Source organism: Pan paniscus, chromosome 1 (assembly GCF_029289425.2).
Source record: "Pan paniscus chromosome 1, NHGRI_mPanPan1-v2.0_pri, whole genome shotgun sequence".
In the NCBI taxonomy this organism is placed as follows: domain Eukaryota; kingdom Metazoa; phylum Chordata; class Mammalia; order Primates; family Hominidae; genus Pan; species Pan paniscus.
Genome location: NC_073249.2, coordinates 104,048,157 through 104,120,245, shown reverse-complemented (window position 1 = coordinate 104,120,245; position 72,089 = coordinate 104,048,157). Strand labels below are relative to the sequence as shown.

Below are 72,089 nucleotides of genomic sequence, written 5' to 3'. Positions count from 1 at the left end.
TAAGCTTTGTACACTAGGACTATTTGCAAAGTTATTGTGTGAATATAAAGAACTAATATATATCTTAAAATTTTCCGTAGAGGTAGTTGTATACACAGGCTGTAAAAGTCAGCATTTTTCCTCATATTATTCCAGAACACATAAAAAAGCAACAAGGAAAATGGAGAAAAAAAGAACCAAATATATCCTTAGTGAAACTAGAAAAAGTTAGAATCCAAAGATTTCAAAACATATGTAGAGATGACTAAATCTAGTTGGAATCAGGCACAAGCCACATGGGAGTAAATGAAGTATGGAGGTAGTGAGGCCAATGGCTGATAATCTCAGAAAACACCAACAAAATGTACTCCCTGAAAATTTGGGAGTTCACTTCCATGTTCAAAACTTATACCCCTTTTTTTTAACCACAGGAGTGGGAACCAGGGTACACAGTCTACCAGAAAAAGTCCCCTCCTGGACCCAGTTTTGTTCAAGGGAGGAACAAGGGAGATTCAACCACACAGAGAATCACCAGAGGAGCCATACTTGCAGGAAGCAGTCTGTCTCTGTGACAGCCCAGTAGGAAAGAGCCATTCTGGTGTGAGGCCCAGAAGGTTGTCTTAATTCTCTCTCTGAACCTCTGTAGTTATCTAGGAAAACCCAAACCATTTAGTAGTATATTACAAAAATAAAAGGAAATAGATACCCATTTATACAAAAATTATCTAAGCAAACATCTGAAAAGCAAAACTCAAGTATTACAGAGAAAATGAGAACTATGGAAGACCGACAAATGGATTGAACACATACATTACTGGAACATCCAAAGAAGAAACCAAAAGAGACAGAACGAATACTTCAGAATTATAATTCAAGAACACTTCTGTGCAATGCATGAAGACTTGAATCTACCTTTCAAAAGGGCACATCAGAAGCAAGGTATATCCATTCATGACAGGCAAAAAGTGAACCACATCTTAATGAAGGTATTGGACTTAAAAAAAATAAGGTATCTATTGGGCAGCCAGAAAAAAAGAATAAGTCACTCACAGGAGAAATGAAGAAGGCTGTCCTGGCTCCCCTAGCTGTACTGAAGCTGGATGGTCATGAGGGAAGACCAACAAGATTCTCAATGCCAACCAAGGATTTTTATGTGCAGCCAAGCTAGTCTTACTATGTAGACATGATATATTACAATTTGTTGCGGTTTTTATCAAGCAAGAATTCAGGAAAAAATATTTTCATTAATGTTTTTGAGAGAACAAAAACATGGGTATGTGGAGAAAAAGGGCAATACATTTGGTTACAGAAGGAAGGAAAACAATAACAACCAATTAAAGGAAGATGCTTTGGTAAAATACAGCAAAAAAAAAAAAAAGTTGTAAGTATTGAATGTATTTTACTGTAGACTGAAACCAAATGTGGATTAGGGTTACAGAATAGGCTGGAAATGTCATATGCCCCAATAACATAGAAATAATAAACTTTACCATGTCAAAGGTGAAGAAAGATAGTGAAGGTAAGGAAGCCTCATTAATTACCTCACTTGTTATGACTACGATGCGAAGGATAAATTTTAAAGGTGGCAAATACAGCAAAATAAAAGCCTACTTAGCAGTGCAATGGTAGAGTAAGGAGGATAACATTTACTATCCTCCTTACTTACAAAGGGCACCTGCCACTGTATGGTGGTGGGCTGGTATCAACTCAGTCATACCCCTACCTGGAACCTAGGTTGTAATGTTAGTTCCACCAGTACTCTTCAGATCAGGCAGCATGATAAAGGGAAGGAAGGCATTAATCAGCACAAGTAAACAATAGTTGATATAGGTTCTGCCTCTGCTGTTGGTCTATGTTCTATGTTGATAGTCAGCTCCTCTTTTTCATTTTTTCAAATCACCTATCAATGCTCCCTTTACCTTCTACCAACACCTTTCCCTATCAGAAATTTTAAACTAGTAGTATGACCAAAATTTTCATTCCAATAGACTGCAAATCCTTTACAGCTACAGTTTCCCACTAACCATTATCTTTGGACACTAGTGAATTAAGGAGCCGCAGTAAATTGCCCATGTTCTAGATGTAATCTTCTTTGCTCCCATTGTATACAAACACTCCAACATCCTTTCGGCACTGTAAAATGCCAGTTCAAAATAGGAATTCTCTATCTCGTAACATGAAAAGCCCAACATGATTATAGAACAATCTCAGGTTCTCATTGAACGAAACCAGGACTATGTTTCTTGATGCAAAATTCTTCCCTTGGCCCTAGGACTTCACAACACACTGAGTATAAGGAATTAAGAATGAAAAATACAGATCCCATCAGTGTAAGACTGAGGGAGGTCATACCCAATTTCACCCTTGTGTTTTCTGACCGTGTGTTCTAGTATTCTGGCTTTGTGGAAAAGGTGGAGTGAACTTACAATTCAGTTATCTAAGTCAGGTCACTTTTGACGGTGAAAGGGGTTGTTGTTAATAATTTTGTTAGAAATTATTATTATTATGTCCTGGGAAAACTGGAGCACATGGTCACACAAGAGACAGAGTCATACATTGGTCATTGCTCCACAGTCATTCTGCATGCTGGAGAGGAGTGCTCCAGGCCTGCAGCATGCCATCTCTCAGCTCGCACTGTGTGAGAACCTCCAGGAAGCCACCTCCCCTTCTGTCAAGCCACTGGGTATCTGCAAGACAGGCTACCAGCAGCAAAGGTGGGCAAAGAGGGCACTGGTCAATGCCCGAACTGTGGGATGTCTTAATCTGTTTGTTCTGCATTAACAGAACATGGACATGGAGGCTATGTAGTCTATTGAGAAAAACATATTTCTCACAGTTGTGGGTCCAAGATCAAGGTGCCAGCAGATCTGGGGGCTGGAGAGGGTTGCTTTCTGCTTCCAAGATGGCAACTCTTGCTGTGTCCTCACATTGCAGAAGGAATATAAAAGCAAACAGGATCTAGCTAGTCCCCTAGAGTGCTGTTATAAGGGTATATAATCACCTCCTCAAGGCCTCACATCTTAATCCTGTCACACTGAGGATGAAGTTTCAACATGAATTTTGGAGGGACACAAATATTGAAACCATAACAGAAGGCAGGGAGTGTTTTCATGGAGAGAATACTGTTGCCATCACTGCAGTTCCCACTGCAGAAAAGGAGTGGGAGAAAATTACCCCCAACTCTCTGTCTTCTGAGCATCCCATCACCTTACATTGATCTCCGTCAGCCAAATCCACATGGAAGTTCAAGCCCAGGAAAGCCAGAGTCATGCTATTTATAGAGATATTGGCAGTTTTGGGGTGCATAAAGAGGGGTAGAGAATAAAGAGGGGTTGAAAGACAAGTGAAGATAAGCCATCACTGATATCTGTCAGATACTGTGCAGCAGGGGTTTGGGGGGAACTGGCTGGTTTTGGTCAATGCTGTCTGTGAACACAGCCTTGGGAATGGAGAGACAGGGCTTGCTGGCTGGATTACAAGTGAGGAGCATCAGGGCAGGTTATTTGCTCCATGTGTAGCTGGCAGACTACCGTGTGGTTTTAGAATTTGGAAACTTCAGTAACTTTGCAAAAACTGCGACACAAAATTCGAAAACTATCCTCCATCATATTTTAAAATTAAAGAACACTATCATCTTAAACGTGTTCTAGGAACACATCTCCTTCCTCATGGTACTGGCCTTTTCTATAAATATCTCAAGCTCCGTTAAGCTTTTCTTAATAAAAGTATGGATGCACAAAAGAGGAATATTTTCTGCTTGTTCCAATATCTCTTGAGGTTATTAACATGTTTGACTTCTTAGTCATGATAAAATGGCTTTCAGTTATGACCCCTCCTCTCCTTTTTTTTTTTTTTGAACTTTCCCAAGACCACCATCCAAACTCAAGCCTTCATTGCAACTGATCAAATCCAGTGCAAAAGCTTTACGGTCTTATACATAGCATCTGCCTTCAATCTGCTTGCTTCAGTGCCTCTTCCACATTGCTACCCAAGTATCTTCCTAAAACATCACATTAAGTTGGGTGATTTTTCTGCTCAAAAAGCGATCATGGATCCTCTTTGCATATATAATAGAACACAGTTCTTAGCCTAGCATTAAACATGTTCCGTAATCTGAGCCTAGTATGTTTTTTCTGGCTCTACTTCATTCTTAAGCTATCTATGCAATACAGATACGAATTTGAACATGCCCAACCTCTCTTGCCTCAGTTAGTTCATTTGTCCAATTCCTTTCATCTAGCATGCAGTCACCAGGATTTGCCTGTGCTGTAAACCCCACTGTAGCTCAAGGCTCCATTCACATTCACCCTCCTCCATCAAGCCTACTCTTGACGGTTACATTTAATCCTTCCTGATAGATTAAGTCCTTATCTTCATGGTGGACCTTCTGTTCTGGGTGCTATTATTCACCTTGTGGTTTCTGGGCTGTCTTGGCCAAGTCTTCCCCCATAATGTTAGCCATCTCCCAGACTTAAAGTTTACAAAGCGTACATTGTCCCTTTTTTTTGTTTTTTTGTTTTTTTGGTTTCTTTTTTTGAGATGAAGTGATGCTCTGTCGCCAGGCTGGAGTGCAGTGGCGTGATCTTGGCTCACTGCAACCTCCGCCTCCCAGGTTCAAGTGAGTCTCCTGCCTCAGCCTCCCAAGTAGCTGGGACTATAGGCACCCGCCACCACACCCAGCTAATTTTTGTACTTTCAGTAGAGACAGGGTTTCACCATGTTGGCCAGAATGGTCACAATCTCTTGGCCTCACGATCTACCTGCCTCGGCCTCCCAAAGTGCTGGGATTAGAGGCGTGAGCCACCATGCCCAGCCAAAGCATACATTTTCTCATTTATCTTTACTTGTGATGTGCTACAATCATAGATATTAACATGTTTCCAATTTAGCAAGACTAGGAAAACTGAAGCCCGTAGATTTTAGTCACAAAGCTAAGTAGTATACACCTCGGAAAGGAATTAATTCCCAGATACAAGGATGTATCCTGCACCACCACTGTCTCTGTTCTACAGCTGCCAAAGTGTAGAAGTAAAGTGGGTGCACATGCTTCATTCTTCAGCAGTCCACCAAGGATCCCCTGAATCCTTCTGCTCACATAAGTGATGGTAGTCAAGAGACCTGAAATGGGTCCGTCTGGAAAAGCAACTGATGAATTTAACTTTCTACATAGTTAGAAAACAAAAATCAACTCACTTGACAAGTACCTGGAAGAACTTGTATATGATTTAGCATCTTTGTGCTTTATGGACAAAATGAATACTACAGAAAAGCATTTATAAATGATAAATCTATCAATCCAAATAAAATACCATCTACTTTGTGATGTATTTCTTTTTCTTTTTCTTTTTCTTTTTTTTTTCTGAGATGGAGTCTTGCTCTGTTGCCCAGGCTGGAGTGCAGAGGCATGATCTCAATTCACTGCAAGCTCCGCCTCCTGGGTTCACGCCATTCTCCTGCCTCAGCCTCCAGAGTAGCTGGGGCTACAGGTGCCCACCACCATGCCTAGCTAATTTTTTGTATTTTTTAGTAGAGACTGGGTTTCACCATGTTGGCCAGGAAGGTCTCCATCTCCTGACCTCATGATCTGCCCGCCTCGGCCTTCCAAAGTGCTGGGATTACAGGTGTGAGCCACTATGCCCGGCCTTTTTGATGTATTTCATAAATAACTAGAGTGGCATTACTTTAATCAGTTAAAAGTTTGTTATATGCAAAAATTTTAAAAGTTTGCTGCATGTAAAGGGCAGGCTTTCTAAGTTTGTGACCGATCACAAGGATCCAAACTATTTTATATTTGTTTCAGATAACTGTAAATACATAGAAATTCATGTTAAAATAAGTAACACACCATATTTTTGCATGTTTTATTTATTAAGCTTGTTATTATACGTTTTCATATATTTTGTCTTCTGTTTTGATCAAAATGATGGGAAAATAAGCTTGCATATTATAAGGAACACATTTCCCCAAATAGTAAGTGGCTTTTGTCTTTTGCTCTTTGATAAGATCTTTCAGAGAGACTTTTAATTTTCATCATTAAGTTTAATTAAATTTTGTAAAGTGGCTGGTTCAATAACACATGGCTTTGAGCATGAGTAATCAAATCGTACGTGTTTCCTGAATACTATCATCAACTTCAAATCTTGAGTTAGAATATGCACTTAGAGTGAGTTGACATTGATGACAATGGATATAACCTATGTTTCAAAATGCTTTCCTGATGATAATGTAGAATTTTTGGCTGACTCCTTGCCATTGTTTTCAACTTTGCTACGTGGTTGACAAGAGTATATACAACTAATTGAAGAAATGTAGCTCTGATATTTTATTGTTCTTGAATTATCATATTATCTAAATTTGGTATTTCTTTGTAGGAAATTTTTTAACCCACTTAACCTTTTGTGAAGTTAGTTTAGTCAAAAGTAGACAATTTAATCCTTGAATTCACTTGCCATGGTTAAGATGACTGTGCCATTTAACAATAGCTGCAAGAGATCCTGTGAGTGGGGCTGTGGGAACTCCTCTGCCCTCTGCAGGGCCCACATTTCTCAGGAAACCAGTGACTTCACTTTCTATGCAAATCTCTGACATGCAGCCTGAGTGGGGAGTCCAGAATCAGTCTACATGTTCAATATTAGTAACACTTAGATATTTCCCTACTTTTTAAGATAATAGAAATAGATACAGAAATTCTCACAATTTATTTCCAGAACCAAATTGACTATTTTTTAAAGCCAATTTTGAATACTTTTCATCTTGTAGATCAGATAAGTCCATATTGCTTCTTGGTCCATACTGAGGGTTTGATTCTCTTGGATTCCTGAGGAAAACAGGCTCCCTGGCCCAGTAACTGCTGATGACCTCAAACTCTTTCCATCGTTGGAGTGTGGTCAACATCAGCAGTTGATGAAACTGAAAGTCAACATTTCACTTTAGCTTGTCCTGGAACTAAACTGAGAAGATGTCTTTGGAACTGGTCACACAGGGAGAAGTATCCCGGTGTGAGGTCAGATGCATGCACATTTCTCAGTGATGTGACTACACACTGTGAACTCTGAGACTGACGCTTTCTCCATAGTGAGGAAAAAGACCTTGTTGAAAAATGCCAGAGTACTATCTTGGAACCCCAGAGTATTCGCATGACTCAAATATCAAGGGCTGTTTTTTTTTCTCCCCAAAATGGCTTAGAAAACAAAATGTATGGATCTGATTGTCTCTTATACAAAGGCATGTTAGAGTTTGTAACCTGTGTAAATGCTGTAATTAAAACCTTGTTTTTACATGGATTCATTATGTTAAATTCTTCAGTAATTACTGACATTTTCTTTAATGTGTACATGTGGCGAACATAAGAATATGATTAGCTTGAGTTAAAAGTGTAAGCAGTAATGAGCATATTATGGGTCTCCCTTTGTCTTTGGTCACTCTAAGCTTCTTGACAATAAAGCTTGACTTTTTATAGATTTGCTGCACTATGCAATTTTCTGTAAGCAAATAAATGCATGTAAAGTAAAAATGACAACATTCATATACATATGTTGAATGGTACAGCTTCTCTTTACATTAGCTCCCCGAGTTACAACCTCTCCCCTTGTGTAGGTACAAGTCAGTGATTAAAGTGCAGAACAACTTCCCCAATACAGGAATCCAGCTTCTGAAAATATCTGTGCTGGAAAACTTGCAATGGAGGAATGGAAGACTTGAGAAAGGGAGGGCTGGGAAACAAGAGCTGTGACTCACCCTGAAGACATTCGTAAATATCTATTTTAATATCTATTACAATACAGCAATAAAGGCAAACTAAAAAAGGCTATACAAGGCATTTTGCACATCTTCATGTACTGGGTTCTCTGAAGCCCATTTCCTGTTAATATCTTTTGCTGGAAGAATCTTCTCAGGATCTCCCCTTCTGTCTGTTCCAACCAGACTCCCGTACATTCATTTTCGTTCCTCATGGGTAATACACCCACTGAGAGACATGTTCCTTTGCTTTTTTTTTTCTTCTTAGGGGGTTTCTCCACAAGATTCCTGGTTGAGTTGATGGAGTGAAGGTCTGTCTGTCCCCCAATTTTTTTTTTTTTTTGGAGACAGAGTCTCACTCTATCCCGCAGGCTGGAGTGCAGTGGCGCTATCTCAGCTTACTGCAACTTCCGGCTCTTGGGTTCAAGCAATTCTCATACCTCAGCCTCCCGAGTAGCTGGGATTACAGACGTGCACCACCATGCCTGGCTAATTTTTGTATTTTTAGTAGAGACATGGTTTCACCATGTTGGCCAGGCTGGTCTCGAACTCCTGACCTCAGGTGATCCGCCTGCCTTGGGCTCCCAAAGTGCTGGGATTACAGGCGTGAGCCACTGCGCCTGGCCTGTCTGCCACCTTTGATGGACAGTGTGACTACAGGGACAGAGGAAGATTCCCCAAAGACCTGCACTCACCCCCTCTAATGCATGTCCAGACATCGTCTGGCTCTCAGCACTCCCCTCCATTGCCCAAAGCCCTTTTGCAGGACCTCTGCCTGTTCTGCCTGCTTTGTGCTTTGTTTTGTTGCATTTTATTTCCTTTTCTTTCCTGTTTCTAACCCAGTCATCTCTTTTTCTAGTTATTCCCAGCCTATATAACTCACATACACTGGAGGAAATATCTTCATGGAATTAAAACCACATGGAGTAACATTTCACGTAAGCAGAATTCAGGAAGGATTTCAGTAATTCCATCCCAAACACACACAGGCAAAGGGAGTGAAGATTTCTTCAGCAACATGGTGGCAGAAAGATCATGAAAAGATCTAGGCCAGGCAAGTATGCAAACAAGACTGACTCTTCCTTTCCACTGGAGCTTTGGGTAATTGCTCTGACAATTCTATGATTTACTGAAGCCACAGAAAATCAGTTTTAAAACAGGATTTCTACCCCTGGCTCACTACATGACAAATAATTTTATCCTGTAATCTTCTGATGTTAAACAAAGATGGCCCTCAATGTAATTGTTACAGTGCCTCCTCCCCACTTCTGTTAGCTGTTGCTTCTCTGCCTCCCATGAGTTTAGTGTCATCCCAGAACTTTGGGAGACCAAGGAGGGCAGATCACTTGAGGTCAGGAGTCAGAGACCAGCCTGGCCAACATGGTGAAACCCCATCTCTACTGAAAATACAAAAATTAGCCAGGCATGGTGGCTTGCGTCTGTAATCCCAGCTACTTGAGAGGCTGAGACACAAGAATCACTTGAATCCGGGAGGCAGAGGTTGCAGTGAGCTGAGATAGTGCCACTACACTCCAGCCTGGGAGACAGAGCGAGACCCTGTCTCAAAACAACAAAAAACAAAAACCGAACAAACAAAAACTGTAATTGCTGAAACGCTCTTTTTCATCAATCATATATATTGAACCAGGGTCACGAAAACATGGGAAAAGTGTAATTTCTGCCTCTGAGGAACTCACAGTCTAGTGGGAGACACCATTTATTCATCCATTCTTTCATGAAATACACATTGAGAATGTAACACACCCTGGGCAAAGGAGAGGTCATTTGACTATGACACAAGACAATAGTCATAGTCTTTGCCCTCATGGAATTCACAGCCTAGCCATGGAGATTAAAAATAAAAAGATCTAATAGAATAAAGAGTAGTAGATTTAAAAACACTGGAAACCCAGTGTGCAGTAAAACTAAAAAAGAGGGCTACCTAACCTAGTGTGAGAGGTGAGGTAGAGGTTAGGGTGAGAAAGGATGGTATAGGAAGGCTTTCTGGAAAATTTCAAGATAAATCTTGAGGATAAGTCAGAATTACACAGGTGAAAAGTAGAATAGTGCCTGCTACCTTGCAATTGTTCAGCAAACATCTGCAATGATTACTAACTGTCTGTCAGTTTTTGGCTCTGCTTCAATCCTCACAGTCCAAGCTCACTGCAGTTAAATCTTCAGTCTCCAGCACTGCACTTGGGAAAGCGTCAAGGAGTTGAATGTATATGTAATTGGAGTGCCAGAAGAAGAGAACCGAGAGAGAGGGGCAGAACGGCTCATGAGGGGAAAACCCACTACATACAAACAAGAATACTGCAGACTCCTCATCGGAATCTATGTAAGTAAGAAAAAAATGGCCAGGAACTATAGAGCTGTTCTTTAAAGTACTTAAAAACATTTTTGCCAACCTAGAAGTCTTTAACCAGCAAAAATGTCTTCCAAAAAGAAAAAGACTTTTCAGAACAAATACTGAGCTGATTCATTATTAGCACATTTGCACTACATAAGTGTTAAAGAAAATTTCTTTAGTAAAAGAAATATAATACCAGAAGGAAAATTTGATCTATAAAAAAAGAAATTAAGAGTCCCAGAAATATATAAAAATTATGTAAAAATTTTTTGTTTTTTCTCCTTAAAAGATAATTGATTATTTAAAGCAAAAACAATAAAGTGTTATAGGATTTGTGGCACATGTTAAATGTATGCATTTGAAGTAAAATGTATGATAACGGTAGTGCAAAGACAGAAGAGAAAAACTGACTTCTCCTGCTGTACATTCTTTATACTCTACATAGAGCTGTGATAAGTTAAAGACGTGTATTGTAAACTCTAGATGAAATAAAAATTTAAAAAATAAAAATAAAATTAAGAAGTAAGATGGAACAAGTAGAAAACAAATAGAAAGATGGTGGATTTGATTTTAGTTTTATCAATAATTATATAAATTCAAATAATCTAAACCCCCAGAATTTTTTAAAATGGGAGATAAAAAAACAATAAATATTATGTATTATTTGTTATCATCATTATTTTATAAAGGGACAGGGCATAGATTTGGACAGAAATAGTAAGTTTTACAATAAGAAATGTTACCAGAATTGCATAACATTTCATGATGTTAGAAGGGTCAATTCAACAAGAAGACACAACAATACCAAATATTGCCCAACAATAGAGCTTTAAAATATACAAAGAAGAAATATACAACAGAAAAAAGAAATGGATATATCCCGTTATTGTTGGAGATTGTAGATTCTAACCCATTTTTTTCAGTAACTAATAGAATGAGATAAGAAACCAGCAAAAGGATAGAAGAAAAACAATACTCTTAATCAGATTTACCTGATTGACTTTTCTAAAACAGTCCACTAAACAGCAATATAAAAGACGTTGTTATCAACTGCACATTTAAAACATTCACTAAAATTGATGATAATCTGGGCTATATAAACATGTCTCAGTACATTAAAAAGAATAGAAATCATACACAGTATGATCTCTAAGCACAACTAAATGAAACTAGAAATATATAATTTCCAAATGTTCTGAAATGAAACAACACACTTCTAAAAATTCCTGAGTCAAGGAGGAAGTCACAGATGAACTTAGAAAGTATTTCAAAGAGAACGAAGATGAAAACAAAAACAGAATATATCACAATTTGTAGGATGCACTTAAAGTAGCCATTTGGGGAAATGTGATAGTATTACATGCTTATATTACAATGGGAAAAATTCTGAAATTTGTAAATTTCAAATCATTCATGATATGTCAAGTCTTCTCAACTTCTTTTTCTTAAGGACTGTTTTGGCCTTTATTGCGTAGTTTATAAGTTCCACAAAATGTATTGGGAATTTATTGGAATTTTGTCAAACCTATATAATTTTGTCAAACTCAAGCATAATATAAATATGTTTGAGAATTAACATTATTATAAAAGTGAGACATTTAGCCTATGAACATAGTACATATCACCCCTCATTTTGATGTTATTATTGTACAAAAGTTTTATATTATTGTATATAAAGACTTCATACACTATTTTTAAATTTATTCTTAAATTTTATACTTTTCATGAAATATGAAGTTAATCTTATAAATTATTATTTTTAACATTATTGCTGGTGTAAAGAAATACAATTCCTTTGGACAATGAATTTTGTATCTAGTAAACTCATTGAATTTGTTTATTAATTTAATTCATGTACAAATTTTTGGATTTTCTATATAAATAATCATATTGAAACTACTGCATTTTAATAGTTTCTCATTATTACATTTACATATTTACTCATCTTATTCCTAAACTCAAAGATAATATAGTTCACTCTTTAGTATAAGTACATTATACATTTAGTGTAGTACAGGTACATTATGAAGTATAATGTTTACTAAAGCTTTTCTGTAAAATCTTTCTCAGGCTAAGAACATTTTTTTTTTACTAGAATATAATATTAACAAAACATATTCTAGAAAAGCGTAAAATTTGATTTTTAATTTAAGCATCATGGAGAGAAATGACGCTCTCATGGTTGAAATGCAGAGGCTGGAGGCACAGATGTTCTTAGAGCTGCTATATTGTTTGAATAAACAGTGACGTACATAAGCAAAATTCCACAAAACCGCAGATTTAACTGCCGTTATTATTCAGAAGTATCTGGTGTTACTTCTGGTGTAACAAATGGACTATTGTTAGGATAAAGAATATCCATATGAAAAAGTGCTTTACATAAAGTAGAAACTTAAATTGTAACATAATCTGGGTACAATCCAACAATAATAATTAGAGCTTTGCTTTCCTGGAATACTATGTGCTAACCCTATTCTAAGGGATTTAGATATAGATTTCACTGATTTCAAGAGAAACGTTTGTCTACTTGTTCAAATTTTAGCATCTGAAACTGCAATGTATCTTACATTAGATAAGCATAACTTAATTTCAGCATTATTTAATATTAGTGCATTAAAAAGTGTATGTCATTACCAATGGCATTTTAGATTTAGTGAAATTTTGTATAATTTCATGAAACACTAGACACTATGGAATCAACTATAGTGTAAGGTCTACAAAAGCAGGAAATTCTATTTTAGTTACTCTTATAGGAGTCACTTGATAAATATATGTTGAATGAGTTGTCCAATGAAATAAATAAAGGCACAGCATTCTAGCATCATTCGGGAGGCAGTAGTTCATCCTGTGGCCTCATAACACTTGAGCAATGATGTGGACATCACTTGGAAATGCTCAATTTAATCAGGTATGTTCATAATGAGGGCTTCTCATTTTTCTGTGAAAATACTAAAATATACTGTCTTTAGGGAGGAAGCAAACAATGTAATAAAATATAGAAAAATAGTTAAGCATGATTCAAATTAAAAGCCCTGGAATTTATAAAAATAAGCTTTATTTGTTAGGGAAAAAATTACATTGTGTAACACTCTATTCCCCATGATTCCTAGTAAATAAGACAATAAACCCTTTAAGAAGAACTTTGTCAGAAACAAAGGATCACTATTTCCCGAAGAGCTGCAAAATACCATAGGCCAGAATTAATACAGGTGATAACTGAGGTCATAAAAGCCATTTAGACAAGTTGAGTTGACAATGATCTAAGAAGGGCCAGGCCACTCTCCTGTGCCCCCTCCCTAAGCAGCTGCCCATTGCTTTGCTTTGACAACCTCCTTCCCATGCACCCCATCCCACACCCACAGCCCTGCTTGGAACTCTCCTAAGTTCCAGACTCACGTACTCAGCTGCCTCCTAGAGCCCTCTACCTGGAGACGTCCAGAACACTTTGAGTTCAGTATGCTCACAAGTGAAGTCATAAAGAGCCAAGAGTGCAGGATTGGGATCAGGCAGCCCCACTTCTTAGTTATGCGTAGACTTCTTAGTTTACCTGACCCTCTTCGTTTTCAGATTTCATTTCTGTAAAATAGCAATGGGCTTTGTAGAATTGCTTTTAGAGTATTGTAAGGTAACTTAGGTAATACCTCTAACAAAGAGTCAAACAGATATTGGACATATAACCAATGTCTGGTACCGGCTTTCCCCTCCTTTCACAAGCTTAATGGCAATGCAGTTAAGTCAAGGACCTGGATCAGAATTACGGCATGAGGAACACACTCCATGTTTGTGCACACCCATTCCTGGATGACTTTTCAAGCGTCTTCTCTTTTCTTCCACCTGACAACAAGTTCTCCAACTTCCCTACTTGGAAGTGGCTGCCTGCCATGAGATAATCCCCTTTCTAATTTGTCCTCCCATGAACAATGCACCCAAGGAGTCCTTCCTCTTACTCCATCTCTCCTTGAGCCTGCAGAATGGAGCTCAAGTTTCCTAGAGCAGCCACTGTTCCTGCACCACCTCCCCTTCTGCCTTGCGGGCTGCCAAGCCTGCGTCCACCGTGCACATGAACTCCAGCATCAGCAAGTTTCATGCGTGTGCCCCGTGCTCCTATCTGGGCTCACGTGAACGTGCTCTTCTCTCTTTCTGAAATGCCCCTTTCCTTTGAGCGATTGTGGAAATCCTCCTCATCTTTTACAACTAGTCTCAGATGCACCCTCCTTCCCGAAGCCTCCTCCGAATGGCCTGTCTACACATGGCCCAAACTTGGTTTCAGATCATTAAAATAGAAGGAAAAAAATGAATGGTGTGCAGGGAACACACAGACAGCCTGTGGCATGGTTGGAAGCTTGGTCTGATCTATGGCGAGTCCTGAGACCACGACTGTTCTTTGATTTTTGCTGCAGCCCTGAGAACCCTGTGGGTCTGCTCAGGCATCTTGCTGCTCTTCCGATCAAGCCCTTTGTTTCTCTGCCTATCTTGTTTCCTGCTTTTCACTTTCTTGTTCTCACCTGGCTGATTTGTAAGTAATAAAATAACCGAAGTTAGACAATTCCAGCTACTTAAGATAACTGTGTTTCCAGGGAATCTGTTTCATGTGTAGAGAGGAAAAAATAAGTAGTCACAATCCTGGATTTTCTATGTGAATCAGTTTGCTTAGAGAGCAGCAGCTGTTAAAATATAAATGTGATATTTGAGTTCAAACGGGAGCAGAAATTATACTTAGTGTGGGCCAAAGAAGGGCATTTCAACGACAGGGCTCTTTCATCTGGAGTGGCGTGCCTAATTCTGATTTAGAGAAAAGCAGGTCTGATATTGTGCGGTGGAAAAGGAGGCCTGGGGCTGGGCATCAGAAAATCAGCTTTCAGACACTTCCTCCAGGTTGTAGCTGAGAAACTTGAGGCTCTTTAGTGAAATGAAAAAATAGTAGGCGTCTCATCCAGCACAGAACCATATTGTCACAGTGTACACACAGATGGCTGAAGGCAGAAAACACCACACCAGTTCAGTTCCCCCCAGTGAAACCTATCTTGCCTTGGTGGAAAGAAGTCACCAAATCTGAAGGTTTGTCATGAACAGGCAAAAGAGTTTCACTTGTTTTCATGATTCAAAACATTTGACTTAAACTGCATATCTCTCCATTTTAAATGTAAATTATAATAGGGAAACAGGAGGGAAATATGCAAGATTCTGGAAAACCTGAAGTTTCCATGTTTATCTTTTCTTTTTTTTTTTAATTTTAAATCTTTAATTTCCGTTTTCACGTATTTTCTTCTTGCTTCCAAAAGGAAAGGAGTGCGTAGCTCTGTTGCCTGTACATCTTCCACAGCCCCTGGGTCGAGGCGGGGTCCCCTGGGCCGCCCGGGGGGTCCACATGCAGCCCTTGGGGGGCCGGCGCGGGGTGAGGTCCGGGGGCCGCCTTATTGCTGAGGTCCGGCCGGTTGGGGCCGCCGCTAGGCGCGCTGGCTGGGCAGCTCCTGGGAGATGAAGCGACGCAGGCGCTCCAGGTACTGGCTGTAGAGCTCGATGTCGTTGTGCCCGGCGCCCTCCACCCACAGCGGCTCCACCGCCTTGGGGCAGCGCTCGTAGAGCGCCAGCCCGTGCGAGAAGTCGATCACCTCGTCCTCCGTGCCGTGGATGATGAGCACGGGCGACGTGATCTTGGACACCTTCTCGATGTTAGGGAAGGCGTCGAAGCAGTAGGTCTTCTTGGTGTCGGGGAAGGCGACGCGCATGCCCGAGGTGAGCGGCGAGTGCAGCACCACCGCGGCACACTCGTAGCGCGAGGCCAGGTCCACGGTGGGCACCGTGCCGATGCTCTGCCCGTACAGGATGATGCTGTCCGGGCTGATGCCGTACCTGGCGGCGCCGGAGCAGGGTCAGCCGCGGCCTCCGACGCGCGCGCACCCTTCCCACCAGCGGGCGTCCCCGGGCCCAGCTCCGGATGCGACCCTCCAGTCTCCCCACTCAGCCAAGTCAGTGGGTCAGGCCCAGGCTCCACACCAGTCCCGAGGGCCACCCCCAGCCCCCAACACCGCGGCGGTGGGCGAAGCCAGCGGCCCCGCCCCGTTCCCTGCGCTGCCATTCACTGGCGTTTCCTAGCTAGGATCTGCAGGGATCCCGCCTACGGAGTGCCCCTGGGGCGGGGGTAGGAGAGGCCCTGGCGCCTCTCCTCCTCCTGGTCACCCCTAGGTGCACACTGGGAACTGTGTGGCCCCCACATCCTGAATGCTTCACGCCTTCCTGCCCGGGTTAGAAAGCCGTTCCTGGTGCACTGGCCAGGACAGCGGACACTCTTCCACCCTGCAGCCCTTGCCCACCCCCTTGGCCATGAGGAATTCAGGCAGCTGTGTCCCCAGATGTCTCCACCCAATTTTGGACTCTCGGACTCCCCACGCCCAGTGAGATGCCAGTGCAACCCAGGTCAGCATCGAGGGTGGTGGCTGCGGAGGTGGCACCCCCTCCCACCAGCACCTTCCCTTGGGAGTGGACAAGTCCTTGGCCACCTCAGCACCACCAGCTCCCACCCAGGGCCACCCCCACCCCCAGGTCATTGGTGTGTGGCCCCTGACCCAGCTGATCCAGCACCAGTTACAAGGCCTCCTTGTGCCCAGTCCCAAGCACGCGGGACCCACCTGCCACCCTGCCCATGCCGGGACCCCACAACTCTCCTCCCACACGCTCTAGGCTCTGATCCCAGGCAGATGCCCTCTTGCAAGGCAGGAGCATGGGCAGGTGTGCGTCCCCTCTGCCTGGCATTCGGACTCCACCAGCAGGGCTGTCCCCGTCCCTGGCCTGGAATCCCAGCCTCCTGGCAGCACTCCACAGCTCACCACTCACCCATGCCCCAAAGGATGCTGCCTGGCTTGTGCCTGTGGCCCCAGCTCTGCCTCGGCCTCCCTGGCCTGCTCCCTGGCAGCCATGGTCAGTAGTGTGCTGAGCCAGCCCAGCCCTGTCACCTGCTACAGGCAGGAGCCCCCAGCTGCCACCTGGATGTCACCACTCAAACGAACAGGACACATCCCCAGTGGAGGCCCTGGGCACGCTCTGGCCTCCCCCTCACAGCTCTGGGCCTAGGTTCCTGCAGGACAAAGTGGCAGCAGGACAGATGGCCGAGCAGACAGAGCTCAGAGCTGGCCATGACGGGTGTGACTCTGCCAGTGGCCCAGGCAGTAGAGACAGGAGGGGCCAAGGAAGTCGCATGAAGTGGTGATTGGTGTCAGCATCCCACACTGCTGGGAGGCCCCCAGAGCCAGGGTGGTGCCAGGGGACCAGCTCCCAGGCCCACTGCAGGGACTGCCTGCATATCACCAAGGCAACGACGACCTCACCTCTCTAGGGCCTCTGACTTCTCAGAGCTGTGCCTGGTCCCTGCGGGAGCAGGTCAGACCAGTGGGCTGGGCAGGGCCAGGACGAGACAGCCCCAGTGGATGGCGAGCAGGAAAAGCCACCAGAGGCCCACCCGGGTCTCCTCGTCCAAAGCAGCACTGGCCCGAGCGGTGCTCAAACACCGGTCAAGGGCCCAGGCAAGCGCAGGGCTGGGGACGTGGATGATTAGGAGGGCTGGATCTGGAATCGAGGCTGGCCCAGACCTCGGATGTGTGCTGCGGGTCTGCACCTTACCCTGTAGGCCCTGCCCCAGGATGGCCAAGCTCCGCAGCCACAGGGCCTCATGGGCCAGGCCTCCGGACCTGGATGCAGCAGCCTCGCCTCACTTGGCCCCAAGTGCTGCCTCGGCCGATGGGCTCCCAGCCACACGTGCACAGACCCCCAGACCACCACCCACTCCCTCCCGCCGGGTGGCATCTACACCCCTGTGACAAGCTCAGCCCCTTCCCATCCTCAGGCCAGGGGTTCCCAGGGAGCCTGGCTCCACAGGCCAGGGTGTGCGAGGACCGCCTGGCCACACCTTAGCCATGTGGAGGCGGCACCTGCACACCCAAGCTCGCCTGTCCGGCTCTCTGGCCCTGTGCATCCACTGTGGCTCCCCTCCTGCAGGGCCGCCCACCTTCCTCCCAGGGAAGCCCGCCCCCCGGCCCCCGGCCTGGTCCCCTCTTGGGTGTGCCCAGGCTGAGCTGCCCCCAGGGTCGCCCTCACCTGGTGCGCAGGGCCTGCCAGGCGGCGTCGATGTCGGCATAGAGGTTCCTCTCGGAAGGCCTGCCCGAGCTGGCACCGTAGCCGGAGTAGTCGTAGGAGAAGATGTTGCAGTGGAGGCGGGAGCCCAGGCCAATGTAGAAGCTGCTCATCTGGCCCAGGTCCACGGCATTGCCGTGCGAGAAGAGGACCGTGTACCTGGCACCAGGCACGCAGCGAACATACATGCAGGAGACGCGGTTGCCGCGGGCGCTCTTGGTGGGGAAGACCTCGATGGTGTCCAGCTCGCGCTGGCTGTACTGGAAGTCGGCACGCTCCGTCAGGTGCAGCTTCCAGCGCCCGGGTGCGCCCGAGGAGGCCCGCAGGGTCCCCAAGGGGGCGGCCCCGGCCCCACCAGGCCCCGGCTCGGGCTCAGGCACCAGGGAGTAGGTGGCCTCCGGCGGCAGGAAGGCGAGCTTGGCAGCGATGCGGCCGGGGCAGGGCGGGCAGCAGAAGAGGCAGCAGAGCTCACTCAGCGACAGCCCGTTCATGGCGGGCGCCGCCCGGGCCGGGCCTCCACCGGGGCCCCCGCCAACAACGCCGCCCGGCCTGGCCCGGCAGGGGAGGGTGGAGGTGCTCCGAGTCGCGGGCAGGGGGGAGAGCGCCCCCCCAGCTACCGCCCCAGACAGCAGCCCCGTTAGGAGGCCAGGGCCCAGCCCCATCGCGGTCCAAGCCGAGCCCCAGGGAGCCTCGCAACCACAGGTCTCCATGTCGTGCCGTGGGAAGCCCACCCCGGCCCGTGCCCCCGGGCCCCAGGGCCGCGCTCCATGGCTCCCGGCCGCCCGCCCGTGCGTCCGTCGGTCCCTCCGCACCCCTGCCCGGCCTCCTGCACCGCCACCGCCGCAGCTCCCCCCACGGACGGAAGTCCATGTTTATCTTTTCTTTAGTTCCTTGCTCTTTAGAGTCAACCAACCCATTCCCTAGATATAGTTATAAAAAATGGCTGGGGTAAGAAAAACAAGTTCGGTGATATTTTTAAAACTGTATGCACAGTCACTTGGAGACCCTTGAATGATGTTAGGAGACTGAGCTTCCCATACTCACTGGGACACACACAGTTGCTCTTGTTTGTAAGAGAGGACGCTTCTGAAGTGTCATTTCCTCTGTTGCTAGTATCGGCCTGCCTTCCCCTTGACCCCTGCCTTGTGGCCACCACTGTATCACATGTCCACACCCTTCCTTGGCTGGGGCCCTGGAAGCCAGGGCATACTGAGTGGGACAGCTGGCAGGGGCTCGGTCTGGTGCGGTCACTGACAAAGAATCCTCCTCCGGCCTGTCAGTGGCAACTCTGCAGCTGTTGGCCCACATACCTGGCATACCTCCAACTCCAGGCAACTGCTGGGTGTGGGCAGGGATCCCAGCAGCACCCACTGGCGTCGGCTGCCTCCCACAATGCCAGCCCCCAGGTAGCCAAAAGGAGTCATCCAGGTGTCGGGGAGAGAAGCTGAGAGAAGCAGCGAGGGCGGTGGTTGTGGGAGAGAGGAGGAAGTTGGGAGGGTCACCCACACACTTACGGAAAGCTTGGTGCAAAGAGAAAGAGACCGCCTTTCAAAAACAGCCCTGCTCTACCATCCAGAACCTAGTCCCGATCATGCCTTGAAAAAATAGATTCCCAAGTGGGTCTTGCCTAAATAATGTAAGTGGACGTGGGAAAAGCACGGACCTGTCAGCAGTTTCAGAAGGTTCCTTGCTGCTGGTGACTTTGGAAAACTCCCTTAACCAGCGTGAGCCTCCATGTCCTCCTCCAGAGCAGGGGACTGTGTACCTTCCCCCAGGGAGGCCTGGAAGGATTTTGTTGGGTTTTCCTGATAAACTCACTCAGTGGATGAAAGGGGGGATGTTTGTAAAGTTGTCATATTTATGTTGAATGTAAGATCACTGAACTCTCACTGATATGCAGAAATCAACCTTAACGAGCGCTATCTGCAACACAAGAGATTTGTTTTCATGAGTACACACCTAGACGATGAACCTGTGCACACGACTTCACACTTTAAAAATGTCTCTTTTTTATTTTGCAGTTCTTTAAATACTAACAAGAATGGTTTTTAAAAGTGTTTTCAAATGTGAAAAAATACATATGACATAAAATTTATCATTAACCACTTAAGATGTGCGCAGGTCAGTGGCATCATGCACGTTGACAGTGCTGTGAAGCCATGACCACCATCCAGCCACAGAACCCTTTCATCTTGCAAAATTCAAACCCTGCACCCACTGAACAACAACCCCATTTCTCCTTCCCTCCAGCCCCTGGCAAGCACCATTCTATTTTCTCTTGCTATACATTTGACTATTCCAGGTACTTTATATTACTTTTAATGGCAAAAACCACAATAACTTCGCACCAACCTAAAATGAGTTGAATCATGTAGTATTTATTTGTTTGTTTGTTTGTTTCTTTTTTTGACTGGCTCACTTCACTTAGCATAATGTCCATTGTTTACTATCAGCAATTACATTTTAAAATTTCTAATCTTAGAAAAAGAGGCATACTGTTGTCAATGAGAGGTCAGCAGTTTCAGAATATATGAATAGATGACAGACACAATAGACTTAAAAATTATTACCATTCGTTGTGCCAAGAAAACTTGCAAAAGTGTTCTTTCTCTGATGTAAGCATGCCAAAGGTCTGAATGTGTACACATGTATGGTACTTCCCCCACTCCTCTTTTCTTTCATTTTTATCTTTACTTTTTTCTAGGTAAGGACCGATTTTATTGTGGGGTGAAAAGTAACATAGAGCTGTACATTTTAAAGTGACTTGTATTCTCTATGTTAAGCTCAGTAAGTTGCCTCTGCTGCAGGTTGTAAGTATCTGTGTTTAGCCCTGCATTCTATCTGCCCATTTCCCCTGTCTTTAGCACAGCTTGCCTCTCCCCATCCCCACAACCCTGCCTAATTCTACTTGCTTTCTTTGACTCACTCATGAAGATTAAGTAGGTACTAAGTAAAATACAAGTATTTTACTTATATCTAAATCTCATGCCTTTTTAACAATATCAATATTACTTTTCTCACTTCAGAGATAAGGAAACTGAGGCTCAAAGATCTTATGTAACTGCCTATAGCCTAGCATCCATCTCAATGGGCGTCAAGAACTAGATCGAGTGTGTTTTGAGACAAATCCCAGAGGCTGCCCTGCACAGGATGTGGCAATCATCACTGCCTTAGTCATCTGACTTTTGCTTTTTGTTTGTGTGCTTGTTTGAGACAAGAGTCTTGCTCTGTCACCCAGGCTGGAGTGCAGTGGCACAATCACTGCCTCCTGCAGCCCTTGCCTCCTTGGTTCAAGTGATTCTCCTCCCTCAGCCTCCCAAGTAGCTGGGATTATAGGTATATCCCACCACACCCAGCTAATTTTTGTGTGTGTGTGTGTGTTTTTTTTTTTTTAGTAGAGATGGGGTTTCACCATGTTGGCCATGCCGGTCTCGAACTCCTGACCTCAAGTTATCTGCCCACCTCGGCCTCCTAAAGTGTTGGGAATACAGGCATAAGCCACCATGCCCGGCCCTGACTTTTGCTTTCTATTGGGCTTACCTGTGTATTCTCACACTCTCGGGAGAACTCAACACTCCTGAAGAACACAGCCCATGACTCCTCATTTCTGTCTCCTGGCAAAGGCTAGCACAATATTTTGTGCAAAGGTTTTGCTTTCTTAATGATAAGTGAATGAAATATGGAAAAGTTTTAACATAAAAATATATTCAAGTTAGCATTTTGCCTGAAATTTATACTTAATTACATCTAGGAAATTAAGTGTACATGATCAACATATATGTATATATCATTTTCCTATTTGAGTACTGACAAGATGGAGGAAAGGCAAGGAAAAGCTGGAGAATTTGAAATATGCACGAGGTCATTTCCGTTCCAGAAATAGGAGACATAAAGTAGAGGTCGAGATCATTGACAGTGGGCTTTCTCGAGTCGGGTAGAGAAGGGGTCAGTCCTTCTAGAGCTGGATCCAACCGTGTGTGGCTCTCTACCCAAGGGTATCCACCTGCTCTCCATTCCCTCATGTGTCCACTGGGGTGCACACAGCACCTCTCATGGGAATTAAAAACGGTGGTGCCTGAGCAGCTTTCAAGGAGCCAGTGGCACTCGCTGCTCAGTGCACATGAGCTAGAGAGGAGTGGAGGCCTCAGCACAGGGCCTGGTACTAACTTGAGAGATATTTGTTGTGCCCTATACCCAGCAGATACTGAGTACATGCTCAATGTTGTCATTATTTTGATAGATATTTTCTTAAATCTGGATTATAATCCTTCAGTTTGGATAAGACAGACAATATTGATGGGTTGGGGTACTTTGTCAAAGAATGTAAAGAAAGATAATGTGAAGAAAGGCAATTTTGTGATTAAAAAGGAAGCTTTATTCTTAGATTTGTTAATAAGTGTCTCTTACTGAATTATTTGCTTATTAGGCAAAACAGTGATATCATTGAATCATTCTAAAATTCCTTCCCTTTTATGTCTTGAGGTTATGAACACATGTAAGGCACCTCACCTGGCATCTGACAAACTCAACGAGACAATGAATGAACCAGAATAAATAATCATCTATTTTTTTTCCCCCTGAACATTTCTACAGTTGAGACAGTCTTAGAATTTCTCTCTTGCATGCCAGGATATTAGACTGTTGAAATTGAATTTTTTTTTTTTTTTTTTTTTTGAGACGGAGTCTCGCTCTGTCCCCCAGGCTAGAGTGCAGTGGTGCGATCTCGGCTCACTGCAACCTCCACCTCCAAGGTTCACGCCATTCTCCTGCCTCAGCTTCCCAAGTAACTGGGACTACAGGCACCCGCCACGACACCTAACTAATTTTTTTGTATTTTTTAGTAGAGACGGGGTTTCACCGTGTTAGCCACGATGGTCTTGATCTCCTGACCTCGTGATCCGCCTGCCTCGGCCTCCCAAAGTGCTGGAATTACAGGCGTCAACCACCGCGCCCGGCTGAAATTGAATTTCTTTCTTTTCACCAACTCGAATTTCTTCTTCTCATGTAAGGTCATCTTACATAAGTGAGACTCCTTTGTTCCCTTTCCCTTAATAACAAGCCTACACGGAGGTGAAGGGGGTGAACGCATCTCTTCTCATCTCAAAACATCCACGTGCTCTTCCATTTTTTTCTGACAAATAAGTGAGAGGAGGTGACATGATAACACACCATGGATATTATTCAGCATTTGTAAAAGCTGAAAGTATCATTTGGTAGACAAACTGCTTTTTGCACTACAACCTCCAGAAAAAAGCGCAAACGGAATTCCCCACTATCACAAATTACAGTCCAGTTTCCCCACATGTAAGAGTCAGGACATACAGAGTACAATAGAGAAATCTCCCCGAAAAACACCAACTTCGTGACTGTATTTTCTCCTGGTACGTAAATATAAGTGAACGTACCTCTGCCCTGCCACAGCTCCATACGCCTCACCCCTTACACGCACGGTCACTTGCCCCGCGCATTCCCCCACCCCGCCCCCATGCCGCCTCAAGTCCTCCTAGCCCTGACACACAGCTGGGACTATCACGTCCAACCGGTGGTCCTGGACTAGCTCCCACAGCACGAGAAATCTTTCGTGGCGAAGCAGCAGCCCCTGAGCTGCCTCATCTGCATAGGAATCGCCCTATCTGTGATGTCACCGACAGCGCCTTTCCCGTCCCCGTCTGATCTTCCGCCCCACCCTCTGCCACTCAGCCGACCAACCAGCTGCGGGAGCGGGCGGAGGAAGTGACACCTGACTCTACCTCCTCTCCCTCCCATCCCCGTCCCTGGTCTCTCCCAAAGAAGTAGGTTCTTTAGCCTGTGATACAAAGGACCCCTTTGGCGGCCAGCTGGAGCCTGTGCGCTTTTCTTCAAATAATGGCTTTTAAAGCTCAGACTAGAAAGTTTAGGATTACAAAGAAAAACGGTTCTTTTCACATACGGTTATCCTTGTGATGTAGCATTTCGCTTGACATTTGGAAGTCGTTCAATATCAGAGAGAAACCGTATCTATGAAACTAGAGAGGCTGCTCAGATGACTGCAAACCAGCCATCCTTACTTGTTTTATCACTAGGAGTATTATAAAGACGGTCGTCCAGTTTCTTGAATCTTGTAGGGTTTTTTTCAGATACAGCAATGTACAAAAATGTGCTGCCCCAGCAGAGCACACTGGACATTCAGGCATGGTGCTGGAGTTTGTCGTCTCTTCACTGCCTTCTCTAGACCTTAGCGCTTACCTCATGTTAACACTTTATATGCTGCGAAGACAGAAACACAGTCATCCAAATTTGGCAAAAATATTTGGGAGAAATTTTATTTCAGGTGTTTAACTGATTACTTTTAATATGTAGACTACAACACCAAACTCTGAGAATACTCCACAGACTTATTAATGGTTTCCACCCCCGTCTCTGCAAATCTATCAGGCAAGTTTTTCCTGCCCTTTACTTTCATATAAGCTGAGTCACAGTCTGTAGTGGGTTTTGGGGGGAGTGTTACTGCCCAACAGGTACACCCTGCCTGCTGCCTAGACAGAGCCAATTTTTCGACACAGGGGAATTGCAATAAAGAGTTGCACTCTTTATTTGGTGATTGGGGGCCGGTGAATTGAGAGTTCTGCTTGGCCAGGTCAGAGATGAAATCACAGGGAGCTGAAGCTGTGGTCTTGTGCTGGGTCAGTTCCTGCTTGGGGGCCACAAGACCAGCTGAGCCAGGTTATCAGTCTAGCTGGTGCCAGCTGATCCACTGAGTGCAGGGTCGGCAAAATATCTCAAGCACTGATCTTAGGTTTTCCAATAACGATGTGATTCTCCAGGAACAATTTGGGGAGGTTTAGAATCTTGCAGCCAGAGGCTACATGACTCCTAAACCATAATTTCTAATCTCGTGGCTAATTTGTTAGTCCGGCAAAGGCAGTCTAGTCCCCAGGCAGGAAGGGGGTTTGCTTCGGGAAAGGGATATTATCATCTTTGTTTCACAGCTAAACCATAAACTAATTTCCTCCCAAAGTTATTTCGGCCTGTGCCCAGCAATCAACAAGGACAGCTTGTACGTTAGAAACAAGATGGAATCAGTTAGATCAGATCTCTTTCACTGTGGTAATTGTCCCAGTTGTAATTTTTGCAAAGGCGGTTGCAGAAGCAGAGGCATAGGTCTGACTTCTTTCACTCAGTCCTATGTCTATGAATTTTTCATGTTATTCATATGGTTATTTGGTTCTACGTGTATTCCTTTGTAGGAATATACATTAACTTATGTATTTATTCTACTGTTGTTGAACATGTTGACCTAAAAGAAGGAGGCTGAAGCACAAAATATAATTTAGAGTTTACTTGAGTCAACATGAAGACAACTGCCTGGAAGACTCACACCAAGGAAGCTTGGATCTGAGCTCCCTTTGGCCTTTGTCACAAGCAGGTTTTTATTTTTTATTTTTTATTTATTTATTTATTTTGAGACGGAGTCTCACTCTGTCGCCCAGGCTGGAGTGCAGTGGCGCGAACTCTGCTCCGCCTCCCGGGTTCTCGCCATTCTCCTGCCTCAGCCTCCCTAGTAGCTGGGATTACAGGCACCCGCCACCACGCCCAGCTAATTTTTTTTGTATTTTTTTAATAGAGACGGGGTTTCACCGTGTTAGCCAGGATGGTCTCGATCTCCTGACCTCATGATCCGCCTGCCTCGGCCTCCCAAAGTGCTGAGATTACAGGCGTGAGCCACCGCACCCTGCCCACAAGCAGGTTTTTAAAGTTCAAAAGCAGGGACAGACAGTGGGCTGATAGGTGCCTATCAGGAATTCTCATTGGTTTACAGAAATAACATTGCTTGGTGATTGGCTATATGTTGTTAAGTTATAGGGTATGGGGGTATAGGGATTGGTGTGGCATTATTAGGTTAATTTACAGCTACTTGAGGCAATAGCAAGCAGTTTCAACAGATGAATACATAGCTCAGTGCAGCTCAAAAGGAAGGAGCGGAAAGTGGTTGCTGTCTCGATTTAACGTCTCTCTGGGCCTGATCATTTGAAAGGGTTCACATTCCTCAGATAAAAAGTTTTTTTAATCTTTCTTCTTGAAAGCATCGATGATCAAAAGCTAAGTCAAGGGTGTCCCTCTTTGCCAGAAAGGCTCATTCCCGGATAGTCCTGTCCCAAGCAGGGGACAGGGGAGGAAAGAAGCCACCTCACTGAGGAATTTTTAAGAATGCCCAAAAGTCCAATTGAAAGGGCATTACAGCCAGGCATGGTGGCTCACACCTGTAGTCCCAGCACTTCAGGAGGCCAAGATAGGTGGATTGCCTGAGTCCAGGAGTTCAAAACCAGCCTGGGCAACATGGTGAAACCCCATCTCTACAAAAAATACAAAGTTAGCCAGGTGTAGTGGCACACACCTTAGTCCCAGCTATTCAGGAGGCTGAGGTAGGAGGACTGCTTGAGCCTGGGAGTTTGAGGCTGCACTGAGCTAATATCACACCACTGCACTCCAGCCTGGGTGACAGAGTGAGACTCGGTCTTAAAAAAAAAAAAGGCATCATAGAGTGGCAAAAAAAAAAAAAAAAGAGAGAGAGAGGGGGGCCTCAGTTAAGTCTACAGCTGCTGTCACTTATTGAATCATCTCTACTCTTCAGAATACCATGAAATTAGTTTTCCCAGAAGTAAAACGATGAGAGATACATAACAATAATGACATTGCACTTCATCATTCCATGCCCTTAGACATTTATAGGGCCATGGATGGTGATCTTTTCAAGAGACAAAAATAAACGCCGAACAGGTAAGTGCACTATAATTTGAGTACATCAGCTTTTGGGCATTTAAACCACGGGTCAGAAATTTAGAGCAAGAGGGCAGGTTGGATCCTGATAGCAGGAGGGAGTGTTTTTCTTTTAACTTTCCAGTGGCATCATGGTGTTAACCACTGTTATTTCAGAGTGAAGAAACAATTTTTTGTTTGGTTGGTTTTGTACTTTTTATTTTTATTATAATTACTTTTTAGGACAAGGACTCTGTCTCCCAGGCTGGAATTCAGTGACAAGATCACAGCTCAGTACAGCCTTGACCTCTTGACCTCCAAGGCTCAATGGCTCATCCTCCCAAGCAGCTGGGACTACAGGCACACACCACCACACGCAGCTTATTTATTTATTTTTTGAGACAGGGTCTCACTCTGTTGCCCAGGCTGGAGTGCAGTGGCGTCATCAGGGTTCGCTGCAGGCTTGAACTCCTTAGCTCAAGTCATCCTCTCACCTCATGCTCCTGAGTAGCTGGGACTACAGGTGGGCACCACCACACCCAGCTAATTTGTATATATTTTATAGAGTCAGTGTTTCACCATTTTGCCCAGGCTAGTCTCAAACCCCTGTGCTCAAGTGATCCTTCTGCCTTGGCCTCCCAAAGTGCTGGGATTACAGGCAGTTATTTTGACAATATGATTAGGATGGGTTAAACTGAGATGTGCGGCAGGAAGTTTAGGGTGAGTCAGACAGATTAGATAAACAGGTTTTGCTTGATATGACCCTGAGTTGCATCGTGAGTGCAATCAGGAGGAATACAGGTGAAATTTAGCACAGGATGTACCAATGGGTCATTACAGTCAAAAGTGGTTTGTGGTTTTGAGTGGCAAACCTGGAACCTTGTCAAATTTCCCACAGAGGTAATGGTTTGTGAGAATCTAATCAGAGAATTATCCCTCCCTGCTGTAATCAAATTAATTAGGGACAGTAAAACAGAAATCTGATCACAGGTATTCTGCTATGTATGTATGTATGTATATGTATATACACATACACGCAAGAGGAGTAGTGTGTCATATCTTAAGAGAATATGCATATAGGGTGATTTTACCAAAACCACCAAGAGACAACCCCTACAACTTAAAGGAGCCCTAATGGTGTATGTATTCCAGTCAGCAAAAAAGAGACTAACTCTCTCAGGCACGGTCAGCACTGGAATTGTAACTGATTATACAGGCCAGTATCTTGGGTGAAAGCGGACTACACCAGATGTCAGCTACTTGCCATCTCTGTCAGGAAGATTGTGAGTTACCTCTAAGTGAAAATCTCCACTGACAGATGTCCACTCTGGTAGGGTTGCCTTTTACAAGAGAAACATGAATCCATGTGTCAACGCCCTTAAGTTTACTGGCACAGATTGGTCAGTAATACCTGTTGTCAGTTAGGTGCAGTGGCCTATGCCTGTGGTCCCAAATATTTGGAAGGTTGAGGCAGAAGGGTGGCTTGAGCCCAGGAGTTCAAGGCTACAGTGAGTCATGATTGTGTCACTGCATTCTGGCTTGGGGAATAGAATGAGACCCCATCTCAAAAAAATATATAAAATAATAATAATAGCTGATGTGGTCCCTTCCAACAGTCTTGGGGAGAATATTTTATTTGATGTTGTTTCCAGTAAACAACAACATCTCCAGGTTATAGGCCAAGATTTTTGATATTTTCATCTCCCAGGAGTTCATTATGAATGGAATTCTTTGTTAATGTAGAGTTCTTAGTAAGTTCTGTGAGATCTTAGCAGTAATGGAGAATGTCACCTTTAAGAAGTGCAGATTCATAAGCGCCTTCATCTAACTACTGCATGGGTCTTCCTGTTATTATTTCAAAGACAGAGAGTGCGGACATTTTCCACAACCAGTGGGAGATCCTTGGTTAAGAAAGGTTAAAAACTTCTGTTAGCTTTGCCAATTGAGTTTTTATTGTATCATTAGTGCATTCCATCGGCCCAGAGGATTAGGGGTGATAGGCACAATGGAAATGTTGGGACTTAGGCAAAAATGTTACAAATGGATCAAATTACCTGACCAACGAAGTGTGTTCCTCGGTTTCTATGGAGTTCAGATGGCACCCCCCATGAGGAATTACCTTTTCTAATCACATTCTACCTACTACTTGGGCTGTGGCTCATCGGCATGGAAATGCTCACCCCAGTGAGCATATACAAATTAGCACCAGAAAGTATCTGTGACCCTGAGATGGAGACAGCTGGATAAAGTCTAACTGCCATGTCTCAAAGGGTCCTAAAGGCAAAATGTCCCTGTGACCCATGAAGGGGTTTTCCAGGATTATGTTTGGGACAGAAAGTATGGCAAGACTAAACATTTTCTGCAATCATAGGCAATGATTTTCAATACCATTGCTTTCCCCATGCCAACATTTTGTCTGAATTCCAATGAGTCAGCTTATGAAGTACTGTAAAAGGGTAATTGAAGCCTAAGGGATAGATCAGTGTATCATTGGGCCCATACCATATGACTGTTTCTGGAAGAAATTTGTTCCCTTTATCCTTCCAGAGATCCCTCTCCTGCTTATGCTTCTTTTTTTTTTTTTTTTTTTTTTTTTTTTTTTTGCCAGAGTCTTGCTCTGTCACCCAGGCTGGAGTGCAGTGGTGCAATCTCACCTCACTGCAACCTCCGCCTCCCAGGTTCAAGCAATTCTCATGCCTCTGCCTCCCAAGTAGCAGGGATTATAGACATGTGTCACCACACCAGCTAATTTTTGTATTTTTAGTAGAGACAGGATTTCACCATGTTGGCCAGGCTGGTCTCAAACTCCTGACCTCAGGTGATCCGCCAGCCTTGGCCTCCCAAAGTGCTGGGATTACAGGCGTGAGCCACCATGCCCAGCCCACTTGTACTTCTAATGAAGTCTTCAATGGGTCATAAGTCAGCAAGGTCATTTCGAGAAGTTCTGTGTCTGATGTCACCTTCAGAGCTGCATTCTTAGCTGCAGCATCAGCAAAATGATTGTCCTTGCTCTCCAGAATATCTAATTTTGAATGAACACGAATTTTGATGATGGCCAAAATTTGGGTCTTCAAATTGCTTCTAAGAGGTCAGAGATTTATTGGTCATTTTTGATGGCTTGACCTGATGAAATCAGATACCTATGTTGCTTCTAAAGCATTCCAAAATCATCACCTACTCCAAATGCATCTCTGCTCCCAGTGTAAATGTTAGGCTGAGGTGGATTGATTGAGCCCAGGAGTTCATTCAGGTCCAGCCTGGAAAACACAGCAAGATGTCCTCTCTACAAAAAAAAAATCAAAGAATTAGCTGGGCATTGTGGCATGCACCTGTGGTCCCAGCTACTCGGGAGGCTGAGGTGGGAGGATTGCTAGAGCTGAGAGGTTGAGGATGTGGTGGGCCATGATGGAGCCACTGCACTCCAGCCTGGGTGACAGAGTGAGGCCCTGTCTCAATCAATCAATAAATAAATCTTAACCACTTAAAATACCAATGACAGATTTGCTTGGCCTTTTAAGTGCATTGCTGAATTCTCCAATCTACATTTTTGGGAACAACCTGGGGAATGGCAACATGGAGGTATTTGGCCAAAATGCAGACCCTTTCATTGTCTGCTTTAGTCTGTTTTTAAAAATCCTCTAAAGAATTATTCCAATTCGCCCTTTTCAACCATTTAGTGGCCCTGCCTTCTTACACCACATGTGAATTAATTGATAAAAATCAGAATATTCGGGCTAAAAGTTTGGATAATTAAGTCAAATTTTCTCCCAAACCCTACAGGATCTTGGAGGCTGCTTTAGAATTAGAAGGGGAAATTGATTTAAATTTCGATCAGGGAAGTCTTTTTTATTTTTTATTTATTTATTTATGTATTTTGATACAAAGTCTTGCTCTGTCACCCAGGCTGGAGTGCAATGGTGCAATCTTGGCTCATTGCAACCTCCACTTCCCGAGTTAAAGCGATTCTCCTGCATCAGCCTCCCAAGTTGCTGGGATTGCAGTCATGTACCACCATGACCGGCTAATTTTTGTATTTTTAGTATAGACCGGGTTTCACCATATTGTCCAGGCTGGTCTTGAACTCCCGACCTCGTGATCCACCTGTCTAGTCCTCCCAATGTGCTGGGATTACAGGCATGAGCCACTGCGCCCGGCCCAGGGAAGTCTTTTATAATATTCTTAATTCACATTTTGGTGAAGCAGTATACAGAATGGTAGGCTCCCCTCTTCCTGTGGGTTTTACCTTGAAAGGGGCTGTCAGAACAGAAGTTTCAGGGGAGGGGCCAGAGCCCTGGGGACTTTCCTCAGGTGATGGTGATGGAAGAAGAGGCAAGGCAGGACCGGAGGGCTCAGGTAAGGGAGACTATGCAGGTGCAGGGGCAGGAGGAGAAGGAGCAGTTGGAGGCGAAAGAGACAAAGCCTCCTCAATATTTCTCAATTCAGAAAACGTGTCAGTTTACCTCCTTCAGCTTACTTCCTCACTGGAGGCAATTTTCGCAGTTCTTTTAGAAATTTCTAGGTATTATTGGAAGTAAGTCTCCCATTTAATTTGGTTCTTAAACCAAATTTTTCCAATTGTGCACACTAATAAATTATTTTAAGCATTTCAAAATATCCCCATTTTCTTCATTCTGCTTATGAGTTTTCCTGGTTAGGTGGGTCCAGTTTCTTGGATATTTACAAGAGGACACTTCATAAGTGTTATACATAAACCCAGCTGATGTTTCTAAAGGTGGTTGTTTCTTCACAGTGTGCTAAATTTTGAAGCTTGATTTCCCATAATTCAGGAGCTTTTCAGATGACCAAGGCCTGTGATGTGTTTTGGGTCACAGTGTGGTGCTTATGAAGTCACTCCGACAGATAACACCGGAGTTGTGTATCGCTGTCTCAGTGGTTCCCACTGTTTCTAACCACCAGGTGGCCACAGAGTGCATGTGCTATGAGGGACCCGTCCGACATATACCCTCCCAGAAGAGCAGGAAAGGGGGTTCATAAAGATGTTCTTTTGATGGGGAGTGTCCTATAAGGCCACCTTCACATGGTGAGTAATGACCCCGACACCTCTGCAACATCCCTGATCACTTGGAGCACCTGAATGGATTGGCGGAAGCAGATCACTTCTTTTCTTCAGGGCAGGGGAATGCACCTCCATGCACTTTCCAGTTAAGAACTAACAGGAATTAGTCACAAATGAAAAGCTAAGCCTGAATGTTCAAAACAACATGCTACATAAAATGACACCACCACGGCCTACCTGCCAATACCTTGACCCAGAACTTCCTGCTGAGGAACAGAGGCAGGAAAGGCAGAAGCTCTCTGGAGAGCTCTTTGCCTGACTGTGACCCAAACTTTCTGTCCTGATGCAGAGGTCGAAAAGGCAGTTATCTCCCCCTGAGACTCAAACCTCTTACCCACAGGGTAAAGACAGAAAACCTCCATTCTAGAAAGGGAGAGCTGGAAAGGACACTCAAGCAAAGTCCAGGCCTTCAGCCAAACAGTGGGAAGGTCCAGATTTCAGGAGGATTCCCCACTTACTACTGCCCAGCTGTTTCTCTCAGAGTCCAAACTCGAGGGCTTCAGAGCTGGCCAGGCACCCAGTCCAGGAGGAATGTGGTGTGATCTGAGAGATGAAAATACATGCCCCCTTATAGACTAAGACAGACTGTAAGGTTAAGGAAACAAAAGTTAGCTACAGGTCCAGGGTTCAGGGCTCATCTGGCATGGCAACGTCCTGAATTCCTATGGCTACAGGAAAAAACACACTGTTGCTAAACTCCTTAACAATAGGGGCTAGCAAGCAAATTGTCAAAATCTTCCCAGCCCTTCTCAACTGGATTTACAACCCAGATCACTAGAGCTCTGATGGGACAGAGGAGTGCCCTTCCATTCTTTCCCGATAAGCAACTGCAGATATCAAGCCAGTTTCAGCCATGTTACAGGGACTGCACACAAACCGACTTCGTGTCCAGTAGTTCACCTTTTGACATAAACAGCCAATTTCCACCTCATTTTAATGCTAAAATCCCTTCCCAATGTGAAGATGGGGTGCATGTTACATATATGTTTACCCGTTGCACATGAGCTCAATACCCCTCAGAAATGGCGTTTCCCCAAACCTGCTGAATATGTATGACTCTATTGAGTGATACACACCCTGTGAGGCACAAAAACCAACCTGCTCTCTCTCTCTCTCTCTCTCTCTCTCTCTCTCTCTCTCTGGAGAGAAAGCACTTCTTCAAAGACACACACCAGAGACTGTCTCTTCCCGGACTGCAAACTGATCTCACCAATCAAATTCTACCTACTATGTAGCCACCCTGGAGGCCTTTGAGAGGACGGTCAGATGGTCAGAGATAAGTTGCTGTGAATCCTGCTCTCGGCCAAAAACATCGACCTAGAAGGAAGGGGCTTAAGCACAAAATATGATTTAAAGAGTTTGTTTGAGCCAGTGTGAGGATAGTTGCCCAGAAGGCTCAGAGCCAAGCAATCTTGGATATGGGTTCTGTTTGGCCTTTGTTACAAGCAGGTTTGTAAAGACCAAAAAGGGAGACAGGGAGTTGGCTGGTAGAAAGTTGCTTGTCAGGAACTCCCAGTGGTTTACAGAAATAACACTGATTAGGGATTAGCTATACATTGTTCAGCTACAGGGAATGAGAGATGGTGTCCAGTGCACGTGATTAGGTTACTTTATAGCTAACTGTGGCAATAGCAAGCAGTTTCAGTGGATGAATACATAGCTCAAAAGTGGGGAAGTGGCCGGTGGTGGTCATAATTCACATTTTGGTGGGCCAAGTTGGGCAGATCACCTTAGGTTAGGAGTTTGAGACCAGCCTGGCCAACATGACGAAACCCTGTCTCTACTAAAAATACAAAAAAAAAAAAAAAAAAAAATAGGGGAGCATCGTGGTTCGCGACTTCAGTCCCAGCAACTCAGGAGGCTGTGGCAGGAGAATTGCTTGAACCTGACTGGAGGAGGTTGCAGTGGGCCAAGATCCTGCCACTGCACTCCAGCCTGGGCAACAGAGTGAGACTCCATTTCAATACAATAAAAAAAAATTTTTTTTAACTTAAAAGATTTTAGAAAGCAGGAAGTAGGATGTGGTTGCTGTCTCATTTTAATGCCTAGCTCTGGGCATGCTAAGTTGAAAGCACTCATTTTCTTCACGTGAAAAAGTTCTTTTCTTTTCTTTCTTTTTTTTTTTTTAGAGACACACTCTCACTTACTGTGCCACCCATAAAGTGAAGTGGCATCATCTCTGCTCACTGCAACCTCCACCTCCAGGGATCAAACGATTCTCAAGCCTCAGCCTCCCAAGTAGCTGGGATTACAGGTGCCAGCCACCATGCCTGGCTTATTTTTGTATTTTAGTAGAGATGGGGTTTCACTATGTTGGCCAGGCTGGTCTCGAACTCCTGACCTCAGATGATCCACCTGCCTCGGCCTCCCAAAGTGCTACGATTACAGGCGTGAGCCACCATGCCCAGCCAATACCATTAATTTAATCTACAGCTAAATCTATTATTTTTTCATGTTACAAATTCAACAAGAAAATTTTTCCCTAATGAAACATCACATTTAAAGCATAAGTAGAATTAAAAAATATAATAGACAGTGTCTTGCTGTGTCATCCAGGTGAGAGTGCACTGGTGCAACCACAGCTGACCAACCTGGAACTCTGGGCTCAGGCAGTCCTCCCAGCTCAGCCCGCCTTTTAACTTTTTAGAGATGGCATCTTGCCCTGCTGCCCAGGCTGGTCTCCAACTCCTTGCCTAAAGCAATCCACCCACATCAGCCTCCTGATTTTCTGGGATTACAGGTGTGAGTCAACCAGCCTGGCATTGCAGGAAAAAAAAAAGTCAAGAAATTATTCTTCATTTTCTTTTATTTTGAGTTGAGGTCTTACTCTGTCACCCAGGCTGGAGTGCAGTGGTACAATTATAGTTCACTGCAGCCTGGATCTCCTGGGCTCAAGCGATCCTCCTGCCTCAGCCTCCCAAGCAGCTGGGACTACCAATGTGAGCCACTGTGCTGGCTAGTTTTTTAAAATCAGCTCATTTTTAAATTTGTAGAGACAGGGGTCTCACCATATTTCCCAGGCTGGTATCAAACTCCTGACTTCAATCCTTCTTCTCTCCTCAGCTGCCTAAAATGCTAAGATTACAGGTGTGAGCCACCACACCCTGCTTAATTTCCATATTTTAATTTTATATACGTAATTATTACTGTCCTTAAGATAATTGGGGCAGTAATCTCTTTAAAGTTTTAGAGACTTAATTTATCTATTCACTCCACTGGAAGAGTATGCCAATTGGTTTCATAAGAAAATATATTTATAAATCAGAAAATTTCTTTCCACCAATCTAGGGGGCATTCGAAAGCAAATAATTGTGTTAAGTAACATCGTTTAAAGTGAAAACAGATGCAATGGTATTTATTAACAAGGCTTATCAGTGAGCGAAACAAACTGAAAAAAGGAACATCATTAGATCCTTGGAAAACCCTCAGTGCTGAAAATCTGAGTGATTCTGTGATACCCTTTTGAGTCTGGCAGGGCATTCTCTTTCCCAAGCGTATAAAAGTGAGTAAATCATTTCTTTTCATCCATTTTCATTAAGAGATGAACTTCCTTGATGTTCTGGAGATTATTAAATTTGATTTGTGGCCAGGCACAGTTACGCCTGTAATCCTAGCACTTTGGGAGGCCAAGGTGGGCAGATCACTTGAGTTCAGGAGTTCGAGGCCAGCCTGGCCAACATGGCCAAACCCCATCTCTACTAAAAATACAAAAATTAGCCAGGCATGGTGTCACACGCCTGTAATCCCAGCTACTCAGGAGGCTGACGCACAAGAATCACTTGAACCCGGGAGGCCAAGGCTGCAGTAAGCCAAGATTGTGCCACTGCACTCCAGCCTTGGTGACAGAGCGCGACTCTGTCTTAAGCAAAAAAAAATTCTGATTTGTATAGTTGTGAGAAGTGCTTATGTTGCTGACTCCATTGCTTATTTGTGATCATATAAATCTCTTTTCCCCTTTCTGTAGTGTGATTTAAACTTAATCCTTAAAGGACATGTGTTTCAGCTGGTTAGAGGTTTTTAGCTACTAGAAACCTGAGTATACGAATCAAAGAAAACTGCTCCTTACCTGCCACAGACTTAGTTTTCTTTCTGTACTAAGATTTCTTTTAGGTATAGTAATTTGTTAAAGCCAAGAGCTCCTATGGAATGAAGTTAGGTGGCGGGAGTGGGTGGGGCATTGAGTAGTAAGATCGGCCTTATAATAGAGATGCCGCTCTTGCAGATATTGACAGCTATCGGGCCCAAAAAAATTGTTACCAAACATTGGAAAGACAAGATATGAGCAACTTCTGATTGCTGCAGTCTCAAATATCAAGAAATACCATTATCCTCAGGACAATGAATAGACAATCAAAAAAGACTCACAGACTAGATTAGCTGTCATGTATCACCAAACAGGGACTGGATCCTTGTCAAACACCAACCAACAGAGATTGTCCCCAGAACTTCACTTCATAACATCAAAACCAGAAACCCACACTGATGCCACTGATGGCAGAAAACAATGATGCAAGAAAGAGAGAGAGGGAGATAGAGAAAGGAAGGACTTGCCCAATGACCATACTTAGTATATAAAAGCAAAACAGCTCAATTTCTGCTCATGAGAACAAGAACTGAGGGAACAAGAACCAGTGGCTCTAAGGATCCAGGTCTGCACCAGGGGCCTGTTAGGTGCAGGATTCTGTTGGCTCCAATGATGGGTGTCAGATGGATTAATTTTTATGGGCATAGCCTCTGAAAGAAATCAGTCGAGGAATAATACAGAGACACTTGTCTGCATGCTCATTCTCCATCAATATAGAAGGGGAACTGGCATTAGATTGTGTTCATCAAATAAAAGTAAAATCAACATTTATAAAGAAAAGAGGAAAGGGGAGGAGAAAAAAATGACTGGGACCATTGTGATTTTGCTCCCTTTGGATAAGCAACTTGGCAGAAAGCTATCAAAGAGGTCACTATGATCTGTCTTCTCCGGACCAGTGTGACTTGGTCACCACAGCAAACAATTACAGGCTGGGCACAGTGGCTCATGCCTGTAATATCGACACTTTGGGAGGCGGAGTGGGCGGATCACTTGAGCTCGCAAGTTGAAGAGTAGCCTGGGCAACATGATGTAACTCTGTCTGTACAAAAAATACAAAATTTAGCCAGGCATGGTGGTGTCTGCTAGTAGTCCCAGCTACTCAGGAGGCTGAGGTGGGAGGATCACCTGAGCCTAGGAAGGTTCAGGCTGCAGTGAACCATGATTACACCACTGCACTCCAGCCTGGATGACAGAGTAAGACCATGTCTCTAAAATAAATTAAGTTTGAAAAAGAAACAGGGCCAGGCACGGTGGCTCACACATATAATCCCAGCACTCTGGGAGGCCAAGATGGGAGTATCACTTGAGCTCAGGAGTTCGAGACCAGCCTGGGCAACATAGTGAGACCTCATCTCTAAAGAATACATATATATTTTTAAATAAACATATATAATAAAATATATACTATATTTTATTATACATAATATATAATTGTATATATTTATTATCATATAATTTTAATAAAAATATGTATATATTTTATTATGTATAATAAAATAAAAAGAAACAACTACAGATGTTGGAGGACTTTAAAATATCTCAGCCAGGTGCAGTGGTTCAGGCTGGTAATCCCGGCACTTTGGGAGACTGAGGCAGGAGGATCACTTGAGCCCAGGAGGCTGAGGCTTACAGTGAACTATGATCATGCCACTGCACTGCAACCTGGGTAACAGAGCAAGACTCTATCTCAAAAAATAAAATAACATGTCTTAGAAGTTTAGCTGTCCATCCTATGCAACTGAATATCCATGTGTAATGTCCACCATGTCCTTCTGTTTTACCTCCCCCTTACTTAAACCGGAAAGGCACTTGTCCCCATATTAGAATATCATTGGCACATGGCCGGGCATGGTGGCTCATGACTGTAATACCAGCATGTTGGGAGGCTGTTCAGGAGTTTGAGACCAGCCTGGCCAACAAGATGAAACCTTGTCTCTACTAAAAATACAAAAATTAGCTGGGCGTGGTGGTGCAGGCTTGTAAGCTGAGATCACTCCACTGCACTCCAGCCTGGGCAACAGAGCAAGATTGTGTCTCAAAAAAAAAAAAAAAGGAAAGAAAAGAATATCATGGGCACATGTATAGAAAGTTTGTTAGGCCAGGTGCAGTGGTTCACACCTGAAATCCCAGCACTTTGGGAGGTCAAGGCAGGCAAATCTCTTGAGCCCAGAAGTTGGAGCTCCTGGGGGCAACCTGGGCAACATAGCAAGACCCTATCTCTAAAAAAAAAAAAAAAAAAAGTTGGATTTGATGGTGCACACCTGTGGTTCCAGCTCTTCCGGAGGATCACTAGTGCCAGGGTGGCAGGGGCAGTGAGTTTGCAGTGAGCTGAGATCACGCCACTGCACTCCATCTTGGGTGACAGAGTGACACCTAGTCTCAAAACAAAAAGTAGGGGAGGGGAGAAAATTTGTTGTGTCAGCAAGTAAATGAAGAAAGGGACATTATTAGAGTTGAGAAATAAACTGGAATGTGATTTGGTACCTTTCCCACAGAAGATAAGTTTGCTAAATGTGCTGAAATTAGAAGCATTGTATAAGGCCCGGTGCAGTGGCTCATGCCTGTAATCCTAGCACTTTGGGAGACCTCGGAGGTGCCCGAGCCCAGGAGTTTGGGGACCACCATGGGCAACATAATGAAACCCTTTCTCTACAAAAAATACAAAAGTTAGCTAGGCCTTTCGGATGCGACAACTAATTGTGCCACAGAGACACAACCCTAGTGGCTTAGGACTCTGGGAAGATATAATCTCCCCCGTTTATCTAGTGATCGATAATGCATGAACGCTTTAAAAGCTGGAACAGGCGGCCGGGCGCGGTGGCTCACACCTGTAATCCCAGCACTTTGGGAGGCCGAGGCGGACGGACCACGAGGTCAGCTGATCCAGACCTTCCTGGCCAACAAGGTGAAACCTGTTTCTACTAAAACACAAAACATTAGCTGGGCGGGGTGGCCCGCGCCTGTATTCCCAGCTACTCCAGAGGCTGAGGCAGGGGAATCGCTTGAACCCGGGAGGCCGAGGTTGCAGTGAGCCAAGATCGCTCCACTGCACTCCAGCCTGGCGAAAGAGCAAGACTCTGTCTCAGGGAAGAAGAAAAACAAAACAAAACAAAACAAAACAAAACACCTGGAGCAGGCGTCCCTCAGTGGGCTCTAACCACCAACCTTTAGATTAACAGCCGAACGCGCTAACCGATTGTGCCACAGAGACACGTAGTGTACCTTCTTCTGGGCGCTATAGGAAGGGTGCACTCACCAAACACTCCCCAACCCTCCCATCCTCAGAGCCCACCCGGCAGTCAACTGTGAAAGGCCTTGGAAAACTGGAGCGATGAGAGCGGTGAATCGTGTTGGTCTCATTGGAGACCCGCAGGTTGGGAGATTCTGGAACCAGGACGACCTTGCCCCTCACCTGCATCAGAAGCCCCCGGAAACGCCCGGCCCCGACCCGGACCTGAGCCGCCTGGGGGCCCAAGGGAAGCTGAACGCCCGGTGGGCTCCCGCGATGGTTCTTTGTGCCGCCTTGACCCAGTGAGGCAGCCTGTGCCCACCCTGCCCAGTCACTTTTGAGGCCGCTGCGGAACTTCCGCTGCCATCTTCGGATCCTGTGTCCCGCACGGGGGCTCCACCAGGGCAGGGATGGTGGTGAGGGTGGCTCGTGGGTCCCCTCGCGGAGAGCAGGGTCTGGCACTCACCAGCGCGCACGACTAGGACTTGTTGAATTAATCCATCGTCACCTTCAGCTTTTAGTCCTTTGAGGAGCCCCGAAAATGGAAATCATGAAATATTTTACCATGGGGAAGTTTTTTGTTTTTTGTTTTTGTTTGTTTGTTTTTGAGACAGGGTCTCGCTAGGTCGCCCAGGCTGGAGTGCAGTGGTGCAAACACGGCTCACTGCAGCCTCGACCTCCCGGGGCCATCGTCGCCTTTAGCTTTTAGTCCCTTGAAGAATCCCAAGAATAGAAATCATGAGATTTTTCCATGGGGAAGTTCTTTTTTCAAAGCGTTTATTCACGTTGATTTCTAGGCATCCCCCGGGGAGGGCAACGGGCAGGGCCTCCAGTGCACCTTCTGCGCGGTGGAGCCGCGGGGGCTCAGCTGCGCAGTGGTAGGGTCCTGGGGCGGGAGGGCAGGAGGGAAGGGAAATGCAAAAGCAGAGAAAGAAGCCGGGGAGCGGTGGAACACACATCCAGACCTCCTGAAAGGCTCGTGCAGAGGCACAGGCTGGATCTTCTGGAGGTGAGAATTGTTTTTTGTTGTTGTTGTTGTTGTTGTTGTTGAAGCAGAATGGGGAGGAACTGAGGGGAAAATTCAGAGAGAACATGAAAGAGCTCCAAACGCGAGGACCTATAACTCCCCAAGAATAACATCTTCCAGAAGAACTAGACAGAAAACTGGGTGTCTGGGAACCCTGAAATCCCTGGAGGAGTAGCATCATCATGACCCTCTGTGTTCCTTTTGGCGAAAGGACTTGCTTCCCTTGTTTGTACAATTGTTTGTGTTTGTTAAATAAATAAAACCCTTTTCATATATTTTTGAAAGTACATTGGCTCTATTATTTTATGATTACAAACAATGCTGCAGTCATCATTCTTGTACACTTCTCATTGGCCACTAGTGTATTTCTATAGGGTAGAGGCCTGGAGAGCAGTTGCTCCAGCACAGTGATTACATGGTTTTTATATCATTCCATGTTCTTCTTCCCTTTGTTGGCTTATTAGCTATAACTCTTTCTTTCTTCTTGTCCACCGCATCCCCGACTTCTTTCCCTGCTTTTGCTTTTTCAGTGATGGCTTTAGGGTTTCCAGAATACATCTTTATCAGTGCCATCTAGTGACATTCTACCTCCCCTTCTGGCCATTATGCTGGTGTTGTCATGTAATTTGGTTTTAGACATGTTATAAACCCCACAATCCATTATTATTGCTTTTGTTTAATCGGTCAAATTATTTTAAAAGATTTAAATAAGAAGAACATATATATTTAACTGTGTACATACCGATTTCCAGTAGTCTCCATTTCTTTGTGTAGATCCAGTTTTCTGTCTGGTATCCTTATCCTTAGGCCTGGAGGACTCCCTTTGCATTTCTTGTAGTGTGGGTTGCTGAATTCTTTCTTTCTTTTTTTTTTTTTTTGTATGTCTTTAAATGTCCTTATTTCAATCACATTCTTGAAAGATTTTTCATTTTGGCATAGAATTCTAGGAAAACTTTATTTCTTTCAGTACTTTAGGATGTTGCCACTTTGTTTTTGTAAAACTGGCATAAAGCGGGCTTCTTGTACTTGTTATATAATTTTTGGAATGTGTATTTAAATTAAAAACATTAAGATGGGCTGGACAAGGTGGTGCACGCCTGTAGTCCCAGCACTTTGGGAAGGCGAGACAGGAGGATCGCTTGAGGCCCAGAGTTGGAGACCAGTGTGGGCAAGGCAGCAAGACCCTGTCTCTCTGTCTCTCATATATATACATATATATATACACACACACACACATATATATACACACATATATATGTACTCATGTGTATGTATATATATGTGTGTGTATATATATATGCTCATATATATGTATATATATGTGTGTGTATATATATATACACACATATACACACATACATACATACATCGTGAATGTCCTAGATTCATCCTAAGTTCCACCAACAGTACACTTACAGTAAAATGTGCCGAACCTGAGGGTCAAACCTACCTGCTGACGTGTAATTTGTGTTTGTGAGACATTCTCAACAGCATTTGCTTTCCCCTAGCATAGTGGTTTTCGTGTTTTCCTCACATCTGAATGTCTTCAGTGCAAAACCTGTCAGAATTCATTTCCTTTGCCGAAAGATTCTAAAATACTTTCTTTTTTTTTTTTTTTGAGATCAGCGCACTGCAACTTCCACTTCCCAAGTTCACAGGATTCTCCTGCCTCAGCCTCGCGAGTAGCTGGGACTACAGGCCTGCGCCAACACAGGCGGCTAATTTTTGTATTTTTAGTAGAGACGGAGTTCCACCATGTTGGCCAGGCTGGTCTCAAATTCCTGACCTCAAGTAATCTGCCCACCTTGGCCTCCCAAAGTGTTGGGATTACAGGCATGAGCCACCTTGCCCAGCCTAAAATACTCTTACTTCAAGCAAAAGTGCATTAAAAACAAACTTCTCAGTTGCATCCCTGGAATCCATAGAAAGCCCGGGAGAGACAATCAAGTGCTACAGGATCAATTGCTAAACAGGGGAGGACAAGGCATGGCTTCCTAACTAGGAGTCAGGTCAAAGTTATCTGCTTTGGTCTCCAATGGAGACCGGCACTTGGTTCACCTGCGACGGGAGGACCCGGCCCAGAGGAGGCGGACTTTCTCTTCATGGTGCCTTCAGACAGGAAATCTCCTAGGATTTCTTTCTTTCCCTTTGATCTACTCCCAACTCTCCCTTTCTGTTTCTTCAAGACCTTTTTTGGATCCCTACTGCGCAGGACCTAAGGGGCTGGTGCCCTTCCCTACCCTCCCTGCCTGGGTGTCTTCAGCACCCATGCTCACCCAGAACATTACTGCCTGCCAGAGAGAGCGAGAGGACCAAGGAGGGCGGTGGGTGCAGTGGGAACCAGAGTCACCGTGTGCCTGTGCCTTGTGGGCTCCTCGCAAATTGAATAAACGCCCCCTGAAGCTTCTCTGCAGGTCACAGGGAAGGGGAGGGTGGCTGCCGACCCGGCGGGAGAAACGTCAAGAAGCGTCGGGAGGACCTGACCCTACCCCTGGACCTTGAAGACAGGCCTGGCCAGGCTGATTTTAATGGATAGGCCCAAGGAAAAGGCTCAAGGGCGGCCCAAACCCCGACCCTGAGATTAAGGCTTTCAAATGTCTGAACGTTTTGATGTTGGTCAGTAGAATCCATCCCACCTTTATCACGAGACTCCTTTGCCAAAATTCAGAGATCTGGGATTCCTGCTGGTTGCCGCACAGAAAGCCAATCACCGAGACGATTATCGCCAAGGAAGGCACTTTAATAGGGTGCTGCAGTGGGGGAGATGAGAACTCAGTCTCAAATCCATCTCCCTGACCAACCAAAACCAGAGGTTTAGATGGCAGGGAAGAAATGTTAACAATGAGTAAGAAAACAGGAACTAGGGAGAAGCAAGGAAGCAATCATGATGAATGAGGGGTCCCAGCATCTCATTTTCCGGATGAATTTCAGTACTTTGATAGCTTTTTTGACAGGCCTGAAGGTCATTTCCTGAGGAAGGAACTCAGATAAAACAAATACTAAGTTTCTTTCTTTTTTTTTTTTTTTTTTTTTTTTTTTTTTTTTTTTTTTTGAGACGGAGTCTTGCTCTGTCGCCCAGGCTGGAGTGCAGTGGCGCGATCTCGGCTCACTGCAACCTCCGCCTCCCAGGTTCATGCCATTCTCCTGCCTCAGCCTCCCGAGCAGCTGGGACTACAGGCACCCACCACACCCAGCTACTTTTTTGTATTTTTAGTAGAGACGGGGTTTCACCGTGTTAGCCAGGATGGTCTCGATCTCCTGACCTCGTGATCCACCCGCCTCGGCCTCCCAAAGTGCTGGGATTACAGGCGTGAGCCACCGCACCCGGCCAACAAATACTAAGTTTCAAGCTGTAAGACCAGAAGGGTCCATTTCTAGGTTTATCCAAAAAAGCTACATATGGGACTGTGGGGTGGTTTTCAGACCAAGAAAGAAAAAGATTGTGCAGACCAAAGTCTGCAGTTAACCAAAGAAAAAACATAATTTTCTGACCAATAGGATGTATGGGATCAGAGAATGACCAGGCTATAGAAGAACCGTTTTTTGTCCTGAGCATAGGGGAAGGATGAAGTTGCACCAACTAAGGTGGAATTAAGCTGCAGATGGGGAAAAATCTGGATTTTGGTTCAGAGCCCTGGGGTCTTCCTTGAAAGAAGAACCCTGTCTCGGTTTCTGCCTCTCTCTGAGTCCTTTTGGAGGTTGGGGATGCTGAGGTCTTGGTGCTTGGCCCCCTCTAGCCCTGAGTACTTCCCCTCCTGCAGGGCAACCTGGCCCAGTGCCCAGGTCCCAGCTCCAGCGACCATTTCCCCCTACTTTGCTCCTAGCAAAGGCCTGAAGGCCTAGCGGTTCCTGCAGAACCGCTGTCTCCCTCTTTTGGATAAAGCAGAGAGGAAATGACCTGTGTGGAGGGAATCAGGGGCTGCATCTGCACGGAGGAGCTGAGGCAAGTAGGGCAGTTGCGGTCTGTCAATGTAAAGGACATTTGCCATCCAGGAGGTTGGGCTGTTATTATTAATTTTTAAATTCGTCAATACAAACTTCAGGGAAATTTGTCTTCTTACTTGGAGGAACCTCACAAGACCTCCCATCTTATATTCCAGGGAGAATTGCTGTGTATTACACGAACACATAGGTGAGACTGCCATTCTGACCTGCAGGCCTCGATGCCCTGTGCAGGGGCACCAGGGCACTGGCAAAGCCCTTTCCATACAAAGAGCAAGCGTGTTATGTCTACAACCCAATGGCACCAGTTCCAAGTACAATTTCTACTTGGTTCTATGAGCTGAGTACATGTTCCCCCCAGCACAGAAATCCCACAAACTCCCATGAATGCTATAGGGAAAAGCAGGGGCTAGCCAGGTGTGATTGATCATACGTTTAATCCCAGCAGTTTAGAAGGCCAAGGCAGGGCAGATCACTTGAGTCCAGGAATTGGAGACCAACCTGGGCAACATGGCGAAACTTCAACTCTTAAAAAAACAAAACAACAACAACAACAAAACAAGAACAGAAATTAGCCAGCTGCGATGGCTCGTGCCTGTGCTACTCCAGAGGCTGAGGTGGGAGGATCGCTTGAACCAAGATCCCACCAGATACAGTGAGACTCTGTCTCAGGGAAAAATACAAACAAAAAAAAGAGGCTCTGTAAGAGGTGACTCCGGGGACAATGGAAAAACACTAAGGTTTTCAAGTGGTGTTAAAAGCCAGTAGGCCTTGGGGACCATTGAGCAATCTACAAAGCAGGGAAGCCTAGATCCCTGAGCTCTGCCCGCCAAGTACCACCACAGCTAACATGAGAGACCTCCCCCACAGAGACTGAAATTTGCCTCCTGAGGAAACAAGTGACTACAGACATCTGTCCCAGGACAGTAAACAAGAAAATAAGGTCTCACAAAAACAAAAACAGCTGACCACACCATACAATCACTGAGACCGGGCCTGCGACTATAGATGAAAAAAACAAATGCTGTTATTCATACCATGAAAGACCAGGGGAAAGCACGAACGCAGTCCCCTACTACTGTTGCGGGAATCAGGAGAACAAAGAGACCAACGGGTGGAACAGAAGGATTTTATTGAGTGCACTCGGGCCTAGCGTGAGCCCCGAAGAAAGACAGGGGGCTTGACTTTTATACACACTTCTGAAAGGGGGTTGGCTAGTTTGAATGGTGCAGCAGGAATTTGATGGTGCGAAACTCGCGGGGCAGGCAAGAGGGCTTACAGAAGCAGAAAGAAGGCAGTTAATCAAACTGTGACAGGTCTTGCAACGCAAGCACAGCTGGTAACCTTGCAGCTGCACTGAATGGAAATCAGGAACTTACAAAACTTGAATAATGACAAGTGGCAAGGGGGAAAGACAAGGCAGTAAAGACATTTGTTGTTTTTCCTCTTATACTTGCTGGGGGCGGACCGTGTTGACAAAGTCGCTGGAAATCACTGTCAGAGATGTAGCTTTTCGGATAGTATTGTCCAGGATCTGCTAGGCTCTATCCACTGCAGGCCTTGGTGGGGGGCGGAGGGGGGGGCGCCTGCCAAGTACAGGAAAACTTGTCTTTTCGTTGTAACTTCTGCTTCGTTACTACAAATTACGCAGCTGAGCTTCCCAGGTTAGAGGAAATGACAGAACAGCATACTTGGAATGAAATAGTTGAGTCGGGTTTAGAAGTCACTTCAGTAACCATAATATCTACCCTACCACATAAATAAGACTCCATGTATCTCCGCCCCGCCGCAGCTCCATACGCCTCACCCTTTAAACGCACAGTCACTTGCCCCAGCACCACTCCAGCCAATCCCCAACCACCCCGAGCCCTCCTAGCCCTAACACACAGCTGGGACTCTCATGTCCAGCCAGTGGTCCTGGACTTGCTCCTACAGCGCGGGAAATCCTTCGTGGCGAAGCAGCAGCCCCTGCGCTGCCTCATCTACATAGAAACGCCCTATCGGTGATGTCACCGACAGTGCCTTTCCCAGTCTCCTTCTGCTCTTCCGCCCCACCCCCCGCCACTCAGCCTACCAACCCGCTGGGGGAGCCGACGGAGGAAGTGACGTCTGCTGTCCCACCTCTCACTCCCGCCCTTGTCCTTTCCGGAGGTGCGCCCAGACCCCGCATCTAGTATCCCCCAAAGAAGCGACTACTTAACCTGTGTCCTGCGGAGGACCCTTCTGGCGGCCAGCTGGAAGCTGTGCGCCGGTCTTCAAACAGTGGCTTTTAATTCGCAGACTAGAACGTTTAGGATTACAAAGAAAACCGTTTCCTTTCAAAGCTGCTTATCTTTGTGAAGTAGCAGTTTGCTTAAAATTGGAAGCCTTTCACTATCAGAGAGAAATCATATCTATGAAACTAGAGAGGCTGCTCAGATGACTGCAAACCAGCCATCCTTGCTGGTTTTACCAGTAGTAGTGTTATAAAGAATGTTGTCCAATTTCATGAGTCTCGTAGGTTTGTTTTTTTGTTTTTCAAATACGGTATTGTACAAAAAGGAAGCAGAATGTGGTTGCTGTCTCAATGTAATGCCTCTCTGGGCCTGAGAATTTGGAAAGGCTCACATTCCTCATAAAAGTTCTCTTCTTTCCTCATTCTCCCTTTAGATAAAAAGTCTTTTTTTTTTGAGACGGAGTCTCCCTCTGTCGGCGGGATCTCGGCTCACTGCAAGCTCCGCCTCCTGGGTTCACACCATTCTCCTGCCTCAGCCTCCCGAGTAGCTGGGACTACAGGCGCCCGCCACCACGCCTGGCTAATTTTTTGTATTTTTAGTAGAGGCGGGGTTTAACTGTGTTAGCCAGGATGGTCTCGATCTCCTGACCTCATGATCCGCCCGCCTCTGCCTCCCAAAGTGCTGGGATTACAGGCGTGAGCCACCGCGCCCGGCCAGATAAAAAGTCTTTCTTGAAAGCATTGTCGATCAAAAGCTGTATCTCTCCTTGCCAGAAAGGCTCATTCCCAGATAGTCCTGTCCCACACTGGGGGCAGGGGAGGAAAGGAGCCCTCTCACTAAGGAATTTTTAACAGTGCCCAGAAGCTGAATTGGCATCACAGAATTGGGGCGGGGGGAGACAGAGAGATCTCGGCCAATTCTATAGTTGCTGTCACTTGTTGAATCATCTCTAGTCTTCAGAGTACCATGAATTTCGTTTCTCAAAAGAAGTAAAACAATGAGAAATACATAACATTAATAATTTGACTAGTGGAGATATAATGCACACAAGAATGATAATCACAAAGAGAATCTATATCCCGAAACAGTAAGGGAACCTATTCCATTAGGCAGCCAACTGAAAACATCAGGGAAAACATCAAATACCATTTCTTCTTTAGTGATTTCTTGTAGCCAAGTGGCTTCTTTTCTAATTTTTTTTCTAGAGAAGGTTCTACTGCATGGGAAACATTTATGTATATGCAACAAGAGGTATTTGCCACCACACATACATCTCCCTGCTCAGCTAAATATATCATCTAAAGTGATGTGATTACCTAGTACAACCTTAGCCAGTGAATAAATAGCTTTTTATTGAGCTGCAAAAGAGGCCGCAGTTTCGTCAGCAATGTTTTTCTTTCTTTTTTCTTTTTCTTTCAGAGACAGCGTCTGTCTCTGTGGCCCAGGCTGGAGTGCAGTGGTGCCATCATAGCTCACTGCAGCCTCCAACTCCTGGGCTTAAGTGATCCTCCTGCCTCAGCCCCCGAGTCACTGGGATTACAGGCCAGAGCCACCATGCCTGGTTTTCATCAGCAGTGTTTCCTGAGGTTACAGAAAGATTTGTAATTCTGGGAAGAAACACTCCCTTGAAGCAAAAGTGCTCTCCCCCCAAAAATGCAAGGAGCTATCTTCTTGATAGCCGGGCAGATAATTCTCAGGTTTTGCCCCACTGAATCTCTATCTAAAATAGAGCAGTGGTCATGCCTAGTGAAAAGTTAGAGGGAACTCGCCCAATGTTGGGTTTCTTCAGATATATGTGTGTGTGTGTATATATATATATATTTATATATTTATATGTTTATATATATTTATATATATTTATATGTTTATATATATTTATATGTTTATATATATTTATATGTTTATATATATTTATATATATTTATATATATATTTACATATATGTGTGTGTGTGTGTATATATATATATATATCTCCAAATATCTTAAAGACACTGCCCTGCATCATTCCATGCCATTAGACATTTATAGGACCATGCATGGTGATCTCCTCCACACAAAAATAAATACTGGTGCAGAACAGGTAAGTGTACTATAAATTGAGTACATCAGCTTTTGGGCATTTTAAACCATTGGTCAGACATGTTGGAGCAAGAGGGCAGGTTGATAGCAAGAGGGAGTGTTTCTCTTTCAGTTTTCCAATAGCAAAGTGATGTTTGCCACTGTCATTTCAGAGTGAGGTGACAAATTGTTGTTGTTGTTTGGTTTTGTGGGGTTTTTTGTTTGTTTTTGAGACAAGGTCTCACTGTCCCCCAGGATGGAGTGCAGTGGCACGATCAGGGTTACTTCTGCCTTGACCTCATGAATTCAAGCAAACCTCCTTACTAATCCTCCCGAGTAGCTGGGACTACAGGCACGTGACACCACACCCCGGGGTGTGAACTGGGATTTTATATTTTCAGTTGGCTCCCTAATGGAATAGGTTCCCTTACTATTCTGGAATACAGATTGTCTTCATGGTTGCCATTCTCGTGTGCATTATATTTCTACTAACCTGCTAAATTTTTTTTCTTTTTTCTTTTATTTTCTTTCTTTCTTTTTTTTTTTTTTGAGACAGAGCCTCACTCTGTTGCCCAGGCTGTATTGCATGCAGTGGCAGGATCTCAGCTCACTGCAATCTCTGCCTCCTGGGTTCAAGCGATTCTCCTGCCTCAGCCTCCTGAGTAGTTGGGATTACAGCCTTACTGACATACACCACCACGCTGGGCATTTTTTTTTTTTTTTTTTTTTTTGGTATTTTTAGTACAGACGGGGTTTTGCAATGTTGGTCAGGCTGGTCTTGAATTCCTGACCTCAGTTGATCAGAAGTAGGTGAGGTCAGAAAACGCACCCTGGGAGAGCCTGGCAAAATGCCCAGAACGGCCATCGCTAGGCCTGGGGTTTTCTTCTGTACTGAAATACTACTATTCATGTAGTGCGGGGACAAAACCAATTAGATACTTCTGGGAGTTAAAAAGAGATTCACTGACCCCTGCATTGCTCCTGGGCTATAAATTCCCACTTCCCCATGCTGTATTCAGAGTTAAGCCCATCTCTCTCCCCAGCTCCAAGACTGTGTTGCAGTGGTTCCTATATCTATGGTGATGGTCCTGAATAAAGTCTTCTTTACTGTGCATTTGAAGTATCACTGAATAATTTTTTCTTTAACAATTATGGTGTTGAAACTCAAATAGGACAGATTCATCACTGGATCCTGGGCCTCTCACTCAGGACCCTAAATGCATGCCTTTGAAGTCTTTGTTGTCATTTCTGACTGATTAGGGATCCATTGGTGAATCAGATTCCTGAGCCATTGCTCCAGACAAAAGCCCGTTGATGGCTAAGGACAGATTTTGAATCTTAAGGGATGAATATCCTCTCTGAAGCTGGGGTAGAGCCCCAGGCTTCTTTTGAAAGGAATCCTCTGGGCAGGAAGGTCTTCGTGTGGGCTCCTTGTTCTGAGTGGTCTATTCTCTGAGTCCCTAGACTAGAAGTCTCTTCTTTCTGGCTCTCTTTTTCTGAGTGAGGGGTTATTCCCTGATTCCCTGGGCTACAAATTGTTCTTCCTGGCTCTCTATAAAACCACTCTGCTCTTTCTCTTCTCTCTATTGGATCCTGCTTCTCCCATGGGAGCTCTGTCACCTGAAACCCCTCTTCTCAAGTCTCTGCTGACTATTTCTCTGTCCACTCTTGCCAGACCCGTTTCTTTTCTGCTGAACTTCAGGACCCCTATCCTACCCTCCTTTGAGGGGGCTCTCAAGGGACTCAGAGGCCCCTCAAAAACAAGCACCTGGGGCTGATAATAGGAGAAAAAAGAAACTATTTGGAAACTGATAAAGTAAAAAAAAAAAAAAAAAACTTAAAAAACCTCCTCCACAAATATTGGTAAAAAGCTTTAGCCTTTGTTATGTAGGTCAACTCAACTTATCCCTTTTTCACCAGAAACACAATTTGGATAACAATATAAAGCGGAGATAAACCAGTGAGTTTGTATTTTTGTATTAGTCTGTTTTACTGCCTCATGGTTAAAAACTTTTTTTTTTTTTTTTTTTGAGACAGAGTCTCACTTCATTGCTCAGGCTGGAGTGCAGCGGGGCAATCTCGGCTCACTGCAACCTCCACCTCCTGGGTTCAAGTGCTCCTTGTGCCTCAGCCGGGCGCCACCATGCCCCACGCCCAGCTAATTTTTGTATTTTTAGTAGAGACGGGGTTATGCCATGTTGGCCAGGCTGGTCTTGAACTCCTGACCTCAGGTGATCCACCCGCCTCAGCCTCCCAAAGTGCTGGGATTACAGGCATGAGCCACTGCACCTGGCCTGGTTAAAATTTTTTAAATGAAAAGTCATAAGATCTGGTTACATCAGTCTATATGTTTGTGTATGTGTACATGTGTGTATCTATGTTATTATGTTATGTATATGTGATATTTTTCTACCTCCAACGTTATTACCAAACTAAAATACCCAAATTGGCTAGGGATAAATGAGCACTCAAAGAAATAAGAATGTATAAAATTTTCAGAAAAGTAGAAACTGACCCAATTTTTTTTAAGTTCACATAATCTGGGATATTCCTTAGTAAATAAAAACTAGTTTAAAAAATATTGGTAAAATAAAAATAGAAACATTTTCAGAATTGTCAGCATACACTTATTTTACCTGGCTTTGCTGATTAGACAAGTTTGTGTTGTTACTGTTAGATGTTTAAGGCCATAAAACCATAAATTCAACCTAAGAGTAGAATATGTAGTAAAAGTAAATTGCTTAATTGTCTGGTGTATGTCTGTTGCAAAAGTAAATAAGAAAAGATGTCTAGAAGGATTGTGAAAATCTTATCTTGTATGGTCTAAGCTGACTGAGATTGGATAGATTTATTTATAAGGTTTTATTAAAACTTAGTTTTAGTAATACATTGATTCAAAAGTAGAATTTGATCTTCTCCATTAAAATGGTAAAGTTTTCTTGGAATGTTGGTCTGAGAATGTAAAGGGTATTTTTTTCCTTTTAAGTAATTGGCCTCAGAAACAGAGACTCTGTTTCATCAAGATAATTTCTTGAGTTTCGTGTTGTTTTATTAGGTTTTTGGTTACTTAAGAAAAGTGAGTCTTCTCAATATTAAAGGAGCTAAGTTCTTGTTCACAACTATGTAATCTGAATTTGCCTTTAAAATCTTTTAATGGAGCTTTTATTAAATAGATAACTATGGTCATATTTGTTTTAAATGTTTTAAACTTTTTGACATTTTTGACAATCTTCCCAAAATCACATTCTAAGTTAAGTCTTTTTGACCTCAAATTAACTTAGGATTCTCCATATTGGACCCTCAGAAAGCCACAAAGAATATTTTTTTTTGCATGAAAGAGAGATTAAACCAATTAGATTTATTTAATATGCTAAATTATATGTGTAGCATTCAAATAAAAAGTGATGCTAAGCCATCTTTAAGTTATGTTTATGGATATATTATTGGGATAAGTGTACAAAAGTTGTATGAGATTCCTAGAAATCTAGTATGTTATCAGTCATAATTTTGGTTATTATGTTAAAATGCTGTATGCCATGCTAACCAAATTTTCTTATAAATTGCATCATTGTAATGAACTCTCATTAGATTTTTTAACCATGGACATTTTAAGTCCTTGTCATCTGTAGACAGTTATTGTTTTAATTTAATTGTTCTCTAAAAGCATTTGAAATTAGCTACAGTCCAAAATGACTTCTTCTTCAAGGAGATTTATGGAAAATACTCTTATGAGTATTCTGGAATACAGGTTTCTGAACAACTTTAACGTCATACCATTGGACTGGTAAGAATTTCCAGAACTCTAATAAAACTGATGGGTTCATGTAACTACTAACCCAAGATCAAGCAAAACAAGATTTAATTACATGGTACTGAATGAGCTGATGAGAATAATTTTTAAAATGACTTTTTGTTTGAAACATTGCTAGTTCTTTAAATGTTTTGTTTTCCAGATTTCAGAAAACTTTCTTTTAAGCTATCTCTAGCTTACACCAATTCAGTAAAGAATACTTTTGTGCAAAATGGAAACATTTACTTTTTCTCCCTAACTTATCCCTCCAGAATTTGGAAACTATTTGTGCATATTCTTATTTTTATGGCAATGTATTTATTTGCATAAGTTTAATAAGAATCTGTTGTCTTTGTAACAGGACAAACTGGAAACACAGGTTATATCACCAAGGCTTTGACTGAAACATCATGTTTTCAGATATGACCAGAAGGCTTTAGGGGACTAAGGTTGGCTTTATGGAACCAATAAAGTACCATCTTGGAAAAACTGGCTCTAGGGTTCCCAGACTTACAGGTAAGTAAAGAATGTCACTGCTTGGCAGGTCTGGAAACCTTGGGATATTTTAGGGACCTCAAGAAGAGAGAAATTTATCTAAATCTATAAATGTAACAGGTGCAGACTAATGACAAGTTTTGGGCTTGTATCCCAGCCTCAAGTGGCTTTTAAAAGTTTAATCTGACTGGAGACAGTGGCTCACGCCTGTAATCCCAGCACTTTGGGAGGCCAACCGTCAGGTGGATGACGAGGTCAGGAGTTCAAGACCAGCCTGACCAATATGGTGAAAGCCCTGTCTCTACTAAAAATACAAAAAATGAGCCAGGCATAGTGGCACGCACCTATAATCCCAGCTACTCGGGAGGCTGAGCAGAAGAATCGCTTGAACCCAGGAGGCGGAGGTTGCAGTGAGCCAAGATCGCACCACTGCACTCCAGCCTGAGAGACAGAGGGAGACTCTGTCTAAAAAAACAAAAACAAAAAGTTTAATCTGAGATTTCTTATCTGACAAACGCAACCTTTAAAAGAGCCTAAATGGTCAATCGCTACTCTTAACTGCACTTGTGTACATAACCAGTACAAGTTTAATGAGATTAAACTTATTTAGCAAACAAATCAATCTGACTTTGATTATCTTTGACAGAAATGAGAGTGAATATAGAGAGAAAAGTTATGTTTCGGGAGAAAACTGCAGTGCACCCAATATTAGATTCTAGCTGTTTTTTTTTTTTCTGAGGTTTTATTATCTGCCTGCAATCTGCAATAGATCCTCAATTTTTCTAGTTTACTACAATATTTAGCTACAACACTCCAAATTAATATTTCATTTTTTTCCTTCTATTCTGGCTTGGAATCACTAAAATTATAAACTTTTCATTTCTTGAAGTCCTTCAAACTGAAACTGGATGACTTGACATAAGCTTCAGAAAAATTACCACAACAGCTTGTGTGTGGCCCATCTTTATGGCATTCAAACTGCAAACTAATCCAATGCTTCTTCTCACTCCAGCTGAAGATACTACAAGCCCAGCATCTAGAAATCATATTGATCAGTTGCCCTCTGGGCTCAGAAACTGTCTTTATAGTTCGTTCCAACTATTAATCTTTTTTAATTTTATTTTTATAGAAACTAAACTTCCCACATTAAAGGCCTGATAGCTCACACTATCCAGGAAATATCCTCTGCTACCAAGTCCCAACAGATGATTCAACTGGTCCTTAATGAATAAAAGGTGATCAAACAAGAAAAGAGACTTATATTGTTTGAAGGAAAGATGAGTGTCTCTTCTTTCCTTAAACAAGAAGTAGTACTAACAAAGATTCCTTGCTTGGCCAAACTTTAGTCAGATGTCTATCTTCCTTGCAAAATCCAACTTTTTTTTTTTTTATGTGGTACAATGTGATGTTTTGTTCTTTTTTTTAATTTATTATTATTATACTTTAAGTTTTAGGGTACATGTGCACAATGTGCAGGTTAGTTACATATGTATACATGTGCCATGCTGGTGCGCTGCACCCACTAACTCGTCATCTAGCATTAGGTATATCTCCCAGTGATATCCCTCCCCCCTCCCCCCAACCCACAACAGTCCCCAGAGTGTGATGTTCCCCTTCCTGTGTCCATGTGTTCTCATTGTTCAATTCCCACCTATAAGTGAGAATATGCGGTGTTTGGTTTTTTGTTCTTGTGATAGTTTACTGAGAATGATGATTTCCAATTTCATCTATGTCCCTACAAAGGACATGAACTCATCATTTTTTATGGCTGCATAGTATTCCATGGTGTATATGTGCCACATTTTCTTAATCCAGTCTATCATTGTTGGACATTCGGGTTGGTTCCAAGTCTTTGCTATTGTGAATAGTGCCGCAATAAACATACGTGTGCATGTGTCTTTATAGCAGCATGATTTATAGTCCTTTGGGTACATACCCAGTAATGGGATGGCTGGGTCAAATGGTATTTCTAGTTCTAGATAGAATGTTTCCTCTTATAACTCATAGTGAATATGACTGGACAATGAAACTATTTTGTAATTTCTTTCCTGAAAGATAAAGGCGTTAGAACATAGAATCTTTCATTGATTCTACAGAATCTTAAGACTCCTTCAGAGATGGCAGTCATTCCTACCGTGCTGAACATCATGTTGTCACGGTCAGAATCAGAACTAAATAGATTAAGGGTCTGAAACAGTTTGGCACTCTTGGGCACTTATTCTGATAAGAAAGCTGATGAGACAGGGTAATGAAAAGAGGCTGCAAGAAATGACCATTCATGCATTCAGCCAACATTTAGGCCACCCTCCTGTATTCCAGGCACTGTACGTGGCACTGAGAATGCAAAGCAAAACGAGTCATGGTCTACTGGCGGGAGCCTTCTCAGCGGAGAAAAGATCAACAAGAAAAGTGCCTGCTGGAGACCTCTCCTAGGGCATAAACCAATATAGAGGTGGGGCAGCTACGTCAGCCTGAGGTGTCCTTAGGCAGAACAGAAAGTGAGAATCAGAGCAGTATCTCATTTCTGAACACCTGGATTGTAGCTTTCCCTGGACTGACTGTCAAAGGAGGTGGTTTTAAAAAGCAAGCCAAACAGGTTTCCATCCTTTAGGAAGACCCTGGAACGTGCCAGTTGATTCTGACAATTTCTCATGGACAGAAATACCTAGGAAGGGAGAACTGGTGAGTCCTTTCAAGAGGAGGAAGTCCCTCAAAAGGGGCTGTGTTTCGCAAACGGCGCCCCAAAAGGGCTGAAATACTTCGATCTGGAGGAAAAAGACTCAGGCACTGAGGGAAGGGGAGGGTGCACATCTGGAGTAATTTCAAGGCTTTTTCCGTGTTATCTGATGTGGCAACAAGTAAAGATTTGTTCGTTTTATTATTTTTTTAATTTTTAAAGATTTTCTTTTCCCCCCTTTTCCCCCTCCCGGCCACTCCGGTTTGTGTTTGCCGCAAGACTCATAATTCCTTTAGAAAGTGGAGTCGAATTCATAAAAGTGATGGGGGGAGAGCGCGGAGAGGGAAGGCTGGGAGCCCCAGGGAGTCTTCACTACCTACACTGCCGCTCAGCTCCCGGCGCGAGTGGAGGTCGGGGTGGGGAGACGCGACTCCTGCCCGGGATGGCTGACACTCTGCGAGCCCCGGCGGCCCGCGGCCGGGCCGGGTGACTAGGCGGAGGGCGCGGAGGGTCCGCGGCGGGCGGGTGGCGCTGCAGCAGCCTGGGCACGGCTGCCGCCGCCCGCGGGCGAGAGTGTGCACGGGTGTGGAAGGCCGGAGTGCGGGCCGTGAGGGGTGTGCGCGCTTGAGCCGGAGCGGGGCTCGCCCCTCGTCGGCTCCCGCCGCCCAGCCGGTGATCGCTCTCCGGCCGTCCCCGGCACCCTCGGCCCCCCACGGCGGTTGGTCCGGGCGGGGGAAGGAGAAAGTGAGACTCGGGGTCATCACCAATCCATCGCCAGAAGGGGAGGAAATTGGAATCCAGCAGCGGCGAGCAGCAGCTGGGCGGTCACATCTGGAAATGGAAAGCCGACCTCCCCCTCCTCCTCCACCACCTCCTCCTCCTCCTCCTCCTCCTCTCACCCAGGATCACTTCCGAAACCACTTGGCCTTCAGCCCCTGCCTCGGCCAGAGGTTTCATTTTTAACTGAATATTTACGAAAGCTGAAAGCGTGCGAGGGGGGTGGGGTGGAAATAGCGGCTGCTTCTTTTCCAGGGATTTATTTAATGGGGATGTGTTCAAGGCAAGACCAAATTCAGAAGGATATCGACGTCGTGATCCAGAAGTCCAGAGCTGAGGACTGCCTGTTTGCAGGTGAGTTCTTGCTTTTCCAGAACCTCGGACCCAGCGCCCCCTTCCCAGTTCTCTGACCGCGACGTGTGTGGCTGGGGTTGGGGTGGAGGGTTTGCACGTCCGCATTCCGGGGTTCATTTGGCAACAGCTGCTGCAACCAACGCGGGAGCCAAAAGCGGGAGGGGGCGCCAGCCTCGCCCCTTCCCCTCCCCCCACCCCCAAGTCTGGGGCAGCTACCAGCTTTGAGGGCAGAACCCGCGTGGCCCGAGCGGGGGTCTAGGCGAAGGGGCAGTGCGTGGTATTTCCAGCCCCGCGTAGTGCCCGAAGCCTGCAAGCACGCCTCCTGGGTTCCAGCAGCGGCGGCAGAGCGGGGTTGGTTGGACCCGCCAGGTTTGCGTAATGGGCTGAGCGGCGGCGGCCGGGAATGGAGCCTGCTGCGCTGCGCTGCGCTCGTAAGCTGCGCCCGGCGCTGAGGACCCCCGGGGGGCAGCGCTCGGCCCATCTCCGGCCCCTTCGGCTCCATCTAGTCCCCTCCGACTGGCAAAGAGAAGGGATTCCTCGGATTCCCAAGGCACCCAGAGCCCCTGCCTGGGGGGTCGCCTTTCGTCCATTTTGCTCCCCCGGGAGAGAGATCGGATTTTGCTTTCGCTGCCGCGAGCCCGGCTGGGGCTGCTTCCGGCCTCCCCGACCGGGAAATTCCCGCCGTTGCCATGGCACCCGGCACTTGCTGCCGGGGGCGGCCTGCCGCTGCACCCAGTCGGGGGCGCGCCGCATCCTCTCGGACGCTGCGCGGGGAGACCTCGCCGCCCTCTAGCCCTCGCCTCCCGCCCGGCCAGGCCTCCCCTGACTCCTCCAAATGGAGGGCCCAAGTCCTGATCGGGGTTAAAACAAATCCACTCCAGGGGTAGCTAGCTTTTGACAGGACTTTCTGTTTCAGATTTCAGATACTCAGACTCCACCTTTACTTTTACCTATGTTGGCGGCCCCAGAAGGTATTTATGGGTGTAGAGTTGCTTCATTTCCTGTTCACACTCTTGTGTTTCCTTTGTTCTTAGCGTGTTCCGTGTTCGGGTATTTTGGTTGCTTGTTTGATTATTGTGGCTTTTCTTTACCTACAACCCAAGCCTGACGTCCCTCGGTTTTAAATAGCAGGGGGAGGGGAATCAATGTTTGATTCAGGTGTTTCGAAGACCACGCCACAGGCGATGAGCAGAACTCTTCATGTTGAAACGGTTCTGCTACAGTACTAGATTGCTCTCAGGCGATTTGGGGTTGATACAGGCAAGCCGGTGCAAAACTGGAATACTGGATATGAAGTGAAATGTATGAAAGACATAAAATGTCACAAAATAGTTTGATCACAAGTGTTGATTTTCCTGGTGAGTTGGGGCTGCGTGTTTCCATGTTTTCTGAAGGTTCACATAAACATGCAGCCTGCCAATTCTCTGTACATTTTTTTTTTCAATGAGTGGTATTTCGGTTTTCACGTTTAGTTGTAAGACAGAAATTGGAGACTTATATGTAGCTGGAGTGGATGACTTCTTTCTTTTGGGGGAAGAATGAGAGATGCACATTTCGTTAGTAAATTGTGAACAACTTGAAACAAACCCAAATACAATTTTGAATTGAAGAAGTAGAGTTAAAATGAAAGGTAGCCATTCAAATACTATGCCTTGCTGCCTTCACTTATTAAGTTAGGATTTTCTTCCTTTTAGCCCTTTAGGGATACAGTAGTTTAAAAGAGCAGTAGCCACATATGAAAGGATCAGATTTAGCTTAGAGGGAATTCCTTAGACCAGCCCTGCTGTTAAGACTTGACATTCAATATTGTTTGATCACATTCCAAAATATATCTTAGCTAATGGCAACATTTGTAAACATATAAATTGCAAAAGAAGCTTTCTTGTGTACATACATTTTTAAAAGCTTGAAATTGATGTGAACTTTTAAAAACACGTAGGATCTGTATTACATTCTACATCTCAAAACAAATTTAATTAAAGTGAATATCATTCCAGTATATACAATATGCCTAAGACCCAGAATTGGCACATTGATTTACTAGTTGAAAATATAACAGTATTCACCAAACTTCAATGTATACTTTTTGGAGAGAATGAAATTACAGTATTTCTTAATTTACTGTAATTTCATCTTTGTAATTATGAATTAACAATTCAATGAGAGGAGACTTGGTTGATTAAATTAATGCTGGTCCTACACATTATATCTAAAGGATCTTCGTATATGACTACTATCCTCTTGGATTATTTTAACAGTTAAAATATACAAAGTGGCCCATTAAAAACAGAGTTGACTTTTCACCATTGCTGTTTTTCTGGTGAGACATGTGGAAAGGAAGGACAGGTGGACTTTTCAACTAACTAGCTCTCTGATTTTTAATAAGATACCTCAGTTCTTTTGGCCTCAGTTTACTTATCTGTACAAAGGGTAAGTCATATGCTTAATCACTAAGATCTGTTAGATACTGCAGTTAAGATTCTTTATCAGCAAATTACTGAACTCTATTGTTAACATAGCTAGAGGTGGAAAAGGGAGCAAGATCAGGTGTTGGGATGAATAACTAACTAATCGAGATAACATCAGTTTTCACCATAGGAACAAGTACCATGGTTGCTCTTAAAGTAAGAGATGTTTCCTATTTTATGTAATTTTATTAAGGGATAGTGTTTTCTTTTGTCACTGATTTAAATGTACCTGGATGTTTCTCAGCCATTTGGCTAAGATCGAACACAAGTAGTACCTGGGCCTTTTATATCTAATCTAATGTAGACCAGCCTGTTAAAAGAGAAAGACAATTGGTTAAACTGCTGATGTGTTGCTTTGTCTTCTCAAAAGCTTGTTCTATAATACAATATGTAAAAAGTTGTTACAGTGTAGTAACCGTAGATAATCCCTTTATGATTTGTACCTAATGGCGAAGACCTTTTATTTTCTGAAAACAACGTGTTTGTTTTCATTACCGACATTAGAAACCAATATTTATTAATCTATTTCTCATCCTGACATTTCAGTCAGACTCTTAAAATAATCTTGCTGTGTTTTGATTTAATGTGCTTATCAACTTATAATATTGAATTAATGTTAATAGTGTCATTTTAGGTGAACTAGACTTCATTGAAGGAGGTGGGAGCCTTATGGAGAGAGAGTATATGATTATCTCTATTTGTATTTAATTACCATTTCATCTAACCATTCAGAACATATTTCAAGAATAATTTTAATTCAAGTTGTAGATAAAACTTACTATACCATTTTCATTTTGATGCTTTCCAAGAATGAGATACACGGTATTTTAAAGACAAAGATTGATCTTACATGTTACTATTAAAAAAAACACGATAATTTTGTTCTACATTTATACTTTTAATTTTTCTGTGGATAATAAGAAATGCCAAGAGTCGATTGTGTCCATGCTGGCAAGTGGCCTAATAAATTGTCCTTTTATTTGGTGGTCCTCAGAGTGGCAGTTAACATCTTGCTATTCTGCCTTGTGGACTTGAGGTGGAAAGGTTCATGGAATTATATCCTTGCTTTTGGATGTGCAAACTGAGGCTCAGAGAGTTTAAGACACATAGTCACTTTCACCAATTAAATGATGAAGCTGCCATGTAAACGTATTTCATCACACTCCCGAGACCTTCTTCTCCAGTAGTGTTTTCAAGCTTTTTGAGCATGCAGACACTACCATCAAAAAATTATGTAGAGACATACTTGAGAGTTACAGTTTAAAGAAAAACAAGGTGTAATTATTTGGTTATTAGTAGCATTTACATATGCTTGAAAACTTCTGCTATATATACAGTAAGATTAATTTATTCTAACAATGATCTTGATAATCCCCCTGATTCCCAGACTCCTTGGAATAGCTCCACAGCTATCAGTGGTTCTGCCACAGGTTCAGAGCCTTCCCAGTACTGCCTTCTTATTTGAGAGGTGTGCTAAGAGCTATAAAGCAGAGGCTTCAATTGTACACAATTTGGAAGTTTAGGCAAAAGTTATTTCTTCCCTATATTTTGTCATGCTTATCTCCTGTCTCTTTCTGTTTTACAGATTAGCAATAAACTCCTTAAAACCCAAAGGTTTGGGCTTCTGTTCCTTTCACTTGCAGTCAGACATGGAGTTAGTGGTAGAAGAAACAGAAGGGGTAACCTGCATGGTGACAGCTACTGAGGGGATGGATAGGAAAGCAGGCTGAGTCCCTGGGGCCAGTGGTTACCAAAGCCAAGGAGAGAGCAAGGGGAGCCCAGTGGGCCTGGCCATGGACTGCTCTGGAATTCCGAGTGTGAACTTTCAGCCAAGAAGGTAGTGTGAAAATATTACTGTGAGGTTTTAAAAGTACACAAATAACAATTGTTTTTTGTAAAAAGAAAAAAAAAAGTTAGAAAAAGAGATATGCCAAAAAGAAGAAAGTAAAAAATACATGACTTCTGTCTTCTGTTAACATGTTAAAATTTATTCTTTTAGATTTTTATGTGTCTATATACATGTAAAATATATATGCATCCCCAAATTGTGTTATACTCTTTTGAGACCTCACATTTTTTTTCACCCAAGAATATAACATTAATTTCTTTCCTTTAGAAAAGACATGAGACTAAAGAATGTTTATTGAGTTGAGAGTTTCCCAATCAAGGAGTATGACTCTGTATAATAATAAATCTAATGTTTTATTAGAAATTATAATAAAATTAGAAATTTAATATTTGGCAGGATGTGAGTTGCCTGCATATGTACACCCTTTATTATATGACTAGACACTCTTTTGTGTGGTCATGGATATATTGGCATCTTTTGAAGTGTATCCTTTTTGTTTCAGGAGCTTCTGTCTAGATGAATAGCAAGTGTGACACTGATAATAGTAATCGAATATTCCTCCAAGTACAGGCTCCTTCCTCTTTCTCCTGGACCTTTGCACATGCTGCATGGAAAACTCACCCACAACCTACTTTCCATCCTCTCCTTCGGCTCATCCCTGCTCAGCCCTCTTTGTTGAGATATTTGCCAAGCCAGATACTCTGAGAAGCCTTTCCTGGCATCTTCGTCTATATAATTCTGCTAGTTGTTTCTAAAACTATGTTGTTAGTGTATATTGTAATCACCTATTTATGTCTGTTTGACTGTGAGCCTCTTGGAGATGGGAATTCTCTCCTATGCATTGCGGTTTCCCCAGCCCCTAGCACACTGTCTAGCCCAGTATTCCTTCTCAGTAAGTAGGTGTTGAATGACTTACAAAATGAATGCTAAAAGACCTGGTAGACAAGAAGGAATTTCTTAGCCTAAATGACCAGATGTGGAGAAGATACTCAAACACTTCAGGGTCCCCAATCTGGTGATGTCACTTGCAGTGGAATTTCATATGAATCCAGTGTGACAGAAGTTGCCTAGTCAAGTTGTAAGTCCTCTTCTCTGGGTCACATGTTCAAATATTTTTAGGGGACAGATAATGCAATATTTAAGATACAGGAAGTGATGAGGACTGTGGCACACTGGAGAGTTTGGACTCCAAGAGTAATTAATTCAGTTGAAAAAATCAACAGCACTCTGTTGATCAAGCAAACTTTCTAGGGGCCCTAATCCACCTGGGCCTGCAGTATGTAATTCCATAACTCATGGGACGCCATCAAGAGAGACAATCTACTTGATTGCTATAGGGCCTTTGTTTTGTTTGGAGTTCCCCAGGAAGGAGAAATGTATGTGTGTGCAGGGGTGAGGAGGGGGGAGAGTGAAGAAACAATACTATCCCCTTAAAAAGGTTTGTCAGTTTTCATTATGAAAGAAGACCAAACGTGCCCACTCCAGAAATCTTGGCATATGCAGTTATTTTGAAGCCATTCAGCGTTCTTCAAGATGTCACAATGAAAAGAGTGATGATTTTTTAAATAAAAAATTAACATGTTTCTCTTGGCAATGGGACTTTCTCACCATACTTTTAAGTTACATCACTTATTATGTATTCAAAATACTGATTTTTTAAAAGTATGTTCCTTGGAGCCCTGGGAACCTGCCTCAGGAGCTGGGGTGGCTGTGGGGAGGGAGTATGAAGGGAGCTGAATGAGTTAGTGAGAATCTGGGTCTTCATATCTTTTTTAAAATTGTGGCTGCTTTTTTCTGTTCTGTATAACAACTCTTTTTGAAAACAGTTTCATTGTTGAGTTTTAAAACCACTGACCTAAAATAACCACCAATTTAACATAAGTATAACTTCATTGAGTTTTTTTGTATTAAAAAAATTAAACTCCATTTTCTTCATGGATTAAGGTGATCCTACTAGGATATTTATTAAGCATTGTCTCTGCTGTTCTTTTTGCTTGCCTTGCTTTATCCCGTGTTTCCAAAAAATACAAATAGGTATTTTGTCAGCTATTTTACATTTTATAGCAGGGAAAACAGAGGCTTGGGTGATTTAAGTAAGTTACAGTTAGTAAGAGCCATAGGATACATTTCGGTGTAAGTCAATGTTTATGTAAGGCTTAAGGGACATTGGTTGAATTGGCATGACTAGAATAGTTGGGAATGTTTGGGAATGGGGAGAGATTGCTAATGGGATGTCTGCCAGGGGCAATACTGAAAATCTACTGGTTGGCAAAGGTAGTGCCTGAGCCCAGTGCTAACCATAGTAGTTGGAAAATTGTGTACGTTGGCTGTGGAATCCTTATGCAAATATTTGTCCAATCCATCTAAATTTCTCTCTGCAGCATTTTTGAAAAGACATATAGCTGAAATTTTGTCAGTCCTAAAAATATTTTGTATTTCTCTGCCCAGATTTGCATTTGGGTAGATCGTGCTGTAGAAGATATATCTTGCTTTAAGATAGCTGCCACTGATTAGTTTATTTTAGTCTATTTTAATCAACTTATTGCCTTGCAATCTTTCCTTTTTCATTCTCTAAATTTCTGAAATTCTATCTTTCATGTTCCCCAGGAAAGACTAGTAAGACGTGTTTTTATTAATAAGACATTATCCTCATTTCACCATGACATAATTTGGGCTTTCTGTTCCAAGTTATCCTACTTGAATGCTGGACACTTCCACCTGAATATTTGTCATTTTCACCTCAACTCAGCACATCAAAACAATCCCTTATTACCTCTTTAAAAGAAGCTTCTCTCTCCAGCCTTTTCCTAGTCAGTATCACATCTTTTGAGCCAGGTATGGGGATTGCAGTTTCAGATTTCACCTCAAGTCTTCCTCTTCTGGTTCCTGAAGCTCCGGCAACCTCTACTTTGAAACATTGTTGGCCTCTTCATCCCATCCCATGTCAATATTTAGCCCATGCCCTGTTGGCTTTGACTTAGCTCAATCACCTTAACCCAGTGTCTTAAAATTCTTGATTTTGAGTTTCTTATCCATCCAGTTTATTTACACCTGAACTCTTTAAGCATGAAATTAATCATTCTTCTGTTCAGAAGCCTTCGAATGTGACCACAGCTTTTTCCATATAGACCTAAAACTTATATTCTTGGCCTTTGAGAGCTGCCTTCCCTACCCACTGATATATGTTTCTCGTGCTTCCTAACACCTACATGCTTCTGTTTGCTTAGTGACCACCCCCCACCCACTCATCAGCAGTTTGTATTAATTTAGTGTAAAGCTGTGTAAGGTTTATTGATTGATAACATCTGTGTCAAGATCATGGTTTTTATTATAAAGAGCAGTTCATTGTGTTTTTTCCTTGCCCACGAATGGTATCTCTGTTCATTAGAATACATAATATTTTATGCATAGGAGGATAGAGTGAGAATATGAGTAGAACAAAGTAAGAATGAGAGGAGAGGATAGTGAAATTTGAGGATAGGATGAGAATGTAAATAGATTTATGTCCATCCATTACAAGATTAATAACCACAATGATAAAAGTCTTGAATGTTATTTATTTGCATATGAGTGATATTTCAGTTTGTGGCTGATACCCTTTTGGTATTAAATGGAAGATGACAAATCATTCAATATTAATTTTAGAGGGAGACATCTATTGAAACCTTTGTGCAGTCAGGTCAAGTTTCTGTGTACAAAAATTAGCAGAGAGGTTGCTGCTGGTTGACTTCCCCTAGGATGGTGTCTTTCTGAACATTTTGAAATGTAGATTGAAAAGGTGGATTTGTCAACTAACTCCGAAGTGCTGTAGTTATTTGTGTTTTCATCATTGTTTTATTGTTTATTTTATTTTTAAGATGGAGTTTTCGCTCTTGTTGCCCAGGCTGGAGTGCAGTGGTGCGATCTTGGCTCACTGCAACCTCTGCCCCCCAGGTTCAAGCGATTCTCTCGTCTCAGTCTCTCAAGTAACTGGGATTACAGGCACACACCACCACGGCCAGCTAATTATTTTGTATTTTTAGTCGAGACGAGAATTCACCATATTGGCCAGGTTGGTCTCGAACTCACCATATTGGCCTCAGGTGATCCGCCCGCCTCGGCCTCCCAAAGTGTTGGGATTATGGGCGTGAGCCAGCCACGGTGCCCGGCATGTTTTATTGTTTGAAAAACAAGTACAGGTTGTTATTATCCAAGAATTGTTGATAGAGTATATACTGTATTTGAAGTGTAGAACTGAGGCAGAGGCTGATTAATATAACTAGTTTACATTTGTTAGCCTTTCACATCTGTGAAGGAATAAAGTACAGACAAAAGTGGAAAACAAACCAGGAAAAAAAAAAATTGTGAAGCACAGAGCTGCTTAAAAGAGTGATGTCACATTAAAAAAAAAAGTCACAGAAATAAGTCAGTATTTTGTTTAGAGACTAGAACTCCAACTGCTAGCCAACTGCCTAGAATACAGTAAATATTTTCTAGTTTCTTAAATGACTAGTAATATTCCTACATTATGTGATGGCATTTCCCAAACTGTTTAATTAGATGTTAGATTTGTAGCCAAATATGTCTAGGAAATGCTTAAACAATATAAAACAGTTTTAATGATTGGCTTTTTAGAACGTTATATATTAGTGTGCTTTATGCATATCCAAGAGGTGAGTGAGGTATTTGGGGTTTTTCAGACTTACTTGATTACAGATCTGGAGTATCTCAAAACAGTTGTTTTGTGGAAAACACTTTGGCAAACTCTGAGTCTTAGTCATTAAAAATAGTTTTTGGGTAAACAACAGTGTAATAGAAATGGAAATTACTGATTCACATTGAGCCATGAAGAATTTATTTTCAGCAATTTTTATAGAAGTTGCTTTATGACAAAGAAAGCTTTGGTTAACTGGCATTTGGCATTTCACGCCTCTAAATTTTCTACATGAGGATTTATTTTTCTGGTTCTCTCACTTTCTCACTCAGTTATACTGAATTCATTTATGATGAGCGCTCTCAACCATTCTTATTCATCAAAGCCCTGAAGTTGGCAGAGCCCTCTCTGGTACCTGATTAGAAGTCCGTCTTCCGTCTCATAGGGAAGTGTTAGAGATGGATAATGTTTCTGTGTAGCAGAAGTAGTCATTATGTCCCCTTAAATTCGATCACTTTGACTGCAGTAGAGCTTCTTAGTGAGCAGTCTGTGATGGAGTATACTTTCGGAGAAGCTCATGGTGGGGGAAATCTGGAATTTATCTAAATATTTCATTTCTTTGATAAATTACATTAAAAATTAATGAGAGTATCTATTTGGTGAAATCATTTTCCTCCACGTGACCAAATGAGAAATTTAGTGAAAGATTTAAAATCATTTTTCAGACTTTTTCCACATTAGTCGGGAAGCAAACCCCTTTTTTAAGGCAATGTCAGTTATTAAGCTTTAGGGAACCACATGCCACTTTAGGTAACACATGATTGGAGAGATTGAAGAGTGAAGTCCCTGCTTTAAAGTGTACTCCTGTGGACACAGTAATACATATATTTAAAATGGTTCATGTTAAGAGTAGGTATATTTCTATCTAAATACTCTGTAGCTTTTGTGATTCAGGGAAACGAGTGGAGCCTCACAGGCACAAGAATCTAGTAAATTCTAGGTTTCTTGTGTGGAAATCAGTGGGCAAAATCTTAACTGAGTGAATTCTTGATTATTGGTATCACATTTGTTAGTCTGTATGTATCTGTGTCATCGATCTCCTTAAGAAGAGACTCGTAGATATTGACTGGGAGACCCAAGCTGAATGCTAAAATCTGCTCCATGGATATAAGCTGATGCAGTCATCATTTCACATTAAAATGTACCACAGCTATATATGCAGCAAAAAAAAAAAAGTTAGTCCCTCCAGCTGAAAAGCGGTCATTACTTTATTATCACCACAGAATTTGAAATGATTTCTGTAGTTAACAGTCAGATTTTATTTTTAGTTAACTAAGACAAAGTGAATAATTCACTGTGAGCCAAATTCTTTCTTGATTCCTCTTTTTGGAGCAGTCCATCTTTATGGGAAAACCAGCCTAGAATGGTGATTTCAGTTTCAGGTGATTTCGATAGAATTGTATTTGGCTCAGAAATGATAAGACTGGGGCCAAGAAAAATTTTAAACTTTTTTTTTTTGTAATCATATTACTAGTTTGATTTCATATGAACTTCCTTTGTTGACTTTCTTTGCCATTAATTTAAAAGTTCCAGTATCCTCAATATTTGATGTCTTATATGTACAGAATCCTTTCCAGCTGTAAGTCATCAGCAAGTAAAAAATTTAGTATGGCAATAGTTTTCATAAGAGGTTTTTTAAAACAGAAAAATGTTGACATTGCCAGCCTCTGGGTTGCATTTTGGGATACGCTACATTTCAAAGGTATCTTTTAAATCTGAAGGCAAAGACTTTTTCAACATCTGAATATTCTGATTTACAGAAATTAAAAAAAAAAAACCCCGGAACATTACACAGGGATATAAATTTGAATCAGGAAAATATAAAATTAGCTGATTATTTTTATTCAGTAAAAGTGCCTTGGCACAGAACTAAAATTGATAACTTATGGTTTTAGCATGTAGATAAGTACATGAGAGTAAATCACATTTCTATATGAATAGAAATATCCACTTTATTCATGTATAGATTATAAAACTATACTAAACAAAAAGTAATCATTTACTATTACAAAAATTATTAAGAACCATTACAAAAATTCTCTGCCTACTAATTTTCAATCACCATAGAAATACAGTATTTAATAATGCTGCTGCTGTACTTACATAAAACATATTAAGAATAGATGTTATATTTCTGTGTTTGAATATTGAGCTTAAACATAAAACATGTTTGAAATGTGTTTGTGTGTGTCTCTCTCACACACACATAACATGTACATACCTGAAACTCATACTGCAATTGCAACACATCTTAAGTTTTTCCTTTTAAACATACCAAGATAACATTCTAAAATGAAGAATAATATCTATGTCTCTCTTCATACTACATACTATCTCTCTATGTATATACAATTGCTATAAACATATCTTTATATTTGATATATATAGGTACATGTATATGGATAGATAAATATAGATATATGAGAGAGAAATGGAGATTAGAGATCTATGTTTGCCATAAATCATACTTGTTAACATAAACCATCTGATTAAACTGATATTTTGTGGCCCAAGACCTGAGACATGCAAAACTATTCTTAGCAGATAGAATTTTCTAAAAGCTTAGAGCTCATTCTCCAGGAGCTGGCCAAGGACCAGTCCTAAAGGCAGACCTTTCTTGGAAATGTACAGAGTCTGGGCAAACAAGACCTGCTGAGTTAACCCTTTCCTATACATATGCAGACGGTATTCAGCACAGGGCCTGACAGAAGGCAGTGTTTGTTATTATTATTCATAGCATTAGCCCATTTCTTGTTGTGAGCAACATGAACAAGGAGACTAAGGGGAAAAAAATGCCCTTTTTTAGGGTGACCACCCTAACTGATTTGAAAGTCTACAATTTTTTCAGTTTAAAATGGTATTTATTTGTAACATGTACTATTATTGAATAACAATTTCTAATTAAAAAACTACGCTAGTTTTCTGCCTATGGAGAAGCCACCTTTTTATTCTTTTACTTTCTTAATAAGCTTGCTTTCACTTAAAAAAAAAATCTACCCTACATATACACAAAAGTTAAAAAGCAGCAATAGTGTACATTGGTCAGTATAAATGCATGCAGTTTTCTTTTCTTCAGTGTACAAAGTCCAAGTCTAAACCTTTATAATTTTTAGAGTCTAGCGATTCTCCAGACTCCATACTTTTCGTTGTTATCAGATGCCAGCATTAATTGCTTTTCCTTTCTTCTGTTTTGGGTTCCTGATCTTCATCTGTGTCTTTAAAACATATTATTTTCTTTAGATTTGAAAGGTTGGGTTTTTGTCCTCATTTCTTATTTGTTTAGCCTTGTATTTCCCTTTCTTTAATTGAATTGTGTTATTGAAAATTAAATAATTTCTCTGTGAAGTCAAAAATCCTGTTTCAGGGTGGGCTCTAGAGCCTTCCTCTTGGGCCATATCCTTAGAAAGCCTGTGTGTATTCTGATACATTTGGCAATTTCTACTGGCTTTTCTTGTATTGTCTGACCCCTTTTTATTTCAGTGGTGCATCCTGGTCTTACCCAACAGGCAAGTGGTGACTCCAGTGCAGGTGACGCAGAGGTGACACTAGAATGAAGTGAAATATTCTGTTGAGGGCTAAGTTCATGTTTTTGCTGACAGTGGTGGATAAATGTCATGGCTTCCCCCTGCATAGTGCTTAGGACATTTCTTTTGATATGTGTTTTAGAGAAAACATAAAACTTGTAATCAGGAAAATGCAATAACGGAAGAAATGCTTACTTGAGTAACTAATGTGAGTTAGGCAAAGAAGATACAAATACTTCCCATTTCCTACTTCTAAATTACAGTCAAATTGTCCTAAGCAAATCTCTCATTGTCTCCATGTAAAAGATATAGAGAAGCCGTTAGAAAAAGGTGGCTGGAACAACTTTATACATACAGCCTGAATGAACTGCCTCATCATTTATATGTTTGAGGAAAGTGTCTGTTTGATAATTTAAATTAAGTTTAAACTGTCATAAACGGAGAGCTGTACAGATTCTGTGGGAGAGGATACTGGGGTACCAGATACTCATTACTAGGCTCTCCACTCTGCCTTCTTCAATACTCTGGATCGGTGCCCTTTATTCATTTTTTTCACAACTTCCTCCCCTTTGCTCACATTCTTTACAAGCTTCCAGGATTTTTTTATTTTATTTTATTTCTTTCCACAATGACTCTCATGGCTGTTGCTATAGTTGCTATAAAAGGCAAGGTGGGGAACAGACAGGTGAATGAGCACAGAGGTCATTTGTAAACCGTTTGTGGTTAGTGCTCCTCTGTTTACTGTCTGTCTCTCTCAGTGTCTCTGGGTATGTGTCTGTTTACAACATAAAATATATGCACACAAATCTCCAATTTTTCTAGAGTAACTATTAACACAGTTAAAATCTGGAAGAAATCTATCTTTTAAAGGAAATACCAATTAGCAAATAAAAGAGTTGATTCCCCCCAACTCTCATTCCCCAAAGCTTGCTTAAGTGTATGGTTTGCACACATTCCATAAATAAAAACATTGCTGGCTCATAACTATGCTTCACTTTCATAAGCCTTCCAAATGTTAGTAACTTAGCCTTCTCCTTTTGAAGGGTTAGTCTGTAAGTGATACTGGAAGCCATGTGGTAAGAAAGAGGACAGAAGTATAAAATCAGACTCAGAAAGTAAAATCTGGCATATTTGGCATAGATCCATTCAGCTTCGTATACTTTGTTAGGACCCAAGGGCATGCCTGATTTTCATAAAATCGATGCACTGTTATTAAAACAAACAGGTGAAAATCACTTTTGTTAAACTACTTGACAAGGCATCTGACTACCTTAAGTGTGTTATAAATTTTGCAAGTGGTTAAAATTTTATGCTTATGAATTCAAAAGATAGACTTTAGTTAAATTAAAAACTAATTTATGTAGATATTTTCCCTAATAATATAGCACAAATGGGTTTTATTTCCAACTGAAAAGATTATTTATTACCATGGATATAACTAGAAGAATCATACAAATATATGTAATTCCATTAGAAAATATTTTTCTTAAAATTTTAAATGACAAGAACTTAATGAATCTTAAATATCTCTTGTTTTATTTTGAAAAATTGTTTTCATAAGATACAATTGAGCAATTGAGATTTGTTCTCCCAGTATCTGAAGATTTTTTTGGTCTTGTTTTGTTTTTTGGGTTTTTGGCCCTAAAATTAGGTGAATTCAGCTTTGGGTCTATTTCATCCATTCTGGAAGGTTCCTTGGGTCACTGATCTGAGGCATTCTTGATGTGGTTAGGACTTCCCAGCATTATTTTTTTTAGATCCTGTTTATTTAAAATGAAAAGGATTAGCATGAGGGATGGTAACATTCCTTTTTTATATCTGTAGCAGCAAGTTTTCTTATGATTCATTATTCTTCTTCTTACAGCTTTAAATCATCTAGGAACTTCATATAAAATTTAATTCCAGTTTCAACTAGTTGTGGAGCATTTGATCCAAAATAAAATGAAAGTCCTCTCTGAAGCTGTAGAGGAGACTCAAGAATCAGAACAACCTGAAGTTCTTTAAGCTGTCAGTTGAAGGACTAGGTAAAAAACAAATATCATTTAGTGTGATCATTAATGCACATGAGTCATTATTCCATGTGGTTGCTGTCGACTGGTCAGGGGCACTTCAAGCAGGTCTCAGCTGAGACCTGTCCAAATTACTGACCCACAAAATCATAAGATACAATAAAATGGTTGTTTTGAGCTACTGAATTGTGGGGTAGATTGTTTATGCAGGAATAGACAACTGAGACCATGCCTTAAAATGGACACAGTATTTCTGATGCATTATCTCATTCATTCATCCAATAAATAATTACTGTGAACCATTATGTGTCAGGCACTACTCTTTATTCTAGAGACACAGTAGTTTAAAAAAAGGCCAGCAAAGACCCTGTTTTCATGGAGCTTACAATCTACTGGTTTAGATAGATAATAAGTAAAGGAATAACTACAATATGCCAGATGGTGATAAGGGCGATAAAGATAAGTGAAGCATGTCAAGGGAGCATCCCAGCAAGACAACCCTCTTTTTATAGAAGAGAAAACAGAGTCTTAGAAAGATTAAATAATAGGCAGTAAGAGAAGCAAGTTCCTAGGTACAATGAAACTGGAGTTTCACTTGATGAAACACTGTTCAATAGAATTTATAAATTCAAATTGTTGTTTAGCACAACAGAGGAACCTAACAGGCAGAAGTGTGGCTTGGATGGATGTTCCTGACTACCCAGGCTGTCCAAGTAAACTGCTGTATATACAAGAATGAAAAGATCTGAGGTGGAGCCAAGGTGGCCAAATAGGAACAGCTCCAGTCTAGAGCTCCCAGCGTGAGTGATGCAGAAGACGGGTGATTTCTGCCTTGCCAACTGAGGTACTGGGGAGTGTCAGAAAGTGGGTGCAGGACAGTGGGTGCACT

The 72,089-nt window shown here is 42.9% G+C and overlaps 2 protein-coding genes and 1 pseudogene across 2 annotated transcripts; all 3 read right to left on the bottom strand.

Moving 5' to 3' along the window:
* Positions 1 to 15,200: 15,200 nt before the first annotated feature.
* Positions 15,201 to 18,950, bottom strand: LOC129394525 (alpha/beta hydrolase domain-containing protein 17A-like). The gene is made up of 2 exons (XM_055102263.2): positions 18,158 to 18,950; positions 15,201 to 15,919 (listed from the first exon to the last, which is right to left on the bottom strand). Exons 1-2 carry the CDS (start codon positions 18,901 to 18,903, stop codon positions 15,514 to 15,516), a joined length of 1,152 nt encoding a protein of 383 aa, XP_054958238.1. The 5' UTR covers positions 18,904 to 18,950; the 3' UTR covers positions 15,201 to 15,513.
* An 18,631-nt stretch (positions 18,951 to 37,581) lies between these two features.
* On the bottom strand, positions 37,582 to 39,861 carry LOC100990324 (uncharacterized; the record flags this gene model as incomplete). Its single annotated transcript, XM_055110904.2, is given in 2 exon segments — positions 37,582 to 39,525; positions 39,528 to 39,861. Coding segments are annotated over 2 exon segments (534 nt in total), but the record flags the coding sequence as incomplete, so codon positions are not given.
* Positions 39,862 to 56,556: 16,695 nt separating this feature from the next.
* LOC117977948 (uncharacterized) lies at positions 56,557 to 57,558 on the bottom strand (annotated as a pseudogene).
* Between the last annotated feature and the right edge of the window lie 14,531 nt (positions 57,559 to 72,089).

What these genes read in the sequence shown, in the direction of transcription:
- LOC129394525 (XM_055102263.2), bottom strand. Translation starts at nt 18,903, where the DNA reads ATGGAGACCTGTGGTTGCGAGGCTCCCTGGGGCTCGGCTTGGACCGCG. An exon ending in TGGCAGGCCCTGCGCACCAG is followed by an intron (nt 15,920 to 18,157) that starts GTGAGGGCGACC and finishes CGGCGCCGCCAG; the next exon opens with GTACGGCATCAGCCCGGACA.